The sequence below is a fragment of the Lathyrus oleraceus genome, chromosome 3 (assembly GCF_024323335.1).
Source record: "Lathyrus oleraceus cultivar Zhongwan6 chromosome 3, CAAS_Psat_ZW6_1.0, whole genome shotgun sequence".
In the NCBI taxonomy this organism is placed as follows: Eukaryota; Viridiplantae; Streptophyta; class Magnoliopsida; order Fabales; family Fabaceae; genus Lathyrus; species Lathyrus oleraceus.
In genome coordinates, this window is record NC_066581.1 from 215,761,450 (window position 1) to 215,833,538 (window position 72,089).

The window sequence follows — 72,089 nt, forward strand, 5'->3', positions numbered from 1 at the left end:
ATTGCCACCTCTTTGACAGCTCACACAACTTCCAAATGCCATGTGTGAGCTGTTGCCACTTGCCTCACTCTCATTGGATGTGTATTTTTGAAATTCACCATGTAATGCCACTTTGTCCAATTTTGCAATTTCATTTTAATGGCCAATTTTCAAACCATAAGCCTTTGCCATGAAATGATGATTCCAACAACTTTTAAATGCCATTCATGAGGTGTAGCAAAAATCCCCACTCAAAAATTCCAATTATTTCACAAGTTGGACAATTTTGCCCTTGGTCCATTTTAACTGTCCAGTTGAAAATTGACTTTTTGCATTGACCATTTTTGAGAAAATCCAATTATGCACCATGAAAGTACATGTCAAATGGAGTTTGTGCATATAAAGAACTTGCAATTTGGACAAACCATGTGGAAGTTATGGCCTCCTGATTATGGGTCATTTTTAAAATTCACTGAGCCATAATTTTCCAACCATACATGGGATTTTCAAGTTCTTGGACTTTTTGGAAAGGTGAGAACAATATCTACAACTTTCATGTTGAACAAATTTTCATTTGAAGCTTCCTTGGACACGTGACTTTGAGGTCAAAAACTTTCCATTTTTGGAAACTTCTATTACAAGTCACTTTCTATTTTTGGCAGTTTTTGTCCTGACTTGATCTCCTTCATTTTTAAGCTTTGAGATGTCATATAACACTTGTTCCAACATGAATGAAGTGTATCCAACTCATTTCCACCTCCAAATCCATCAAATCATGTACAGTTGACCACAGTTGACTTTTTCAACTGATAGATGAATCTGGCAATGCATAGATCAAATTGAACCCCAATCCTCCGATGAAATGGCACAAGGGTGAAACCCTAGCTTCAATAAGCACAAAATAATCATATTATGAACCCCATAGCCATCATAAACCTCATCTCCTGATTATGCCCTGATTGGCCCAATGCAACTGATCAGGGTTGACCAGTGGTCAAAACCCTAATCTCAAGGAATGAGCTTCAACCTCCTGATAAAATCAAACCATGATGATGATGATGTATCACTTCAATCAAGATGAAGATCAATATCCTTTGAGAATCACAAAACCCTAATTCACAGCCCAATCCTCAGATGGCCAATGATCAATCAATAAAACCCTAGGCTTGCACTTTGACTTCCTCATCTTCTGATCAAGACTTGGGAGAATGGCTTGCACAATGTAACCACATGATATGCAATATGCAATGCCTAATGACCTAAAATGATATGCAAAATGATAATGCTAGTCCCAAGAGAGGAGGGCAAATTTTGAGGTGTTACACTAATGACATTGTTGGGACTAGTAAAGTCACTCGAAGCGGAAGGATCTTCTCTCCAGAGATCTCACCTCCAGTTCCCGAAAACCGAGGAAAGGAACCAGTCAATCCTTCTCAGTCAGAGATACCGACCGAAGCTACTACTGAAGACGTTGCCAAACGAGAAATGGAAGAAGTGCTGAAAATCATCCGCAAGAGTGATTTCGATGTGGTAGAACAGTTAGGGCATACCCCGTCCAAGATCTCGATGTTATCCTTGCTGTTATCTTCTGAATCTCATGCCCATGCCTTGATAAAATTCTTGAAGACTGCTCATGTACCTCAGGAAACATCCGTCGATCAGTTTGAAAACTATGTTGCTAACCTGACTGTTGACGATGGCCTAGGTTTTTCCAATGCTGACCTGACACCAGCAGGGAAGAATCACAATAAGGCCCTGCATATTTCTATTGAGTGTAAAGGGATCACCTTGTCTCATGTGTTGATCGATAATGGCTCTTCTTTGAATGTGCTACCGAAAGCCGTGCTCGATAAACTTGACTGTAAATGCATTGAATTGAAGCCTAGTGACATTGTGGTGCGTGCTTACGATGGTGCAAAGAGTGTTGTCCACGGTGAAGTGGTTCTCCCTATCAAGATAGGACCTCAGGTCTTCAACACTACCTTTCATGTAATGAACATTCGCCCCGCCTATTCCTGCTTGCTGGGACGCCCTTGGATTCATGGGGCAGGTGCTGTAGCTTCGTCTCTCCATCAAAAGCTGAGATATCCAATAGGGGGTAAGATTGTCACTGTGTGTGGGGAAGAGGAGTATATTATCAGCAGTGTGCATACCTTCAGATATGTCGAGATGGATGGTGAATTCTTCGAGACTCCGTCTCAGTCATTTGAAGTGGTTCCTCCGCCCCGTCCTGTCCTTAAGCCAACTCCCCTTGTGCCCGAGGTTATTCGAACTCCTCCTGCCATGGTTTCCCTGAAGGACGCTCAAGCTGTGGTTGAAGATGGTGGCTGTACCGGCTGGGGTCAACTGATCAACATACCCTACAAGTCTGATAAATCTGGTCTGGGATTTAGCTCTGAAAAGATGGTCAAAGATCAAATCAATGCTGTAGAAGATGCTGACAGTGATTGCGATCTGGATAGCTGGATTTTCCCAACGATTGGTGACGGACTCGATAATTGGAGGGCTGAAGACACTATCCCGATCTCCTTTAGTCAGGAGTAATTGTTATTGTCCATTTAGTATTGCAAATTTTTAATTTTTCAATTGAACTTCTTAAAGCATTGTGTCTACGCCCGGAGCACAATAGCTAATTTGTTAAGGGTTTTGTCATTTCATAAGCATATTCATATTCAATAAATCAATGGACTTTGTTGCATTCAAATATTGCGCTCTTTATCTTTCCTGTCGCCTTTCAAACAAGCTATGCTTTCTTACACACACTCACGTAACGAATTGCAGATCCGTATCCACCCTGGATCCTATGGATAATAATTCCGCTACTGTTCGTTATGACTTTGAAAATCCGATCTACCAAGCCGAAGATGGAAGTGAGGAAGATTGTGAAGTACCTGGAGAGCTTGCCAGACTGTTACTGCAAGAAGAAAGGACTATACAGCCGCATGAAGAGTCACTCGAACTCGTGAATCTAGGTACTGAAGTGGACAGAAAAGAAGTCAGAATAGGAGCAGGATTGGAAAACAGTGTCAAAGAAAGATTGATTCGGATGTTACATGACTATGTAGAGGTTTTCGCTTGGTCTTATGAAGACATGCCAGGATTGGATACCGACATAGTAGTGCATCGTCTGCCCATGAAGGAGGACTGTCGTCCCATCAAGCAAAAGGTTCGCCGCATGCGTCCTGAAATGTCTGAGAAAATCAAAGCCGAGGTTATGAAACAATTCAATGCCGGTTTTCTAGCCGTTACTTCTTATCCCCAATGGGTTGCTAATGTGGTACCAGTGCCGAAGAAGGATGGTAAGGTGCGAATGTGCGTAGATTACAGAGATTTGAATAAAGCAAGTCCCAAAGACGACTTTCCACTCCCGCACATCGATGTTCTGGTAGACAATACCGCTCAACACAAAGTATTCTCCTTCATGGATGGATTCTCGGGTTATAACCAGATTAAGATGGCACCTGAGGACATGGAAAAAACTACGTTTGTGACGCAATGGGGCACTTTCTGTTACAAAGTAATGCCCTTTGGTTTGAAGAACGTCGGGGCAACGTACCAGCGTGCTATGGTGGTTTTGTTCCATGATATGATTCATCATGAAATAGAAGTATATGTGGATGACATGATAGCCAGATCTCATACTGAAAAAGAACATCTCGATCATTTATACAAACTGTTCGAGAGGTTGAAGAAGTACAAGTTGAGATTGAATCCGAACAAATGCACCTTTGGAGTAAGATCCGGTAAACTCTTGGGCTTTATTGTCAGTGGTAAAGGAATTGAGGTTGACCCAGCTAAAGTGAGAGCTATTCAAGAAATGCCAGTTCCCCGTACGGAGAAAGAGGTCAGAGGTTTCTTGGGACGCTTGAACTACATTACCCGATTTATCTCCCACTTGACCGCTACCTGCAAACCCATCTTCAAATTACTGAGGAAGAATCAAGAGATGATATGGAATGACGAATGCCAAGAAGCTTTTGACAAAATCAAGAAATATCTCCAGGAACCTCCAATTCTGATACCACCAGTTGAAGGAAGACCTCTAATCATGTATTTGACCGTGTTAGAAAGTTCAATGGGGTGCGTGTTGGGGCAACATGACGAGTCTGGTCGAAAAGAGCATGCCATATACTACCTGAGCAAAAAGTTTACCGACTGTGAAACAAGATACTCACTGCTCGAGAGAACTTGATGTGCTTTGGCCTGGGCTGCTCGCCGACTAAGACAGTATATGTTGAATCATACCACTTTGTTGATTTCTAGGATGGATCCCATCAAATACATGTTCGAGAAGCCTGCCCTCTCCGGAAAAATAGCGAGATGGCAGATGATCTTGACGGAGTACGACATCCAGTATACTACCCAGAAAGCAATCAAAGGAAGCGTGCTCGCTGATCATTTAGCTCATCAGGCGGTGGACGATTATCAATCTATGAATTTTGAGTTCCCAGATGAGGATGTCATGCTTGTTACGGATTACGACAAACCTAGACCGGACGAAGGACCCGAACGGGGATCCCGATGGACTATGGTTTTTGATGGATCTTCCAATGCATTGGGCCATGGTGTTGGTGTGGTAATCATTTCTCCCGGAGGTTACCATACACCTTTCACTGCTAGACTATGTTTTCATTGCACCAATAATATGGCTGAATATGAAGCATGTATTTTGGGTCTCAAGGCTGCCATAGACCGGCGAATCAAATTTTTAAGTGTGTACGGAGATTCAGCCTTGGTAATTAGTCAGATCAAAGGAGAATGGGACACCAAACATCCGAATCTCATCCCTTATCGAGAGCGGGTAATGACATTAATCCCATACTTTGAAGAGATTACATTTGAACATATTCCACGAGAGGAGAATCAGTTGGCAGACGCATTAGCTACCATGTCATCTATGTTCAGAGTCAGATGGGACGGTGAAGCTCCCAGGATTGCCATTGAACAGTTAGATGAACCAGCACACTGTTATGAACTTCACACTGAGAGGGTACAGGGGAAACCTTGGTTCCACGACGTAAAAAGATATTTAGAAGCTCAGGAATACCCTGAAGGGGCATCCATCAACGACAGGAAATTCCTGAGGAAGTTCTCCGTTAAATTCTTTCTGAGTAATGGAGTGTTATACAAACGTAATCATGATTCGACTCTGCTTCGCTGTGTGGATAGAAAGGAAGCAGAATGGATCATGGAAGACATGCATGACGGTATTTTTGGGACTCATTCGAATGGACATACAATGGCCAAGAAGATTCTGAGGTCAGGGTATTATTGGTCTACCATGGAAGCTGATTGCCACCATCACTCCAGAACCTGTCACAAGTGTCAGATCTATGCGGACAAAGTACATGTGCCTCCTGCTCCGTTGAACGTGTTGACAGCACCTTGGCCCTTTGCAATGTGGGGCATCGATATGATTGGAGAGATTAAACCCACGGCTTCTAATGGACATCGCTTCATTCTCGTCGCTATCGATTACTTTACGAAGTGGGTAGAGGCAGCTTCATTTGCTTCTGTCACCAAGAATGTGGTGGCACGGTTCATCAAGAATAGCCTTGTTTGTCGATACGGCATCCCTGAAAGAATTATCACTGACAATGGTACTAATTTGAACAACAAGATGATTACTGAACTCTGCACGCAGTTCAAAATTAAACACCATAACTCTTCTCCGTACCGGCCAAAGATGAATGGCGCCGTAGAGGCTGCTAATAAGAACATCAAGAAGATCCTACAAAAGATGACAGTAACGTGCAAAGACTGGCATGAGATGTTACCGTTTGCTCTCCATGGTTATCGCACTTCAGTACGCACTTCGACAGGGGCAACCCCTTTCTCTTTAGTCTACGGAACGGAAGCCGTTTTACCAGTGGAAGTTCAGATTCCCTCCCTAAGGATCATGAAAGAGGCGGGTTTAGGCAAGGATGAATGGATTCAGACTCGGCTCGATCAGATAAATTTGATTGATGAGAAGAGACTTGCGGCTGTTTGTCACGGGCAGATATATCAGAAGCGCATGACCCAGGCATTTAACAAAAGAGTCAAGAGACAGGTGTATCAAATTGGCGACTTGGTGATCAAGCGTATCATTCTACCACAAGGGGATCCCAGAGGCAAGTGGACTCCCACGTACGAAGGGCCATTTGTGGTTAAGAAGGTATTCTCCGGTGGAGCCATGATACTTGCTACAATGGATGGCGAAGACTTCCCGCATCCTGTGAACGCGGACATAGTTAAAAAATACTACGCATAACAGAGACCCGCTAGGTCGACGTACCTAGGCAAAAGTAAGGGCATCCCGGCGAACCAAAAGGGTTCGGGCAAAAATTAGGGATAAACATATAAAGACGTACACCCGGCAAGTCGAAAACCTGAAAAGGCGGCTTGGGCAAAAATGGGTATCCTGGTGGACTGAAAACCTGAAAAGGTGGTCCAAGCAAAAATTAGGGATTAAAGCGTATGACTATGTCCCGTTCTCTGTCAGCTTCAACCAAGTTCCAAGGACTGAACAAGCCAATCACTTCCATCCGACAGCAAGGGATGAGATGCTTGAAGACATAATGACAGTAGTGGAATTAAAATCAATAGGACTTTTTCTGCATAGCTTTCTCTTTGTTTTCTTGACAATTTCCTCTTACTAGGATTTCTGTCTCCTTGTACACAAATTGCCTGTTTATAGGCCCTCTTTCAGAATCAATGCAATTTCGTTTTGAAAAAATGTTGTTGTTTTATTTCCTCTGTTTTGTTTGCGTAAACGTCCATTGATTTAATTTGAATTGATATATGCGTTTGAATATGATCAATGTTTATCAAAAATACATGCCTAAAATGGAAATTGCAATTACTACAAGACTTCAGGACCAAGGAGAAGGTCTAACCACGCTTTCCAATGAGTCCGTTGCTAATTCAATTCCCCGGCGACGCCAGTTATTCCCTAAGAGAAATCGGCAAAACCGGACGAAGTGGTCATCTTTTCTATCCCCAGCCAGGCTCTGTTGAGTGTTTTCATCGTCAGACAGAAATCAAGTATCCCCCAGCCGAGACAGGGTCCTCAATACCAATGTCTCCGATCAGCAGACTGAGATTTATTTCCCCAGTAGATTTCCCTGGAAGAATGTTCAGACGCATAGTGCATTCATTACATCATTTCATATTACATACCTGCATACAATGCTCACATTTACTTCATTCCACATCACATACTTTACATCATTTCATAGCATGTATATGCATACCATGTTCGCGAGCATAAAGCATCTCATGCATCATGACATTGCATGAAGCTAACTTTATTTTTCAGGCTGATTATCCTCCTGATCACATTCAAGATTCGAATACAGCTCTCAGATATAATCTATCTGACGAACGTTCTAACATTCTCCCAATGGTGGCATCTCTAAGCCCACCCCAGATATTCACTCCAAATACAACAAATATCATCAGATACAGCCTAACGTACGGTTCATTCTGATTCGGCCCAACCTATGACTCTTTCAGCTCAGATACGGTCTAACGTACGATCCATTCTGACTTTCAACCGACTCCAATACGGTCTAACGTACGACCCATTTGGATACTCAAATCCTCAGATGCTTCCTAGCGTACGGTACATTCCGGGGTGTAGTCTAGCGTATGACTACTTTCTTTTTCAGATACAACCTAACGTACGGTTCATTCTGCAACTCCAATACGGTCTAACGTACGACCCATTTGGACCTTCAGCTCAGATACGGTCTAACGTACGATCCATTCTGACTTTCAACCAACTCCAATACGGTCTAACGTGCGACCCATTTGGACCTTCAAATCCTCAGATGCTGCCTAGCGTACGGTATATTCCGGGGTGTAGTCTAGCGTACGACTACTTTCTTCTTCAGATACAGCCTAACGTACAGCTCATTCTGCAACTCCAATACGGTCTAACGTACGACCCATTTGGACCTCCAGCTCAGATACGATCTAACGTATGATCCATTCTGATCTTCAACAACTCAGATACGATCTAGCATACGATCCACTCTGATCCTCAACAACTCAAGTAAGGTTTAATGTACGACCAAGTTAGACCTTCATCTCCTCAGATGCTACCTTCGGACAGGTACATTTCTGAATGGTAGTCTAGTATACGACTACTCCCTTTTAAGCAGATTCAGCCTAACGGACGGCTCATTTTGTTACTCAGATGCTACCTTCGGACAGGTACATTTCTGAATGGTAGTCTAGTATACGACTACTCCCTCTTCGGCAGATTCAGCCTAACGGACGGCTCATTCTGCTCAGATATGGTTTAATGTATGACCAAGTTAGACCCTCATCTCCTCAGATGCTACCTTCGGACAGGTACATTTCTGAATGGTAGTCTAGTATACGACTACTCCCTTTAAAGCAGATTCAGCCTAACGGACGGCTCATTCTGTTACTCAGATGCTACCTTCGGACAGGTACATGTCTGAATTGTAGTCTAGCGTACGACTACCCCCTTTTATCATCAGACACAGCCTAACGGACGGCTCATCCTGCAACTCCAATACAGCCTGTCATAAGACCCATTTGGATCTTCAGCTCAGAGACGATCTAGCGTACGATCCGTTCTGATTTTTCATCCTCGGCAAAGTCATCCGCATAACGAACAACTCACTCTGGTATTCAGATACGGTCCAGTGTATGATCCATTCTGATCCCTTATCCCCAACAGTATATAGCATACTCTGACTCCCCAGCGAAGTCGACAGCATAATGGATGACTCACTATGCGGTCTGACACACGACCCGGTATGACATCCATGTCTTCAGACATCGTCTAACGTACGACACCATCGGAAGCTCGTCATCAAACTTCCTGGATGGCATCTCTAAGCCCATCTCCATCAAGACTAGCTCCTGATTGACAAGCGCAAATTTTTGGGGCATTCTAGTGTTCAATAATCTTTCACCTCCAGACCACGAACAGCACATACCATTCTACTCTCTCGATTCAAGAATATTGAACAGGGGCAGCTGTCATACCCCAAAATTTGCCCGTTGATATTACAAAGCATTCCTCAAGACCCTCCGACTTGTTCTGCAAGGCACTGACATCAAATGGACAAAAGCCCAGCTCACAACAGGCCCAATCCAAAGGCGGCCCAAAATAGCTTGCTCGCTAGGCGAGCAATTCCTTCGCCTAGCGAACACTTCATCATGACACTCGCCCAGCGAAGCATCAGATCCAGAAAAAAGCCCAGAATGGCTTGCTCGCTAGGCGAGCAATTCCTTCGCCTAGCGAAGCTTGCGAAAATCTGAAGTTTTGGACCTCATTTTAAGCCCATTAGGTCACCACCACTACTACTATAAATACCAGCTCCTCAGCCACGAAAAAGGACACACAGAGAGCCGGACGGACACCGAAACGGAGAGACCAAGACGAAGGACGGAAACCCTGGTGCAAAAACCCTGCCAACCTGAAGGCAGCCCATCCACGCCGAAACTACCGCTGCCCAACTCAATCCGGCCTCCAAACAATCAGTCCCTTTCAATATCGCAATTGCACACAGGTTTGCGTATCACCGCTGTTTTACGTTTTCAATTGATATTCTTTACATACATGATGCATTTCGATTAAAGTTTTGATATGTGATTTGATTTCGTATGTGAATCTAAGTATGAACATCCTGTATAATCATCTATGCTATGCCTGTGATCAAATGCCATAAGAGTGCAGGTTTTCGGAAGTCGTGCTGCTGCCAAACTCCAAACCCGTGGCCGCTCGCTAACACGTCGCTAAGCGAGCCTGCAACGAGCCTTCGCTGAGCCTTCGCTAGGCGAAGCAGAGGCGAGCGGGACAGGGGCTGCTTTGTCTCTTTGCTGTTCTATCTTATGCTTATCTAATTGCGATTTTTGCATCACTTGGCCTGAGCTCATAACTGTTATGTCTATTTTATGGTGCAATTGTCAAATCCTATTTTATCTCAATGCTCTAACCCGTGTGTTGAATGGTGTAAAGGCTTCCATATCCTCAATGAAGTGGCCGGCTAGGTACTCCACTTTACGTGTGGGAGACCTTCGTGGAGATGGATTCTAAATTACTTCACTTTAATGTGATGATCCATATTGATTGCCTAATTAATCTTAATGTATTAATTTTTAATGTATTGATTTTAATGTATTGATTTTAATGTGGAGATTCATCATAATTACCTAATGAACTTAAAATATGGACTTTAAATAAATGATATCGGACCTCTCTTCGTTACCCCACGATTACGTAATACGGTCATGTCCCGCGAATGTGGGGATACACTTAGCACTGGCCCCTCGGTTAAATCATCATAAAATAAATCATGGTCCCTCGGATGTTGCCTTCGAAATTACGATTTTGTCCCTCGATGACCCTTCGGTGTAGCCTATGGCCAAATGATGATAGTCCCTTCGAATGCTAAGGTATCCTCACTACTGTTGCCTTCAATGACCTATCGATGACCCTACGATGACCCTTCTACATCCCAAGGATAAAACTACTTACTCCTCAATAGTAAGGACAGTTTTACCCTCATAAGGATAGGAAATGCCCGGAAAGCCCTCGGATAGGTATAACTCTCGATTGCTCATTCATAACCTAAAAATACTTTTCACACCTCACACATTTCAAAACATCCTTTTTTGGAAAATCACCACTTAGCATACATCCGTACTAGGATCATTGCCGAGTTATATTTTTCTAAACGACTTTCAAACTAAACGAGATAACCACTTTGTATACATTCATACAAGAATCATTACAAAGTTAAATTCTCCTTTTCAAAACATTTTCTACACATTTCTCAACCACCTTTTTCAAACTAGAAAAACATAAATGATTGAGCAATTAAGAGCCCATGGATAACCATGGATACAAAGGGTGCTAACACCTTCCCTTTGTATAACGTACCTCCCGAACCTAAGAATCTAAATTAAGGTCTTTCCTGTTCTTTTCCGCCTTTCCTTATGGGATAAAAGAAAAGTCGGTGGCGACTCTTGCTAACCGCGACATTGCGATTAAAAACACAAAAAGTCCAGTTCACCGTATGACAGTAGTTATCTGTGAAAAAATTATGATTTTTAGAGGAAAAAACAATAAAGTTGAAGATAAGGAACAAAACTGTCAAAAGAGAAGAAAATTGAGAAAAATTGTGAAAATTCGTCCTAAAGTTGGTGGAAAAAATTGTGCAATTTTGACTTGCTTGAATCCATATTTTCAGCATATATTACATCATAATATTTGTACGGTAATTTGAGCATACCCATAGCTTCGTAACTCCCTTTGAGGGGGGACCAATGGAAAATGAAAGATAACAAAAACATCTAGCTACTGAAAAAATGTGGCACAATTGCTTTGAATTGTGGCACAATTTGGATGCGTTTTCTTCCTATTATAAAAGGAAAAGTATGTAGAATTTTTAGGGGTTGGACTTTTTGTAGAGTGATTTGACAATAAATGTGATCAAGGAGCTCATGAATGAAGGGTTTTCTCCATTAAAGACCAAATCCTACCTCAAATTATATGTATTATTTCTATAAACTTGTAACTATGATTAATTGTATAATGAGTAGCTAATTATTTTTAGACTAGGTCTTATGGGATGAAATTGTTTTGATCTTTTGAGATGTATGGTTGGATTTGTATTATTTGCATAAATTGATATTCTCGTTTTTATTCAACCAACCTCTTTTTTATTGTTTTTTGTGTATTGAAAAACATAAGAAATGAACATATGTTTTTAGCGATTATTGACCCTAACTTTCTAAACTTTAACCATGATTGATTGTTCAAACTTAGTAATTGATTTACAAATAAATAATTATAAGTTTATAACTCAGAAACTAACAAAGTGTTATCGCCTTTTTTAGCTTCGAGTCGAGTCGTAATTATTTTGTTTCCCTGTATGTGATAGGTGTTGTGTAACCCTATCAGTACTTATTGTTTTAGCTTGTTGGATTCTCAGAATAGAGATGGCGGGAAGAGGTAGAGACGATGCTGCGATTGCTGAGGCTCTGGGTATGCTAGCTGGAGTACTTGGAGGGAATCCGAATGTTGTGGGATTGGGAGCTGCTCGTCAACTGAGTGAGTTCCAGAAGAACAATCCTCCAATGTTCAAGGGAGCATACGATCCAGATGGTGCTCAGAAGTGGTTGAAGGAGATCGAGAGGATCTTCCGAGTGACTGAGTGTGCCGATAACCAGAAGGTCAGGTTCGGTACGCATATGCTGTCAGAGGAAGCAGATGATTGGTGGGTTGCTGCCCGCACTGAGTTGGAAGCTGCTGGGAGTGCTGAGATCACTTGGGCGGTGTTCAGAGAGAGATTCTTGAGGAAGTACTTTCCAGAGGATGTCAGAGGAAAGAAAGAGATAGAGTTCTTAGAATTGAAGCAGGGCAACCGGTCTGTTACTGAGTATGCTGCTAAGTTCACAGAGCTGTCGAAGTATTAGACTCCCTATGATGAGGCTACTGGGGAATTTTCAAAATGTGTGAAGTTTGAGAACGGGTTACGTCCCGAGATCAAGCAGGCTATTGGGTATCAGCGGATTAGAGTGTTTTCTGACTTGGTTGACTGTTGCCGGATTTTCGAACAGGATACCAAGGCCAGAGCGGAGAGCTATCAGCAGAGGATTGATAGGAAAGGCAAGAATCAGAATGATCGTGGGAAACCGTATGCAGCTGGCAAAGGTTTCCAGAGACAGAGTGGGATGAAGAGACCTAGTGGGGGAGACTCCAGTGCCCCTGCTAAGTGTTACAGATGTGGTCAGGCTGGACATCGTATCCATGAGTGTACCAGTACTGAGAAGAAGTGTTTCAAGTGTGGCAAAGGTGGTCACTTGGCTGCAGAGTGCCGGTTGAAGACTATGACTTGTTTCAACTGTGGAGAGGTGGGTCATATCAGTCCACAGTGTCCTAAGCCGAAGAAAGAGAACCAGTCGGGAGGCAAGGTCTTTGCTTTATCGAGTTCTGAGACTTCTGTAGATGATCGTTTGATCCAAGGTACGTGTTATATTAATGGCTTTCCTCTAGTAGCTATTATTGACACAGGTGCGACTAATTCCTTTATATCTTTGGATTGTGCTGTGAAACTTAAATTAGAGATATCTGAGATGCAGGGGAGTATGGTGATTGATACTCCTGCGAAGGGTTCAGTGACTACTACTTCAGTTTGTTTAAATTGTCCTTTGAGTATTTTTGGTAGAGACTTTGGGATGGACCTCGTGTGTCTTCCACTAGTGCAGATTGATGTTATCCTGGGTATGAACTGGTTGGTGTTTAACCGAGTTTATATCAACTGTTTTGATAAGACTGTGATCTTTCCTGAGATTGAGGAAGGAAAGAGTTTGTTTCTATCAGCAAGGCGGGTGAATGAGGCAGTAGCGGATGGGGCAGAGTTGTTTATGCTGTTAGCGACTTTGGAGGCTAAAGATAAACTGGTGATTTGCGATCTAGCCGTGGTGTGTGATTTTCCTGATGTGTTTCCTGAAGAAGTGAATGAATTACCGCCAGAACGTGAAGTTGAGTTCTCGATTGAGGTGGTACCTGGTACTAGGCCGATATCGATGGCTCCGTACCGTATGTCTGCTGTTGAGTTAACTGAATTGAAGAGTCAGCTGGAAGATCTGTTGGATAAGAAATTTATTCGTCCGAGTGTGTCGCCATGGGGCGCACCAGTGTTATTGGTTAAGAAGAAAGAAGGTACTATGAGGTTGTGTGTGGACTACAGACAACTGAATAAAGTGACGATCAAGAATCGGTATCCTTTACCGAGGATTGATGATTTGATGGATCAGTTGGTTGGTGCGAGTGTGTTCAGCAAAATAGATTTGAGGTCGGGGTATCATCAGATACGTGTGAAAACTGAGGATATTCAGAAGACTGCTTTCAGAACAAGGTATGGACATTATGAGTATTCTGTAATGCCTTTTGGTGTGACTAATGCGCCTGGGGTATTTATGGAGTATATGAATAGGATTTTCCATCCGTACCTAGACAAGTTTGTTGTGGTGTTTATTGACGATATTTTGGTGTATTCGAAATCTGAAGAAGAGCATGCTGAACATTTGAGAGTGGTTTTAGGAGTTCTACGAGAAAAGAAGTTATTTGCTAAACTGTCCAAGTGTGAATTTTGGTTAGAAGAGGTTAGTTTTCTTGGTCATGTGATTTCAAGAGGTGGTGTTGCTGTTGATCCTTCTAAGATAGAAGCGGTATCTAAGTGGGAAGCTCCGAAGTCAGTTTCCGAGATAAGGAGTTTTCTTGGACTTGCAGGTTATTATAGGAAATTCATTGAGGGATTTTCTAAGTTGGCGTTACCGTTGACGATGTTGACTAGAAAGGGGCAAGCGTTTGTTTGGGACTCAAAATGTGAAGAAGGTTTCCAAGAGTTAAAGAGAAGGTTAACTACTGCTCCTATTCTGATATTACCAAGTCCGTCGGAACCATTTGAGGTTTACTGTGATGCTTCATTGTTGGGTTTGGGTGGTGTTTTGATGCAGAATAAGCAGGTTGTAGCTTATGCTTCGAGACAACTGAAGGTTCATGAGAGGAACTATCCGACACACGATTTAGAGTTGGCAGCTGTGGTATTTGTTCTGAAGTTATGGAGGCATTACTTGTACGGGTCAAGATTTGAGGTTTTCAGTGACCATAAAAGTTTAAAGTATTTGTTTGATCAGAAAGAGCTGAATATGAGACAGAGGAGATGGTTAGAGTTTCTGAAGGATTATGACTTTGGTTTGAATTACCATCCGGGTAAAGCAAACGTAGTGGCTGATGCATTGAGTCGGAAATCATTGCATATGTCTATGTTAATGGTTAAGGAATTGGATTTAATTGAGCAGTTTAGAGACTTGAGTTTGGTGTGTGAGAGTACTCACAATAGTGTTAAAATGGGAATGTTAAAGTTAACGAGTGGTATTCTGGATGAGATTAGAGAGGGTCAGAAATCCGATGTGCTTTTGGTTGATAAGTTGACTCTAGTGAATCAAGGTCAAGGTGGTGAATTCAGAGTTGATGAGAATGGTGTTTTGCAATTTGGTAATCGGGTGTGTATTCCGGATGTTACCGAACTTAAGCAGAGTATTCTTGAGGAAGGACATCGTAGTGGCCTGAGTATTCATCCTGGGGCTACGAAGATGTATCATGATTTGAAAAAGTTATTTTGGTGGCCAGGAATGAAAAGAGAAATTGCGAGTTTTGTTTATTCTTGTTTGACTTGTCAGAAGTCAAAGATTGAGCATCAGAAGCCGTCTGGGCTAATGCAACCGTTGGCTATTCCAGAGTGGAAGTGGGATAGTATCAGTATGGATTTTGTTTTTGGGTTACCGAGGACAATTAAGAATTTTGAAGCTATTTGGGTGATTGTTGACAGATTGACAAAATCGGCTCATTTCATTCCGATCAGAATGGATTATCCGTTAGAGAGATTAGCTGAGTTGTATATTGAGAAAATTGTAAGTTTGCATGGTATTCCGTCGAGTATTGTTTCGGACAGAGATCCTAGATTTACATCGAAGTTCTGGGAAGGTTTGCAGAGGGCTTTGGGAACTAAGCTGAGATTGAGTTCTGCATATCATCCGCAGACTGATAGTCAGACTGAGAGGACGATTCAGTCACTGGAGGATCTTTTGAGGGCTTGTGTTTTGGAAAAGGGAGGTGCTTGGGATTGTTATTTACCTTTGATTGAGTTTACCTACAACAATAGTTTTCATTCGAGCATTGGTATGGCACCGTTTGAAGCTTTGTATGGTAGGAGATGTCGGACACCTTTATGTTGGTATGAGTCAAGTGAGAGTGCTGTGGTTGGACCGGAAATTGTTCAACAAACTACGGAGAAGATTAAGATGATTCAGGAGAAGATGAGGATTGCTCAGAGTCGTCAGAAGAGTTATCACGACAAGAGGAGGAAGTCACTTGAGTTTCAAGAGGGAGATCATGTGTTTCTTCGTGTTACTCCGATAACTGGGGTTGGTCGAGCTTTGAAGTCGAAGAAGTTGACACCTCGATTTATTGGTCCTTATCAGATTTTGGAGAGGATAGGGGAGGTAGCCTATCGTATCGCTTTACCGCCGTCACTTGCGAATTTGCATGAGGTTTTTCACGTGTCTCAGTTGAGGAGGTACATTCCTGATCCGTCGCATGTGGTCCAAGTAGATGATGTACAGGTGAGAGATAACCTGACTGTTGAAACGTCACCAATGAGGATCGAGGATCGAGAGTTGAAGCAGTTGCGGGGTAAAGAGATTGCTTTGGTAAAGGTAGCTTGGGGAGGACCAGCAGGTGGCAATGTGACTTGGGAACTTGAGAGTCAGATGAAGGAGTCTTATCCAGAGTTATTCGCTTGAGGTATGTTTTCGAGGACGAAAACTCTTTTAGTGGGGGAGAGTTGTAACACCCCGATATGAATATGATAATTATTTAATTTAAGTTAATAGTATATTTATTAATTTAATTAAATAATTGGATTATTATTGGAATTATTATTATTGGAATATAAAGTTGGAATCAGTAAAAAGTCCCATTTTTTGGTAAAAAGGGTTTTCACGTGAAAGGGAGAAGCGACTGAAAAGTGGAAAAGGGCAGAAAGGAAGAGCAAGAGAAGAAGGGTTGAAGAAAGGAAAAGCTTGAAGCTAAAGGATTTGCCGGATTAACTCAGGTAAGGGGGGTTTATCGTCGTTTAATGGGTATTATGGGTTAACATGTAATGGGTAGTAATAAGCCATTGAATCGACTCTAATTTGGATGATGAATGTTGCAAATTGTGAATTTCTGGATGAATGAGATATGGGTCTATAATTGAAGAAAATCCGTAGGAATTAGATGTAATAAGGTTAGAAGTTTTGAAATTGAATAGGTATGATCTGTGTTAGATAATATGAACGAATACTGTGTAAAAATTGGACTGTGGAAGGTTGGATTTGAGAAATCTCGTAGCAGAGAAAACCCATAGCAGATCTGGAATTGTGGTTTCTGGTCATACGCGTATGGCACTAGGCAATACGCGTATGAGATGGCCTGGAGGGAAGGGATCTGGCGCTGATACGCGCCATACGCGTGTATTACGCGTAGCCTGTGAGTGGTACGCGTATGGGGTGAGGCCATACGCGTATGGAGGAAGAAGATGATGTTTTAAACGTAGTTTCGTCTCTGTTGGTACGCGTATGGGAGAAGTGGTACGCGTAGCATACGCGTATGAGACAGGTAATACGCGTATGGGCTTGGCTTGGAAATGGGCCATACGCGTATGGGCATGAGGCATACGCGTATGGGCAGAAGTTTGATTTCTTTTGAGCTGTTGTTGTGCAGTTTTAGTCATTTCAGCTGAGTGATGTAATTTAGCTGATGTATGATATAGTAGGGATCATTTCCCGTTGTTTTGAGCAGTATAGGTATTAGTAGAGTGTGCTAATACTGTGATTTATTATTTGGCATGACATGATGTGATTATGTGATAAATATGCTGACGGTGTATGATGGTATGCATAATGCTGTGAATATATCTATTATGTATGCAATTGTGGATTGTTGTTGATGTTTGCATGCTAGGTGATTTGGCGTGCATAACATGGCCTTTATGGTGGTAGCTAATTCCCATGGTGAGGAATTAGTGAGTTGTTTATGGCTTAGAGTGTGAGCATATGTCCATTGTGGATTGTTGTTGATGTTTGCATGCTAGGTGATTTAGCGTGCATAGCATGGCCTTTATGGTGGTAGCTAATTCCCATGGTGAGGAATTAGTGAGTGAGTCACTAGGTCTCAAATGAGTGGGACTAGTGAGCTTGGTAGCCGTATCTGGGTTTGATCGGTGAGGTTGAACTATGTGTTCACGAATAGTCGGTACCGCATGCATGGAGTCTCATTGCATAATGTATGTATGGCGTATAATATGAATGGATGTATTCCAATATTATACGTGTGTTTTGTGTTGGGTTGAGTATGATTATGATTTTGAGTTGATGTTGCCGTTGCTGAATGTGTGATCTGATTTGGGTGATGAAATGTGTTAATTTACTTAGCATTACATGATATTTTATAATGCTTATTATATCGATTGAGGAACTCACCCTTACAACTATGTTTCAGGTAACGAGCAGTGATTGAGTAGAAGCTAGTGCTTGGAGTCTAGTGTAGTTCCTTAGTGAGTCATGCTCTGGTATATGTAACATCGGGACGGGATGTTTTACTTTGTTTTCATTGTTGGTTGTTGAACAATTTTACATGTAAGGTGTTACATGGTTCGAATGTTGTTAGATTTCTATCCGCTGCGAATTGTGCAATGTTTTATTTTTGATTAATAAATGAGCATGACAAGTTATTTTGATGATTGGTGTGAAGTGTCAAGTGTGACACCCTGAAATTGCATATCTACTCTGATTTATATTTTGTTGTTTTAAGTAATTATTAGGGTATTTTAGAAGGGTGTTACATTTTTCACGTATCTCAACTTCGAAAGTTCATTCCAGATTCTCTTCAGCCTATTCTTATAGATTCAATAGAAGTAGAAGCAGATCTGACTTTCAAACCTCTACAAGTCGTATTGCATGACGAGAAGTTAAGGTATTAAGGAATAAGGAGATTCCTCTTGTTGAGGTTCAGTGGGATGAATCACATCCAGGCGATGCTACCTGGGAAGTGGAGTCAGAAATGCGAGAAGCTTACCCTCATCTCTTCCAAGTAATATTTAAATTTGAGGACGAATTTTTATTTAAGGGGGGAGGATGTAATACCTCGTATTTCCTTAAATACGTAAATTCCTATTAATTGAGATCAACTGAGTTCCTATGTGCTCTAAACGTTGTCAATTGGGATAAATAAAGTAAATAGTGAGTTTAGGTTGGCTTAATTAATATTAATTGGGAGCGATCTTTTATTAATTGGAACATTTTGGTAACACTGATAATGGGTCAATAGCTCTGGTAGATCAAATATTATGGTTAGGATCACTTAAGATATTTGTTTCTACCACTTACTAACCACACATTCCTCATGGCTACTTGCAACTAGTCTTGGACTCACTCACCACCACATGTTATTATCTCTTACTACCTACCATATGCCAATTTCTTTCTCAATGTATCAGAAAGGATAAGTGGAGAAAAGAAGAAGCTCAATAGAAGAAGAGAAAACAAGTTAGTGGAGAAGAAGAAGAAGAAGAAGAAGAAAAGCTTGGAACCAACACCATCATCTTCATCATCATCTCATCTTCAACAACTTCTCCTCTTCCATTCTTGAGGTGGGTTCTAGTTAGAAACCCTAGGTTTCTAGAAGATTAGGGTTGTAGAATCATAGATAGATCATGAAAATCCATGCTATATGATGAATATTTCTCTTGCTCTTGTTGATTTCCATGAACATGTGCTTTAATGTGTTCTTATGATTGTTGTGATTACATGATTTTTGTGGTTGTGGTTAAATGATTGGTTGTGTTTATGATCTTGAAATCCTTGTGGTTATGAAATTGGAATCCTTGTTATATATGTGTATATGAGCATATAGTAGGATGGGTTTGTTGAAAGAAGGAGTGGGTGTGTTGTTGGAAATGGATTAACAGAGGAAGATGGTGTTCTGTGAAGTGAAAATGTGAAAATGTGTATGGACCAATCGATTGGTCCCTGCAACCAATCGATTGCACAATCCTTTTGTTTTGCAGAAAATGGAATTTTAGCAGGATCAATCGATTGGCAGTGTATTACAATCGATTACACAAACTTTCTGTTTTGGAATAGTGGAAAATTTCAATGAGCCAATCGATTAACACTAAGGATCAATCGATTGATCATCTGCAAACTTTGAAAAACAGAGATGTGAGAGGAACCAATTGATTGGGTTTCCCCAACCAATCGATTGACTTGTGTTAAAAACTTCAAAATCCATTTCTTAAGTGTTTCTAAATGCATTCTTCCAACCATTAATCATTTGTGATGCTATGCTTATGTTGAATACATGCTAATGGTGAAAATTACATGATGAATCTAGTAAGTTAACCTAGGATTGGTATTAGGTCATGAGTGAGGTTTGTAACTTAGGTAACATGAGAAGACGGTATTCATTCGTACGGCGTTTATGTGGAGGTCGTGGACGAATTGTTGCATGATTGAGAATGAGACGCATTGTATGGAACATGCCATGTTATTATTTGTGTATTGTGTGAATGAAGTCACCTGTGATTGATGGATTTTGTTATGGTTCGTAGAACCGATGATTTGTGGAACTGATCATGTATTCAGAATGTGTGTTTTTCTGTGATGGTGCACATCTCTATTTTTGTATGCTTAGATGAATAAGCATTGGGATGTGAGACCGATGATTCGAGCCTCAATTGGGTTTGATTCCCAACCACGGAGGACATGGGGGAAAGGTGGACACCTAAATGGGTTAGATTCCCATACGGTGAAAGAGACCCTAAGTGGGTTAGATTACCATACGGGTAAAGGTCGCTTGAACTGGGGATTAAGCCTCATAAAGGACCCGATATCCACCGCGAAAGTCGAATCATACGAGCATGCATGAATCGGGCTTGGCTTAGACGTAAGTCCGTTCAGGAATTGATGTTTCGTGATCTGAATATGATCGTGGTTGAGTTGTGAGAACTCAGGTGCATGTTGCAATACATTGCGAGTTAGTTTCCCCACCGCTTAAGTCTTCGTTCCCTTGTTGACTTCAGTTGAATATTGATTAGAAAGCCCTGTAGAGCCAAATGAACCCATAAGATAGGGAACCCACTGAGATTATTATATCACCCAATGTTGTTAATTATTTTTCAGGTGGTTCTGAGCAGGTGAAGGGTAAGGACAAGATAGGGTGATGTCTTGCTTACCTGATGACTGGATGGCTATTCCGCTGTGTAGATATTTTTGGGATCATTGTTTAATGATCTAGCTCCTAGTAGTTTTATTTTGGACACTTTTGTGTACATTTTGTGCCAAGTTGTGTTTCTTTTGGGCATGTATGTATATGTACATTGTGCTGCTAGGCGCTTATGTATTTCAGTACCAGTTTTACACTATGTATAATATGTATTCTAGACATATATTATATGTGGGTGTTACAGTAAAAGTGTTATTTCTTTTGAAAATTTCAATTTACATGCAATTTTTTTGAGAATCAACAACAGTTCAAGTTTGGGGTTATGATAAGAGCCAGTCATCATGTAAGCGATTTTTTTTGTTGTTTTTTAGTAGTTATCTGTGAAAAAATTATGATTTTTAGAGGAAAAAACAATAAAGTTGAAGATAAGGAACAAAACTGTCAAAAGAGAAGAAAATTGAGAAAAATTGTGAAAATTCGTCCTAAAGTTGGTGGAAAAAATTGTGCAATTTTGACTCGCTTGAATCCATATTTTCAGCATATATTACATCATAATATTTGTACGGTAATTTGAGCATACCCATAGCTTCGTAACTCCCTTTGAGGGGGGACCAATGGAAAATGAAAGATAACAAAAACATCTAGCTACTGAAAAAATGTGGCACAATTGCTTTGAATTGTGGCACAATTTGGATGCGTTTTCTTCCTATTATAAAAGGAAAAGTATGTAGAATTTTTAGGGGTTGGACTTTTTGTAGAGTGATTTGACAATAAATGTGATCAAGGAGCTCATGAATGAAGGGTTTTCTCCATTAAAGACCAAATCCTACCTCAAATTATATGTATTATTTCTATAAACTTGTAACTATGATTAATTGTATAATGAGTAGCTAATTATTTTTAGACTAGGTCTTATGGGATGAAATTGTTTTGATCTTTTGAGATGTATGGTTGGATTTGTATTATTTGCATAAATTGATATTCTCGTTTTTATTCAACCAACCTCTTTTTTATTGTTTTTTGTGTATTGAAAAACATAAGAAATGAACATATGTTTTTAGCGATTATTGACCCTAACTTTCTAAACTTTAACCATGATTGATTGTTCAAACTTAGTAATTGATTTACAAATAAATAATTATAAGTTTATAACTCAGAAACTAACAAAGTGTTATCGCCTTTTTTAGCTTCGAATTGGCCTAAGGAATTATGGAGTTTTAGTTTAAAATAGTGAATTATACACCCAGGATTTGGGTATGTCGGCCATGTTCATTTTTCGTAACTCTGAAAATAATTTAAATCAAATAGACATAGTCATCAACAGTGAGATTCAATGGATTCAAAATAATACGTGATCACCTTTATCATCTAATAATTTCCAACAATTTTTACTTGTTTTTAGTTAAACCAAATTTTCAAACAAATCCCCAATTAGACCAATTATAGTACTTTTCAATTGCATTGTTAAAATTAAATATCCTTGTGGATACGACATTTGATTTTTTACTTGGAGATACTTTTGATACACTTGTTAAATATTTATCAATATCCCAAAGGTTTTAAGGTGTTATGCTATAGTTATTTATCGAATAGAAGTGAGTATAGACTTTAATTCGGATTTATGGATGAAATTGATTTATTGATTAAGTAGACAATAATAAAAAAATGCTTCCCACCAATATTGAAGAAGGATGTTGGCTCGTCCTAATGGTGTTAACCCAAGCTTAGAAGCATGTCTGTGTTTTCTTTCAACCCTGTCATTTTATTGTGATGTATAGGGATATGACATTCTGAATTGAATTTTTGAATCCACACAAATTCTTTGAAGTGGTTTATATTCACCTCCCCCATCACATTGGATAATTTTTATTTTCTTTTTAAAGTGATTCTCAACCTATTTATTAAACATAAAAATTTCATGTTTGACTTCTTATTTTTGCCTTAAAGAAAAAATGTGTGTGAGTCTACTAAAATCATCAATAAAATATGCATACTATTTAAAACTAGATGGTGACAAAATTGGGATAGGGCCACATACATCATAATGAACTAGTTCTAGAGGTTCCTTAGCACGATACAAGGATTGTTTGAAAGGTAACAAGTGCAGTTTTCCTAGTTGACAAGCTTTACAAATTGTAAAGTTGTCATTGGGTGAAATTTTCACATTGCACCTTTTCAAACTTTCTCTAGAACTTTATTGTTTGGATGTTCATGTTTCCTATTCATGTTTTCTTTGACAAAAATGTCAATACATGGATATCGATTCTCACTATAATGATCACTTGATAGTTGATATAAACCTTATTTAAGTTTCCCTTTTAAAAATTCCTTCCTTGTCAGTTTGTCCTTCACAAGACAATAGTTTGCATATGATTCAACAAATATATTGTCGTCGGCAGTTAATTTATACACACTTAATATATTTTTGGTGATAACGAGTACATAAAAGACATCATGTAGATTTAGGTTAGTTATTTTTGATAAACTAGAGGAAACAATCTTAAGTTTTTCACCATTACGTACTAATAATGAATTCTTACCATTATTGTTATTGAGCTCTTGTATTTTCTCTAGGTGATGAGTCATATGATTAATATCACCACTATTAAAGTACCATTCATAGTACTGATTGTGATAAGGTCAAGCTATGAATTCTCTTGGAGTTCCTTGTTTGTCATTTTCAGAATTTTAATTCATGCATGTGTTGGTTTTGTCAAAATGATAAAAGCATTGAACTGCAACGTGTCACATTTTACTGTATACCTGACACATTGGTTTGGACAGACCACATATTGATGTACCACCTCTCATGCCTATGAAGTTGGAGCACCTCCAATTTCGCCGTGATCCAAATTTATTGTTCCTAGGATCAATTTTACTTGCCAAATTTGCATAAGCATTTAAATTTAGACCACTGCAATTTTTGAGTTATTCCAACTTGCTTTCAAAAGTTAGTATGTTTTCGTGTTTAGCTTGTCATGTTGATAAACTAATTAATACTTTTATTTGTCTCTAAAATGTAGCCTTGAAGCTTATACCCATTTACTAGTGGTAACACCATAATTTTTCAAAGAGGGTGGTTGTTCATTTATCGAGTACCTGATGATTGGCGAAATCGACCCCTTGTTGATATTCAGTGCCATTACTTGGGTGACACCAGAGATTTCCAAATAGGTTAGTTGTTTATTTGTCAAGTACCTGATGATTGGAGATATCCACCCTTGTTGGTATCCAGTACAATCACTTGAGTGGTTTCGACCTCCGTGCAAGGGTTTTCCAGAGTCTATTGTATCATTGTTTTTTTGTTTTTTTGTTTTTCTTTTTTTGACGAGTTTTGATAGTAGATTAACTTATGCAGGCTACAAGTGCACGACAATGTGAATTAGTATCATAGATATCGAATCACATGGAGATGTATTTTATTACCGATATTTTACTCTAACATTGTGTAGCTAAGACGATCGAAACATTAGGGTTTCAGTGCAAATTAAATTAAATTAACAGAATAAAAAGCAGGACACAAGGTATGTGATTATCTATCCCGACACACCGAATTGACTCTCCAAAATCGAATACGAGAAAATAGAACGAGTTATAGAAAATAGATAAAATTGTAAAACACCTACTTTAGTAGCGTGTGCACTAGACATGATTTTAGCACATTTATTCAACGTTCTCAACCAAGAGCGAGACACCTTGTTAGTGGCACTTCAAACTCGGTTGTTTAGCAATCTTCTCTCTAATACTGAATCATTACCTTTTAGTACATGATTGATATCTGAGTTTCCTTTGCTTTTGCAATCGACACAAATATATTTAAGCGCTCAGATTCTAAAATATAGTTTCTTCTATTTTTTCGTTATTCGTATATGGATAATTCAATTAGGGTTCGTCACGAGATAGGTCTCACGACCCCTTGTCTCTAATGGACTACTCACTCATGGTGAGATTGGTCGCAAATAAACTAAAAATAGACATAGCATGTATAATCTAACAAATAAGATGAAAGCAATAACAATGTAAATAAGAAACCTGAATGAAGATGATAACTTGAATAAGACAAAGAAAGAAATCATGAATTACAGCTTAGAGTCGGAAGAAATAACTTGAGAGCTTGAACCAAAAACTAAAACTGAAAAAGTAACAATGTGGTAAAGTGACTATCCCTCTTTCTCAAGCTAATGATGCACTAGTTATACATAATTTTGACATGTAATATCCTTAATTTCGTGAAAATGAAATAATGGTCAACTAATTGCTGAATTGGAGCAGTTTGGAACACCAAAACTCATAAAATCATTACAAATGCTAAAAATTCACCGTTGGAACTGGGTCCAACACTGGTAGTGTCGTGACAACACGTGTAGTGTCGTGACAACATGGGCAATGTCAGGGAACCTGACCTTTCCGTGTTATCCTAGGTTTCTTCATATGAGGGGAGTTCTGGTGCCAACACGGCTCATGTCAAGGGACACAACCTAACAATGTTGTCCACGGGTTTTGTGCATTGAGGGACTCCTCTTCATGCGTTTTTATGTCCTTTTTCGTTCCGCTTCGACTCTTGACACTCCTTATTAGCTGAAAATATAAAACCATATCATATAGCAATAAAAGATGAATAAAACAAGGAAATAAGCATAAAAGTAATGATAAAAATCACACAGTAAGCGGAATAAATACCACTTATGATTAACACGAGTATTTTTTTCGGGGGAATGTATATTATCTCAAAAAATTGGAAACCTTTGGCCATCTTTAGTACCTTCTTTAAATATTTTGACAGTTGGGGATCTTTGATGTGATAGTCCCCCCAGTCTCATTAGTGACTAGCTAGGAGTCACTCATTTCCCGAAGATTAATGCCCCTATCTCCCGCGCCAATTTTATCCCTGCAATCAAAGCCTCATATTATCCTTGGTTGTTACTAGCCTTGAAGCCAAAACATAATAACTACTCCAACAAAACTTTAGATGGGTCTTTCAAATACGAATCTGACTCCACTTACTTTTAAATTCAATGACCCATTTATTGAAAAAGTCCATAGGTGTGGGGTCTCCGACACAACTAGCATACTAAATTCACCTAGAAAATGTGCCACTGCCTCGGAGTATGGGTGGAGTCGCTAGGAAGCTATTTACTTATTAGAAAGCCCTTTCACACTCTTTTATTCATTGGAAGCTCACTATTTTTTTAACGTTGAGAAGTAATGGATTGATTTGTCATATGCACATGGTAGAAAGCGGGATGGTGCTGTTATTTTTTCATTCAATTAATGCATCTCTTTTATTGAAGTCGGACTACTCATGTTGATTTTCTCTTGACATTTATCCTGATTTGCTTCAATCCATCTTCTTTTCAACATAAAACCCATCAACTTTCCAGCTTGTACCCAAAACGAGCACTTGTTTGGGTTCAAGCGCATATTATACCTTCTTACGAATGCTAAAGTCTCTCTAAAAAGTTTTCCATGTTGCCCCTCATTCTAGGGATACACCTTATTAAGGTCATTGAAATCTATGCACATTCACCATTTTCTAGTATGAGCTCTATCTTGATGGCGAGATGGTGACAAACTATGTATGAATCTACCCTGAGCAAGTCAAATAGTGCCTAAGTGAATAAATCCACTTTCTTCCGTAATAGCTAAACAACGTCGAACTCCTATTTTTCTGCCAATGTGGTCCCTGTCTGTTGGTGTCTTTTGAGGCCTATCTGTATAGTCTTTAATTTTCCTTGGGTGTCAGCCTGTCCTTAAGGAAGCTTGCCCTTAGGTCTAGGTCCAAGTAGTTGACTTTGTGAGAATTGGAAGGAAAGTTCGACTTTGTCTTGTCTTTCATTCTTAGCTTCAAATTGTCTAGGTAGCATCTTCTTGACAGCTCCTAGTCACATATTACTACCCCATTTGCACGTTGTTCAATGGATATTTCATCGTTAGATAAAGGGTTGATAAGACGACCTCTAGGGCGTTGAAAGTCGAATTATTAATGATGATATTGTATGGGGGAAAGGTGTTCACCACCATATATCTCACTTTTACGGTCTTTGTGCTTCCCCCACTTTCAAAGGTTGGCAATATGGTGACATACCCTCAGACATGCACCTGCTCCCCTAAATAACCACCCTGTGAGCCTTTAAACGGTTGGACAAGCTTAGAATCTTTCTTTAAACCTTTGAATGCATCAAATAAAAGACGTAGGCTAACTCCCAGGGTCTATCTGAACTCATTTGACATTCCAATCATAATTTAAACGGTTGGACAAGCTTAGAATCTTTCTTTAAACCTTTGAATGCATCAAATAAAAGACGTAGGCTAACTCCCAGGGTCTATCTGAACTCATTTGACATTCCAATCATAGATTTGTAGGTTGACCACCGTAGGGTCATCCTCGTGGGGTATGACTTTTTCAACATCTCTACTAGAAAAAAATGATCTCTAACAAAGGAATCGCTCTATCAATACATAGAGCTTACATAGAGCATTAGCGATGTATATCACATGTTTTACCTACTTTTTTTGGACGCCACTTACGAAGCCTCCAACAATCCTGTTCAACTTATGACATAACTTATGACATGTTGGATTGAATTTGTGGTCTTTCTAAATATGAACATGTATTAAATTAAATAACTAAAATAAATCTCAAAATTAAAACACAGAGACTAGATATTAAACCATATTTAAAATATAATTTGTTGCAAACGGGTTGTATTATGCTTGTATTTGGATAAAAAAATCATGCACGTTTGTAGACCTCACATATCCCCAAGACATTTAACTAGTTGACCTAGTTATTATAAATTTTCAAACTCAAAAAAATGTCAAACTTTATTGCTACTACTACTAACCAAGATATTGGATATAAAATAATTAAAATCCATTACTGCTTTGGAATGGGCATTATCATACAGGATTTGCTATCCGGCACAAAATCTTCTCATTAAATGTGTTAACCAAAAAAAACACTGTTTATGAAGTTCTCTATCAAGTAGTAGTTTTCATATAATTAATTGAACAAGTTGACACTATTTAAACACTGGCAGCTATTCCTCAGACTAAAAAACCTTTGAACTTTTGGTCTGTTGCATAGAATAGAATAATGCATGTGAAGATGTTCTTTGGTCATGGCTTTAAGCTAAATTGAAAGGAGGACCCTCTTCTTCATTCAAATCTTGCCTTTATTTTTTCTAACCATGAATACAAACATGACTTGGTTTCACTCAACTCATTTTATAATGGTTGTTGGTATTTTGTCCTTGTTATTTATTTATTAGGTTATCTCATTTTGTTTTTTAAAATTGTAACTGTCGGTCATAATTAAAATATATATATATATATATATATATATATATATATATATATTGATGATTTTAATTGTATTCTCAAAAATGAGGTTGAGAATCCTACGCTCTTATCGTTATTTTGAGTTTTAACAAATTATATAAAGCCACAAGAAATATAAGTTATTAGGTAATTTAAATATTTATTTTTATATTATTATGAGAATAAAAAATAATCAATTATAACTATCACCTTCTATATTATTTTAACATATTTTATATTTTTAAAATTTTAAAATTTTAAACAAAATGAAGTTCAAAAATATTTTTAAAAACCTTAATAACTTATCAAATAATTCACGAGAATAAATTCCGGATGTTAACCTTTTTAAGAATGACATTTTTGATATCCTAATTTTATTCCGTCAAATAAATATATTTGTTAAAAATATTTTTTTTTTATTTTGCAGTTAGAATAAAGACATGATAAAATTATTGTATTTTATTTTATTTTAATTTAATATTTAATAAATTTGTATTTAATAGTTTTATTTAATCTAATTTATTTTTATAAAATTGACTTATGGGTAAGGTGAGGGATAATCTTATATAAAAAAAATTACGTATTATGTCATTAATATAAAATTTGAGATTTTCTCAATACACTCTTCATATTGAATACTATACTATATTGTACCATGAAGTTTGATGTGTGAATATAAATTATGGGTGTCTATGATTCGTCAATAGATTTCGATACCATATTAAAATTAGAGTTTAATATGATTTATTCCTCCAAAATTTAACTGATAAAATGAAGAGTGTCTCTGTACGTAAACTTTTTTTAAACGGACAGATATTGAGATTTTTTAGTCAGTATTATAAAATAAATATTAAAATTTTTCTTAATCTATTTCTTTAATTAAATATTTTATTTTAAGAGTGAGTTAAATTAAAAACCAACATGAAATTATAAAAAATAAATTATTTGTATATTCTTATAATATCTAAAAGTAAATTAATATATCAAAAATAACAATTAAACAAAAAATAATTTGATATTAAATTCTATAATAAAAATATTAATGATTAATTTATGAAATTTTTTTGACTATTTAAATATTAATAGTTACTATTGTTATCATATAAAAAGTTGAATGTTAAATTTTTTACACAAATTTAATATAACTTTTAAAAGATATAGTTTTGTCCTAAAGAAAAATTATTTAACTAGTGGTGTGTACCAAAAACATAATATGATGAAATAATATTCTACTATGTACATCAATAAGTTGTTATCTTGTTTAAATCATATTTTTTATTATTATCTATCTCTTATTTCTATTTTATTCTGATCATCAAGGATAAAATTTAAATTCATTTGAAAATTCGTAAAATCATTGTTGAAAACATTTTAGTTAATACTACTAATATATATTTTTTCAGTATGTAAATTATTTCCCAATATTTGTTGTATAAAATAAATACACATGAGCTAGAGACCATTCTTCTAGAGTCAAATAGATCCATGATGAATATTCTATATACATTCAAGTTGAATATAATCAAAATTTGGTATGAAAATTTGACACTTAAATTGAAAATTTGACATGAAATAGGGAAAGTAAAACAAAATTGCATAATTGATGCGAGAAAATAAAAAGAGAGAAAAGACACTAGAAGACTTTGGTAAATATTGGACCACTAATTAGTGCATTTTTCACTTTTTCATTTTCTCATATATATCCCATGTTTTCTCTCTTGAGGTTGATTCTCACTATCAAAAATAGTTCAATAGATTTCAAATTTATACTCTCTTTTATAATAGTGTATAACAAACAATTGTCAACTATTTTTAAAAAGGAAATTATTCTTGAACCTCAAAATTTTAATGTCAAATATAGTATTTTTGAAAGTTATAACTTCTAAAAAGAAGATGCAAAAATAGAGAAACATATTTGATATTAAATACAATATTTGTATTTTAATTTTTAAACATCATAAATGTTTCGAAAGTGTGTGCTAAATAGATTTCTACTTCATTCAACCAATGAGTTGTAGAAGGTCATTGAGTCCTTTGACTGTGAGTTACATCATGCAATTTGCTATGTTCCACTAACATTCAACAATAATAATTAAATTTAATCTCTAAAATATTACTCTATTTTCATTTTTCCGATCGTTGATTAAAATGAGCGTAAATATTTAAAATTTCAATTTAATGCTGAACATTTTGATATTACAAACTAAATCAATTTTGCATTGTCCCTAAAATCCAAGATGAAAAGCTCAAAGGTCAGAGTGAAAACAAACGTGAGAAACACATGTTTCTTTGTTTTAGGGTAAAGTAGATAATTCATTCCCGATTAATCGTATAATTGTTGAAAAGAATGTCATTCTCATATATTTAATTATTTATATTCATTTTTACTTTTACATCACTTGAATCTTTTTATTGACTTAATATTAAAGTATTAACTTTGCAGATTCACCTTCATACCACCGCATCAAAAATTCAATACATCTTTTAACAATCTATCTATCTGTTTTATTAATGATTTTAGTTTCAAATTAGAACAAAAATCGTTAGATTATACATCTATGTATGACAAGACATATTTATCAACTATTTACTATTTTTTATTAAACAATATCTTATTATACTTATAAAATTTAATAATTAAATTGAAAAATAGATGATACTTTAAAACCTTAATTGATGTTTTTTTTTAATATTTAAATAACTAAAAGAAATAGAGACAATTGATAAAATGATTACTTGTTTGAAAGAAGAAAAACAAGAGTTATTCAAGCACATAATAAATAAGAAACACAATATTTCAAAAATCAATGTTAGGAAGACTTTTCTTCTTTTTCCTTTTTGAAAAGAATGAAAGATGAGAAGTAGACATGATGAAGTCGACCATAAGTTAAAAGAGCATGACCCCCCATAAGGTTAGTGGAAAAAATAAGTGGATATATGAATTTTGATGGCATGAAATATGCATGAATGATGAGAACATACATGGATGGTTGGTTATGGGTCATGGCATGGGAAGCAAATCTCAAAAGAGAATCAAAAGAAATTGGCCTCTCTTTGACACCACTCTTCCCCACCTGCCTAAGATATTGTAAGCTCCACATGATTTCACACCTAAGGCCACATTGCTTACATCACCTGTATCTCTTCAAACGATTTTCTTGGACCCCACTTACACCCTTTCACTTTCTCTCTCTTCCACTTTTGCTTTTACTTCTATTTTATATACAAATTCATTGTCAAATACATACATGCAACTCCTCTACACGTAATTGCAGAGATTAATTCTTTGAATCAGAACGAATTACAATAAATAGTATAAACCTCTTTCTCAACAAAATTTTAACATTGATAGATATATAAGTATATAAGATCGAATTCAAATATATAACCACCGATTAATCCGAAAGAAATCTCTTATAATTTTGATAATTTTTATTAGATTTCACTTTGGCTTTCACTAAACTTTATAATTTTTTCACCCCAACATTTAGACTTTATATATATATATAAATAATGGTCACCACTCACTACTCTCAACATCCTATAAAAATATTCACTTCATTATTTTATTCATTCATATTCATATTATATAACATATAATTATTTTGCATTGCTTGCCATGTAATTCAAGATCAATTTCACAAAATTTTCAAGATTTTGGATGAAATCTGGTCGGATCTTGCTTTGTGGGATGTGGATTTTGGTGGGTCTTATTTCTCTACAAAGCTCATCTTTCAATCTCATCTTCCTCTCATAAACAAACCAAACCATCTTCCTTTCATTTCATTACCTTTTTCTTCCAAAATGGGTATGGCTGCAACAGAATCACAGTTCCATGTTTTAGCCGTTGATGATAGTATCATAGATAGAAAACTCATTGAAAGACTCCTTAAAACCTCTTCTTATCAAGGTAATATCATAAAACCAACCAAGTACTATGTAACATAACATGTTAACGTTGTTTTATTAATGAAGTTTTATCTTTTCTGAATGACAGTTACTACCGTTGATTCTGGTAGCAAGGCTTTAGAGTTCTTAGGTCTATGTGAACATGATCAGAATCATCACACCAACCCAAATACACCACCTGTCTTTCCTAACAATCATCAGGTATCATTTTGTTGTTCAACTCAAAAAATGTCTGAAAATGTTTTTTTTTGTTGGTGTTCTTAAATTTCTTGAATTTTTGTTTGTTACAGGAAGTGGAAGTTAATCTTGTTATAACAGATTATTGTATGCCCGGCATGACAGGCTATGATCTGCTCAAGAAAATCAAGGTACTACTTGATTTTCATTCATGTCTTATCTGAGTTTAATGAAAAAAAAGACACTAAAACTATGTATTCCTTTAAATTTGGTAATTTTCTGTTTATTGGCTTTGGAATATTTTTCTTTTGAATACTTTTTCAGTTTTCCACCCAAAACAAATCAGGTTCAATAAGTCATCAAAAGATTGTGTTTTCAAAAAGGATCTATTTTTAGTAAATAGTGACTAGATTTGTTTTGAGTGAAGAAACTGTTTCAGAATATTTGAAAAATTCTGTTCAACAATTATTCCACCTGAAACCAAACACTTACAATTTTGTTGGATTCTTTCTGTGATATTTCAGGAATCATCATCATTGCGAAACATACCAGTGGTGATTATGTCATCTGAAAATGTGCCTTCAAGAATTAATAGGTAACAAAAATCTCACTACATTTATTTCAATATATTTCTATTTTTTTCAACTTTGAACATTTTAATTTTTTCATAACTAAATAATTTCGTTAAATCAGTTCAGTTGATAAGTGAGCAGAGACATCAGACGGATTACTGATGAATAGTTTTGTTAATTTTTTCATAACTAAAATTTTTATTAATAATTTCCTTAGGTCAGTTCAGATGAAAGATGAGAGAATCAGACTGATGACCGATGAATAGTTTCGTTAATTTTATCATAACTAAAATTCTGATGAATCTGTCAAAATTATTGTAACAGATGCTTAGAGGAAGGAGCAGAAGAATTTTTCTTGAAGCCTGTGAGGCTATCAGATTTGAATAGACTTAAACCTCACATGAAGAAAACCAAATTGAAAGATCCAAGAAATGAAACAGAAGAAAAGATTGAAAACTCAGAAATTCTACTGCAACAAGAAGCACCAAAATCTCAATATTCACATTCAGAATCAGAATCAAAATCAGAATCACAGTTACAAGCACATTCAACTATTGATCAACAGCAACAATCACTACAACAAAACAACAATAATAACAATAATAACAAGAGAAAGAGTATGGAACAACAAGGACTTTCATCTGAGACTGATAGAACAAGACAAAGATACAGTGGCATAGCTACTGTTGTATGATGATAAATCATGTGGAAAATAATTTTTCTTGAATTTCAAAGTGTAATTTTTATTTAACTTTTTTTTTTTAAAATTAAATATTAACTTGGGTAGTGTAGAGTTGTTCCATGTAAACATTTGTTGAAAATATTCCCTTCCAATTTTGTTTCATATGAAAATGAAAAGAAAAAAAATATTGAATGTGTAAGATAACCTTAGATAAGAACATGGTTGTTATTAATGTGAGAATCTAATTCTGGTACTAAGCTTACTTTAAATAAATAAATAAATAACAAACAGAAAATGAAATTTGATTTTATTATATGTAGTGAATTATTTTAGTCTGTTTATGTAAGTAACTTTGTTTTGAATTAGAAGTATCATCACTTCTTTTGTTTTTTAATTCTGATTCTTCTGTTTGAAAACCAAAACATTCAACTTTCCATGTTACCCTCTTTCCATTACTTTAGTTGCAATCTATATTTCTTTATTTTCAATGTTATTCACACCCTCTAATTAAATTAAAGGGTCAAAATGCTTCAATCAAATCAGTCTTCAAAGTATGTGGACTAAAGTTGACCCACAAGCCCTAACTTCTTTTCAATTTTTTAAAATAATTTTAAATTTTATAACATCATACAAAATAGTTTCAAAATATTATGGGCCTACAGAAAAATTGTGTCACAAAACTCATGATACTAATATTTTGGGCCTTATCTAAATACTTTATTGATCACATATTTTGTATAAGTGTTAAATTATCGTGGGTTGCTCTTATGAATATCGAAATTGTCCTTTTATCATTCTGGAAGTACATCTTTGGATGTTCTTTAATGCACACCAAAACACATTGTAAATGAGACATATCCAATTGGTTTTGTATGAACTGTTGTTACTGTGAGGGGTTAATATGTAATTGTACTTCTAAACTCACCCCATTTTATTTAAAAAGATATTAACATGAGATAATTTTGAACTACATTTTCGTACAAACCCTTTTTTAAGTGATTTATTAAATGAAACATGGTTAATTGAGAACTGATTTTTCATAGAAACCCTTTTTTATTGATTTACTAAATGAAACATGGTTAATCCGGAAGTACATCTCTATAATATTCTTTGAGACATGATTGAGTTTCTAAGGTCCATATTGATCTAAAAATTGTATAAATATGGGTGTCTCTCGTGTTGTTAGCAAAATCACCATAGAATGTCTCAATATTCATATCTCGCGTTTGCCTACTACAACGGTGATAAGTCTTGAGTTTAGGTTCACAGAGATCATTTGTCTTGTCGATTTGAAATCCAAACTAGAGAATCTATTATGATACCAAGACAATCGAAGAATTTGTGAAGCTCTATTATCATTCACCCTCGATTGACAACGAAGGAAAGATACAATTCAACAAGTCTGAGTTGAAGACGGGTGAATATTTAACTGTAATGTGGAGTATATTAATCGTTATAAAACAAAGGGTTGAATCGAGGTGTATGCAAAGGTTGTAAGATCGACCAAAATTATTCTAAATATATTGAAACATCCTCAACCATCACTTGATGATGAAATGTAATGTTAGAATTACGTTAACAATTATGTATATGATGTTACATATTTTATGTATGTCATAATAATGATTCATGTTAATTTATATTGTTCTTCCCATTTCTGCATTTGTTTCTAATTTCAGAAAATAGTTAAGATTTCATATATATGTTTCTGTAACAACTACAAAACTAAAGTTCCAAATTTGTTCAGATTTGTTTTGGCCTGGGTTGAGTATTGTCTGAGGTGTGGAATTTTTTGGTGCATACGGAAGTGCAGTTCAAAATTTTAGGGACATTATTAGTTTTTCACCGAGGTTTGTGACCACCTCTAAAAGTGCATTGAGCAACCCCAAATTATTGTTTGATCTAACTTAACAACCAAATTTATAAAACAATTCAGGTGCCCATGCAATAGGTGTTTTTCATTTCTCATCAATTTCGAACAGGTTGTATAATTTTGCTAGCAAGGGGGATCAAGACCCAGATATTAACGGTGAATATGTTACAAATTACAAAAAATAAAATAAAATAAGTGCAAGGATATAAATGATCAAACCAAATTTATTGAAATAGATCCAGAAAGTCGTAATCAATTGATCTTGATTGTTTCAAGCAAGTAGTTAACAATGTTAGTCCAAATACCATAATTATGTGTTGTAGTTCTTCTTAAAACCTTTGGTCATTCAATATGCAATTATAACAATCAAGAAATAGAACAATCTTGAAAAAGAAATAATAAAACAAAAACAAACCACATGATTTTGAAGTCGTTACGGTTGTAATGACCATTACAAGCAAGTCTTGATGCTTCCTGTTTTGCGTTGATTTTTTTTGGATATTTGAAATGTTTGGGATAATTACAGTCATAATGGCCATTATGGACTTGCCGTAACTTTCGTTGTTTTGACTGGAAACCTTGTTTTTTTTTCTCCTAAAGACTAGGGATCATTACACTCGTAATAGGAAAATTTTACTTCATACCCCTACAGTTATACCCATACTCCTACATTTTATTAAAAATGTCAATTTTATCCTTGTTTGTTTTTAATCAATTTACCATTTCACTTCTTACCATTCATATGAGACTTCCAAAAATTTCACTCAAGCATAGTCACACCGGAAGACTTTTAGAATGACTTCTGGTATGTTTGTTTCCATTCCGGAAGACTTATCAAAAAAGTTTTGGTGTATCACAAAACTAGTTCCGAAAGTCTTACAAAAGAGATCTAATTTTATAGGAAAAAATGAATTGTACCCGAACACTTTACGAATGTTTTCCAGTTTATACTTTTACGTGTACAGGAACACATTTAGAAAGTTATTTGGGTTGTTCATTTTGTTTACCATAACTCTTTATGAAGATATCCGGTTTGCTTTATTAAATGAATTTTTTTTACAATTTTTTTATGCAACAGGTATGGAAATTTCTCCACAAATATGCGATAAAAACCAAATATGTGTAGATACTTCAGATATTTTTTCAACTACTCAAAGATTTGGTACACGAGAAGAGGTGATAAGGTGAATTAAAGAGGTTGAAATTCAAAATAAAGTAATTGTTATTATCACCATTTCGGATACTGAAATAGGCAAGAGAGGGAGAAGTAACAAATTAATATTTGATTGTGATAAAGGTGGAAAATACAAGGATACTGATAGTGGAATTCAAAGTGAGATAAAAAAATGTGGATGTCAATTTAAAATCAGGTCGACTCCGGCGAAAGATAGGTTTGGATGAAAGGTTGATGTAAAATGTGGATTTCATAACCATGGTTTACCGGATAGATTAGAAGGTCATTCATTTGTTGGTAGGTTGACAACGGATCAGAAGCATCATGTTGTTGATTTGACAAACAGACATGTTCCACCTAGACACGTATTTTTTTTCTTGCAAGAGCGAGATCTATAGAATTTCACTCGGATCACGCAAATATATAAGCATAAGAGTATGATAGAAAAAGAAATCAAATATCCTAGAAGTGAGATACAATATTTATTTAAGCTTATTGAGGATGCAAACTATGTTTATTGGAGTAGAAAAAGAGATGACTCAGAAGTTGTGAGAGAGATATTTTGGGCCCATCCAGATTCAGTTAAGTTGTTGAATATTTTTTCTATTGTGTTAGTTATGGATAACACCTATAAGACAAAAAAATATAGGCAACCTCTGTTTGAAATTGTTGGTATTCCATCAACCGAATTGACTTTTGTTGTCACATTTGCGTATATGGAGTCCGAGCAGACTGAGAATTTATTTGGGTGTTGGATAAGCTTAAACAATTGTTTATGAAGAAATATTTGTGTCCACAAGTAATTTTGACAGATAGAGATCTTGCTTTGATGAAAGCAATTGAAATTGTGTTTCCAATGTCAATTGATTTTCTATGTCAATTTCACATTAACAAAAATGTTGGTGAAAATGCAAGAAATATATGGTTAATGACATACAAAAGACGATCGACACATTATGGATGGAAGTTGTATGGGCTAGTGATGAGATTGAGTATGACCAATGGTTGTAACAACTTGAGGGCTCCAAAACACTCCTCTGATGTTCAAGTGAAGCAGACAAGAGATGCCATCCGGAGTAATGCTCATCTCACCAAACGACATGTGAAGTGATATTGTCTCTAGATGTCATCTCTCCACAAATGTGGATACCAGGTTTGTATCTATCTTTGTCAAACTGGTTCTCTGAAATGAAGATAGATCAGACCTAGAAATCCAACTTTACATCTCTCTTAGAAGAGCTTGCGGAATCGTCGATGTCAGCTTCAACCCATTTCTAGCAACCTTCAACTCTTTCTTCAGACTTCTCTCATGAAAACAATTGAAAGTACACATATTATAAAACACAACATTAAAAATTTGAATATTATTCAATATCAAATACACAACGTTTACTTACCTCACTGAACCATAAATGTCTAGCAATATGTTGCTTGTATTTTACCAAAAGAAACGTGTCGTAAGACCCTCTTGAAAAGCCAACGGGATGTGTTGTGGATGCAGATGCACCAATATGCTCTTCCTCACCAGTCCACATCGATGGAGAGCACCATCCTAAACCACGATATGAAATTTTACAGTCATTGCATCGTGTTTGCCCCACTGTCAAAATAAAATATAAAAAAAAATAAAAAATTATTAAAAATAGGAACTGGAACACATTTGAAAGGAGTTCCGGTATGAAAAAATTCAAAAAAACTAAAACACTGTTAAGAAGATTTTCGGTCAAAATATGGTCAAACCGGGAGACAACTCAAATGAGTTCCAGTGTATATACCAAAAACTGGAAGACGTTTTCACTGAGTTTCGATTAACTTGTAAAAACCGGAACACTTGTTGAATCTATTTCGGTTTGAAAACTGTGAACCAGAAGACTTGAGAAATGTGTTCCGATTTGCAGCGAGAGAATTTCGATTTCGAAAGACTTTGGCGAGAGTAAAGTGAAAATGAAAATTTCTGAAAATATAACTTATTTATATGAAGGTATTTTGGTCTAAAAAATTTTAATGTAGGGATATGGGGATCATTTGATGGGATATAGAGTAAAATTTTCTCATGATAACCATTAAAGATTGTCTATAATTCTCATGAACTTTGATCCTTCAATCTTTTTTATACTCCTGAAGCACAAGGGAAACAACAAAACAATAATAAAACAATGCAAAATAGATACTAAAATGACAAAATTAGACAAAAAAAAACCATACTTATCAATATGAAGGTAATTAAAACTTGATCATTAAACCGACATATGCAAGGGTTTAAAATTTAAAGTTTTGGACGGGGTCGAACCAAATTATAATGAAATATAATTTTTCATTATTATAATATTGTATATCTTATTATAATAGGATATACTACAACATTTTTATATTTTTATTAAACTTAGATTATTATAAATTTACAAGATTTATTTTACATATGTCAAAATAATAACTAATAATTAATCTTTGATTAATGTAATGTTTAAAAAAATATAGATTTAATGGTACTTGATGGTACTCTACAAGACCCCTAATTTTTTTTTATTTGATCTATTAGATATAAGCCCATTTGATAACTACACTTATATAGAAAAATAAGAAGAGAAAACTATAATTTCGGTTTTGAAGTTCAAATTATTAATCTCTTTCTTTTCTTTTCTTTTTGTCAAGTAAAAATTTAGTGTCGGACTTTTGAGACTTCTTAAAATCGAGTCAAGCCTCAAAATTCAAAATTGTACTCCTTTCATTTTTTATTATAAATTGTTTTTTATTTTTCACATATATTAAAAAATATAATAATTATGATATAAAAAAAAGAAATTATGAAGAATTTTATAAAATTGTCATTCATTAATAGTATTGGAAAGACAAATTGACATAATTGAAATGAGAGAGAATAATAAATATTTAAGAGTATAATAAAAGACATAACATTAATAATTTATTAGTATTATAAAATGACTTATAATATGATATAAAATATTTTTACAAAACGACTTATAATAAAAAATGGAAGTAGTTCTTCACATTAAATTTCTTCCTTTCATTTATTAAAAAACTTTCTCATTCTTTATGCAAAACAAACCCTCACACCAAACCCCCACTCTAATATTTTATGCTACACACATTTAGTTGGAATATATATATATATATATATATATATATATATATATATATATATATATATATATATATATATATATATATATATATATATATATATATATATATATATATATATATATATATATATATATATATATATATATATATTACACCGAAGGTCGTATTATCTTACTATTCTCTATTACATTGCCCCTTCCCCTAACAATGTTACTTCTAAGATTCATCATGTTAATACTTCTAATATTTGGCATCTATGTCTAGGTCATCATTCACACATTAATAAAAAAAATTCTTTATCAAATTTTTATAAATCTATAACACCATGTAACTATTGCTTATTAGCCAAACATTAACAACTCCCATTTTTTTAATAGTAACTCTCTTGCTTCTTACTGTTTTGATTTAATCTATATAGATATATGAGTCCAATATTTCACGCCATATATATTCGGTTATAAATACTTTCTAAGTATCGTATGATCGATCTTGTTGGATTAATCTTATGCGTTTGAAATATCAGACATCTAGTCATGTGAAATCTTTTGTTACATTTATTCAATCTCAATTTCATTAAATTGTCAAAACAATGAGAACTGATAATGAACCCGAATTTCTCCTCATAGATTTTTATAAAGTTCACAGGATCCTACATCAAATTTCTTGTGTTGACACCCCTTAACAAAATGGGATTGTTGAGCGGAAACATCAACATCTTTTAAATGTAGCTCGGTCTTTGCTTTTCCACTCTCATCTCCCTAAAAAAAATTGGGCTCATGCCATTAAACATGCGGTTTACTCAATTAATTGTCTTCCATCTAAATTTTTACATCATAAATCTCCTTACTTCATCATGCATCAAACTTTGTCGAATTATTCTTTGTTAAAGTTTTTTGTTTACTTAGCTTATGCTACTAGCCTCAAATATAGTAGAAATAAGTTTGACCCTAGAAGTAAAAAATATATTTTTCTTGGTTACCAACAAGGTGCCGGAAGGGATGTTCTTTTTGATCTCATAAGTAGGAAATTATTTATCTCTAGGGACAAATACATCTATGAAAATATTTATCCATATCCCATACGTCCTCATAATTCAACAACGACAACTACACCCCCAACCCCAACACTGATATCCTAAGATTATCCCACTGACTACGGGATCTATACCTTAACCCTAACATTAATAGTCCTACTACACAACAACCCCTAACACCACCAACTAATAACACACACAACCCAAATAGTCCTACTAACAACAACCCCTAACACCACCAATGCAATACACACCCAACAACAAATCCTTCACCTTCAAACATACATTCCTACTGCTTAACAACCCAACCATAGCATACACTTACCTGAACAAAACTAAAAGACTGTTGGAAATCCCCCAAAATCTATGGAGAATTTCAATCAATTTTGATGAACAAGATTGTTATTACCCATACAATAGCAATGAAAAGAAAGGAACAATGGAGAAAGAGAGAGTGTATAGAACGATGAAGGAGAAGAGTAATATAATTCTATAGAGTTTCTCTCTGCCCACAAACTGCGGAAAACTTCTTATTCACTTTGCAACCGCAAAATACTGTAAATACAATGTTATGAATGCTCTATTCACTTCTATATGAAAATAAGAGCTACTCCCTCTATCTATAGATTTAGGTTAACTTGGACCTCAAGCCAAAACCCAAAACTATAAAAACCCAAAATTATAAAAGTCCAAAATAGCTAACACTACTTAACACACTAGGTGGTTGGACACTTCCTTGCTCTGTCGAGTAGCCTGCTTCGACACAAGGAATTACAATTCAACACACCACCTAATTCATTGTGTCTAAGCTATCTACATTCATCACAGCTCTTAGCCTTCTGGACACTTTGACCTGCACTGCCTTCGTTATGATGTCTGCAATCTAATTCTCAGTTTTACAGTGTTCCATATTCATCTTCCCACCTGATACCTGCTCTCGAAGATAATGGAACCTCATTTCGATGTGCTTGCTTCGGCCATGTGCTATCATCCACTTCGAATCTTTCAATGCCTCAACTGCATTGACAGGTTCGACATCTGCGTAGAAAGCATAATGTACCAGCTCACCTTCTTCATCGACCATATAATATGATGTAATCACACATTCTTGCAACCTTGCAGGCATGTGTCTCGTTCTTTGAGGTTTGCTTGCACTTGCTTCACCTTTGACTTCTTCCTGTCGAACTTCTCTTTCGATTTCACTAGCTGGTTCATCATAAAAGATTCTCACTGGATCTTTCTTAACATTCTCAGTCCAATCCCATTCTCTAAGCTCATCTATGATCACGTCTCTGCTGATCACCACCTGCTTATTTACTGGATCGAACAACTTGTATCCTCCAGTCGAATGATATCCTATCAGGATCATCTGACTGGACTTGTCATCAAGTTTTCTTCTCACTGATATGACACATGTTTATGTGCTATAGATTCAAACACCCTCAGATAATTCAAGCTAGGCTTGACACCAGACCAACATTCTTCTGCCGTGATTCCTTCTAGCTTCTTCGTCGGACATATGTTCAGGATATATGTCACTGTCGACAAAGCTTCTCCCCATAATTATTTGGGTAGATGCTTGCCTTTCAACATACTTCTAACCATATTCATGATGGTTCTATTCTTCCTTTCTGCGACTCCATTCTGTTGTGGAGTGTAGGGTGGCACCACCTCATGCATAATCCTTTCTTTCACACATAATGCATTGAAATCTTTCGACACATATTCTCCACCACCATCAGTTCTCAAAATCTTGATCTTTCGACCGCTCTATCTTTCGACCATAGATTTAAACTTGGCAAATACCTCAATCACTTCACTTTTCTTCTAGATCAGGTAAAATCATAATTTTCGACTGAAATCATCTATGAATGTAACAAAGTATTTGTTACCTCCAATCGAATCCACCTGGAGAAGACCACATACATCAGAGTATATGACTTCAATAATTTCCTTCGACCTGCTTCCTCCATCCTTACTGAAGTTGTTCTTATACTGCTTTGCCTGCACACATTCTTCACACACTTCATTTGGAATGTCGATTTCTGGTAATCCTGAAACCATATTTCTTCTCTTCAAATCTCTGATGTCTTTGAAATTGAGATGGCCAAGTCTGTAATTCCATATCCATTCATCTCTGCTGGCTGCTGTTGCAAGGCACTTATGCTCCATCACATTTAGTTCAATCTTGAAGGTTCTATTCTGAGACATTGGAGCCTTCAAGGTCAACCTTCCATTTGAGTCGAGAACTCTCATCATCTTATCTTTGATCGACACCTTGTAGTTCTTTTCGACCAACTGCCCTATGATGAGCAAATTACTCTTCATGCCTGATATGTACAACACATTTGGAATTACTGACCTCTTACCATCTTTCCTCATAATCAGAACATCATCAACACCTTTAGCTGCTAGAGTGTTGTCATTTGCAAATTTCACCATGTTCTTCATTGAGGGCTTTATGTTGACAAACCAATCTTTTCTTCCAGACATGTGTGATGAGCATCCTGAGTCCAAGTACCACTGGTCCTTGAATCTCTCTTCTTCTCTTGTTGTAACCATCAACAACGTCTCTTCTTCTTCATGTTTCGCCAGTTTTGCATAAGTTTCTTGATTCTTATGCTTTTCTGGACAATCACTAGAATAGTGACCATAATTCTTACGCATATCAAGGCTTGTGGAGCATGGATCCACGAAGAATGAACAAGTTTGATGAAGATTTGATGGAGAAAAGATAAAAAATGCTTGATGAAGTTTTGGAGAGTTTGAGAGAATTTGGAGGGAAAAGTTGTTATGGATCTTGAAAAGTGTGATATGGTTAACAAATTCTGTTATGCTTAACAATATATACCAATGTTAATCCCTTTCTTAATCTCAATTAACAAAACCAAGTGATTAGTGTTAATTGCATTTTCAATGAAAGTCCAAAAATGACCTTCTCCAATTATGCACCATGACAGCTCATGACAGTTCACACAAGTCACATTTTGCATTTGGAGTGTGTTGGCATTGGTCTCATGTCCAAATTCCAAGTATTTCTCAAAATCACATGTTCACACCAAAAATGCACTTAAATCCACTTGAAATTTGACTTTTTGCTATGAGTATTTTTGATGAATTTGGACCATACACCATGAAAGTACATGTGAAATGGGGTTTGCTCATAAAAAGATCACTCAAATTGGACATTCCATGTGAAAGTTATGCCACTTTGATTATAGGCATTTTTGGAAAATGAATGGACCATAACTTGTCAACCATACATGGGAATTTCAAGTTCTTGGACGTTTTGGAAATGTGAGAGCAAGATATACAACTTTCATGTTGGACAAATTTTCATTTGAAGCTTTTTTGGACATGTAATTTTGTGGTGAAAAACTTTCCAATTTTGGAAACTTTCATTACAAGTCACTTTCTATTTTTGGCAATTTTCCATCTGATTTTATTTTCTTCATTCTTGATGTTTTAAATGTCAAATGAAACTTGTTTCAACATGAATGAAGTGTATCCAACTCTCTCCCACCTCCAAATCCATAAAATCAAGCACAGTTGACCATAGTTGACTTTTTCAACTGATAGATGAATTTGGCAATGCACTGATCAATCCGAGCCCCAATCTTCTGATGTAATGGCTCAAGTATGAAACCCTAGCTTCCATAAGCTCAATACAATCATGAAATCATCCCCATATCCATTGTAGACCCCATCTCCTTGCTATGCCCTGATTGGCCCAATGCAACTGATTAGGGTTGACCAGTGGTCAAAACCCTAATCCCAAGGTAGCTGATCAATCTCTTGAACCTTCTGGATGGTATCAAGACCATGATGATGATGATGTATCATTTCAATCAAGATGAATACCAATCTCCTTGAGAAACCCTAATTCATAGCCCAATCCTCAGATGGCTAATGATCAGTCAATAAAACCCTAGACTTGCATCTCCACCTCTTATCTTCTGACCAAGACTTAGGAGGATGATTGGCACAATGTAACCACATGATATGCAATATGCAATGCCTAATGACCTAAAAATGCAATTCAATATGTTAAGCTAGTCCCAAGAGAGGAGGGCAAATTTTGAGGTGTTACAGTTGCCCCTATTCAATCCACTGTGAACCTGTCGATATGAATAGCCTCGGCTTTCAGATGATCAGGATGAAGAGTGATTGAATACCAAGAACAGACGAACAATTTGCACTCTGATGGGAAAATAATTAACAACGCCTGTCAGAATCGGCGAAGAAACAAAATCTTGAAACAAGAATCCGTCTGGTACGGAGAAAGTCGGCCTGAATACCAATATAAATGGTAACACAGGGATAACCATGGCCTGAACACCACATCCGCTGGGGATTATTATTTTCTTTTTTATGCTTTTCTTGAACCCCGAAATTTTTTCTTCTTTTTCATATTCATGGTCTGAACACCACCTTGGTCTGGATACCGCCTCGGTCTGAACACCGGAAAACTGGTCTGAATACCACTTCGGTCTGGATACCGGAAAATTGGCCTGACTGCCACTTCGGTTTGGATACCGGAAAATAGGCTTGACTGCCACAAGCTACATCGATCTAAATGTCGGAAGCTTCTTCGATCTGAAAATCGGAAACTTGGCCTGAACGCCACTTCGGTCTGAATACCGCCTCGGTCTGAACACCGGAAAAAGTACTTCGACCTGAACGTCGGAAACTTCTTCGATCTGAAAATTGGAAAATCTGGCCTGAACGCCACTTCGGTCTGGATACCGGAAAACTCTTCATACCTATCAGTATCGGCGAAGATAACAAAACAATGATAAGTGAACCGGCACACATGCCACAGGCCCATGCTGGGAATAACAACCCATAAACCGGTTGTTCTTTCCTTCAACCCTAGCCAACGAACACTTTGCGTTTTAGCTGGGATTACTCTCTCTTGTTTTTTTCGAACCCCAAAACTTTCTTGGATTAACATTCCCATCTCTGCTTGACAGAAACTTCGATCCAAAATCACGATGCCAAAACTCTTCAGAGTAACACCTTCACCTTTTGGGCAAAACCACCTCTCAAACAAATACCACGGCTTGAGACTAGCGTATGCTTGCCATGATGCATGATTGGCTTTTTCTGCGTAATCTCCATAATGATGGAAATGCTACGCGATTTATTTCTTTCCTATGCAACATGCTATGCTTATTCTACATGATGAATGCATAAAAAGTAGCCCCCTTAAGGGACTCTTCTGAGGAGCACGAGACACTCTGCTGAGGAACTCGTCAATACTCCGAGCTCCACCCCGCTGGGGAATAGCACTGCTGCTGCTGGGAAAAGGTAACCCTTGCTGGGGAAGAACCTCTTTTGCACCCAATCCGCTCGGGAAACTACTGGAGATAAGAACCACCAACACTCTGTGGGGATACAACAGCCTTTGACTTGCTGAGGATATACATCCCAACTCTGCTTGAGAAACCCTCACAGATACCTAGCGACTTCACTGGGGAAATGCTCACAGATAGCTCCACTGGGAAACAGCAACCTCCAGACCTAGCGACTGGAGAAGCATCGATCTGACACCTGCTGGGAATAACCATCCTAACCCTGCTAGGGAAACGAATGCTACTCCGCTGGGGACGACCCATCCAATCCATACGTAGGATACACTGCTGGAGATATATTTCATTGAAACCCGCTCCACTCGGGGATAGCAACCTTCGGGCCTGGCTGCTGAGGAAACACCGTTTTCAACCTGCCGGGGATAACCATCCTGACTCGGCTAGGGGAACCATAGACCTTGGATCTGCTGGGGAGTTAGTCCTCTAATTCTGCTTGGGGATATAGCTGGGGAAATGAGAAAAGCTGGCACAGAACACCCATCGACTCATCGAACCATGGTATCCACCTCCCAATCTCGTATCGGCTTTCCACTTTTGAGAACTCCCAGACTCGTCTGGACCTTTTCTGCTCCATCATCTTGTATTCCCAATCGCTCCGCGCTCGACGGAGAGCGAACTCCTGGGACTTATACAGAAATTTCAATTTTCCGACTTTGAAGAGTCTTCTTGATTAATTTCCAGGATCGTCGTACGTCTCTCGTCGTCTCTTCACCGTTCCTTCAACTCGCCTGTCCCTGATTGGACTCTGCGGGGAATTTCTACAGACTTTCCAGTCTTCCGACTTTGAAGAGTCTTCTTGATTATCATTCAAGGATCGGCGTACGTCTCGACGTCTTCTCATCATCCCTTCATATTCATTCGTCCCTGATCGGACTCCCCGGGGATTTGCTTTCCAACAAGCTTCCACATCACAACCTGCAAGTGAGTGAAAATACCTAACAGTTCCTGCAAAACAGATCGTTAGATAAAATCGTGCCCCAGGCGTGTCAAGATTTCAAAACTTGGGTCACTCATCCTTCCGAATAAGATTTCAAGCTTTCAATCTTATAAGCATGCATTGGAAGGGACCTGTATGTCTTAAAATGCAAGATTCTTTATCACAAACAATTGGATGTTTTTGCAATCAAAGCGGTAATGAAAACAAAAACAAAAATATTTGACTGAATATGCATTTTATTGATTGAAAATTGTGTGGCTCAAATTGAGCAATACAAAGGAAGCAATTCCTGAAAAGAGGTAATTGCACAAAAGGAAAAATCTATCCTAATGGCAATGTGAAACCCGTGACCTCATCGAGTTCCAACTCGGTTACACCCCATATATCCTCAGACTCTCCGCCCTTTCTGCCTTCTGAACAAGACATTTCTGATTGATCCCTACCGGGTACTATCCATGATACTTTAACCAAAGCGCAAACGATCATGCCAGACGCAGTTGTTCATTTCAATCCCTCTTTTGCCTGGACCGCCCTTTCGGGTTTTCAGTCCACCGGGATACCCTTTTTTGCCCAAGTCGCCTTTCCAGGTTTTCGACTTGCCGGGTGTACAATTTTTCTTTTTATATCCCTAATTTTTGCCCGAACCTTTTCTTTCTGTTTTTTGGTTCGCCGGGATGCCCATTTTTGCCTGGACTATTTTATTCTTTTCGTCCAGCGGGTCTCTTTACACAAAGTATTTTTTAACTGCGTCCGCATTCACAGGGGATGGAAAATCCTCGCCATCCATGGTCATTAACAACAAGGCTCCGCCAGAGAAAACCTTTTTGACCACGAATGGACCTTCATAATTGGGTGTCCATTTGCCCCTTCGATCGTTTTGAGGAGGAAGGATCCTTTTCAGCACCATATCACCTACGTGATATACCCGAGGTCGCACCTTCTTGTCAAAAGCACGCTTCATCCTTTGCTGGTATAGCTGCCCATGACAGATGGCCACCAGCCTCTTTTCTTCGATCAGGCTCAACTCTTCGTACCGGGTCCTTACCCATTCAGCCTCTTGCAATTTCACGTCCATCAAGACTCTCAAAGAGGGAATCTGAACCTCAACCGGTAGCACGACTTCCATTCCATATACCAATGAGAAAGGAGTTGCCCCAGTAGATGTATCGAAGATCGATACCCAGGATACAAGCTTCATACTTAATCACACCGTCGGTGCCTTCAAGCGTTATCCGGGCAGCAAAAGCTTATTCACCTTAACCTCCCCCATCAGACATCAGAATCATTCGGATTCAGGGTCAGGCCCCTCCTCCGGGATCGGTTACTCTCAATCTTTCGATCAGAGCACCTCGAGATGTCCTCATCAGGGAACTCAAACTTCCTCGGTTGATAATCCTCAATAGGTTGCTGAGCGAGGTAATCGGACAATACACTCCCCTCGATTGCTTTCTGAGAGATGTACTGGATATCGTATTTAATCAAAATCATTTGCCCTCTTGCAACCCGTCCGGTCATTGCTGGCTCTTCAAAAATCTACCTGATCAGACCTATCTCGAAAATCCACCAAGTGGTATGAATCAGCATATACTGTCTCAGCCGGCGAGCAGCCTATGCCAAAGTACATCAAGTTTTCTCGAACAGTGAATGTACTGTTTCACAGTCGGTAAACTTTTTGCTAAGGTAAATTGCATGCTCTTTTCGACAAGACTCGTCATGCTGACCCAATACACCTCGTAGACCCCTCGAAGGTCGTCAAGTACCAGATTAACAATTGCTCCTTCCACAGGAGGTATCAGAATCAGAGGTTCCTGCAACTTATTCTTTTATTTTTTCAATGCCCCTTGGCAATCATTATTTCACCTGACCGTTTGATCTTTCTTTTTTCAACATTTTGCACATGGATTCACACGTGGCTGTTAGATAAGATGTGAACTATGACATGTAGTTCAATCTACCTAATAGACCACGAACCTCTTTCTTTATTTTTTCGGTTCAGGCATTTCTCTCTTTTTTTTTTTTTTTTTTAAGCAGGATCAACCTCGATTCCTCTCTTACAATGAACCCCCAACATCTTACCGGACTGCACTCTGATAGTGCACTTTACTTGAATTCAACCTCAGTCTGAATTATCTCCACCGGTCAAACGACTTGCCCTGGTCTGCCAGATGCCCCTCTCCTGCTTGGGACTTTGCTATCATGTCATAGCATAGCATTCAACTTCATGATGAATCATATCATGAAACAAAGTCACCATGGCTCTCTGATACAGGCACTGGCGTTCTGCTTCTTTAGAGGACGGTCTCCTTTCCATGGTAGCTTGTGCACAACGACACCGGTATCCGACCCTGGCATATCCTGACATGACCAGGCGAAGGTATCCACATGTCCCTTCAACAGGGCTACCATTCTGCTCTCGACTTGCCTCTGAAGCGGCTCCCAATTTTCATTTCCTTTCTGACCTCGGCGGTGCTTGGAATAACAATCTCGCATCGCCCCTCGTGCGGCTGAATCACCTTCTCCTCTTGTTTAACATCCTGGCTAATTCCAACAGATCACAATCTTCTTCGCCTTCTTCTTCAGCCTGATTGCTCGGATTGTCGAAGTCATATGAGGTGTAACCAAATTGTTATCAACGAGATCCGGAGAATTATTTTTGAATTCGGAACGAGACAAATCAAAAAAAGAGAAAAATGAAAATAAACATTGCCATTTTTATTTGTTTTTAAACTGCAAAAAATAAATGAAAAACAGGGAACACCGCTTTTTGACTGAAAAACATCCATTTATTAATGATGCAGAAATGTTGCAAATTATGAACATGAGGTGGCCCTTACAATGAACCATTACGTGTCGGGCAACACGTATGGCTTTCATGCAAATAAAACTGAAAACAGAAATTATTACTCTTCAAGTAGAGTGACCGTGATGATCTTTTTAGGCCTTCCAGTTCTGGACTTCCATCCCTGGTACGCACGGCTTTATCCAACCATCAAACTTGCAGTTACCATCAGTCTCTTCACCCATCCCATAGGCGTGATCCGAATCTTCAGCAATTGCACTCACCATTGCCTGACCATGTGCCGGCATGGGATTAGCATTAACATTCGGTGATGGCGCAAAATTGATAGCCTTGGAGTCTACCAGATCCTGGACAACATTCTTGAATGCTCTACAGCCCTCAATGTTATGCCCCGGTGTACCAGAATGGAATTCACACTGGGCGTTCTCATCATAATTGGGAGGCCTTTGATCTGATCTTAACGGAACCATCGTCCTTGGCTGAACCAACCCAAGATCCATCAATTTCTTAAACAGAACAGCATATGTCACGGGTGGCCTGTCAAAATGGCGATCAACCCCTTTACCCCTCACTTGATACCCATCTCTCTGTTGAGGTGGCTGACGTTGCTGTCGTGCAGACTGATTACCAGTAGGGGTGGTTACCGCAGTAGTGTGCTGGTAGTAACGATCCCTACCGTGTCCTCTCTGGGCATACACAACACTTGATTCACCCTCATTCTTGCGCTGACTGTTCCCAAATGGCTTATTTGCTCCAGATGACGGAGCATTTCCTTGTATCTTCCCCATTTTCAGCCAACTTTCAATTCTCTCCCCTGCCACCACAATGTCTGCAAAGTTGGTAACCGGGCATCCAACTATTCTTTCAGCAAAAACCCCCTGCAGGGTACCCATGAATAGATCAGACATCTCCCGATCCACCAGCGGAGGTTGAACTATGGCAGCCAACTCCCTCCACCGTTGTGCATATTCTTTAAACCCCTCACTTGACTTCTGAGACATACCCTGCAGCTGGGTACGACTAGGAGCCATATCAGCATTGAACTGGTACTGTTTAAAGAATGCATCCCCAAGATCTTGCCAGCTCTTGACGTCAGCAGACTTTAGCTTGGTGTACCACTCCAGGGATCCTCCGGACAAACTGTCCTGGAAAAAGTATATCCAGAGCTTCTGATCTGTTGTATATGCAGAGATCTTGCGGACGAAAGCTTGGAGGTGAGTTTCTGGACAGGAACTCCCATTGTATTTGTCAAATGCAGGCGCTTTGAACTTCTGTGGGATCACAATCCCCTCAACTAGCCCCATGTTTGACATGTTGACAAATCCCGGAGTAGCATGGCTTTCCAGAGCCCTTACCTTCTCTGCCAGTAACTGAATTTCTTTGCTTTGTGGTTGAACACCATATTGACCGAATGGCTCATTCAGCATAGAGAACTGATCAGCCTCTCTGTCCTTCTCCCTGTCATCATCGACCCCAAAGAAAGGCGGGAACAGACTATCCTTCAGATTATGCCCCAGGTCGGGCCCACCGCCAGTAGCAACACCAAATCCACCAGCATTGTTGTTCACCATACCTACGGTTGCTCTTTTTTCACCGTCCCTGGATCCACCCAGCCCCTGGTTGGACACACCATCCAGGTTAACAGCACTGTTAGCAGCTGAAGCTCGCTCGAGCTTCTCGACCTTATCAGCCAGAGCTTTCTGACCAACTGCAAAACCCTGCATGATGTTGATCAGCTCAGTCATCTTGTCCTTCAGCTCGAGGATATCTGTGTTTGGGAGATCCATTAGTCTGGGTGTATTGCGTCTGGTAAAGTATCTGTGAGGACGAGTCGAGTGCAAGGGTACAACTCTACGAGCGCGAGCAATGGTTCCTGAAACAGTCAAGCACGTTAGAACCCGACACCTACAAAACAGCAAACAGGTTAATATGCATGAATGCAACGTCTATCCATACGAGGAAGCTTCTGTCTTTCGATCCTGGTTTCATCGAGACAGATAATATTTTGACATCCACATTCTGAAATTCAAGATGTCTCTCAACCAGATTCTCAATCAATGATACTCCCCATATGGCTAGACGTAGTTTAAGTGCAGATGAATACAAAATGATGCAGATGTATGAATGCAATGCATTGTGCCATCCTCCAAGTCTTCTGATCATCTGTTGCTCTGAAGCCTCGATCTCTGAACTGATCATAACCATCTGAGGTGCTGCTTAACCATAAATCCGACTCAAGGGTCCCGAGACAAACGGAACTGAAAGATACATCATCACCATCACCAGACAATCTCTGAGCAGATAACTTTGAAAACCTCTGAATCGACCCGGGGAATCCTGAAATAAACGGATCCCCACTGATAAATAACTCGGACAGCACTCCGGCGTCTCAGCAAGAAATGGCCATAAATCCGACTTATAAATAGGACTCTGATCACTGGAACCAAAAGTCACCATCTGAACATGCATCTGAAAGAATCACCCTCCCCTCACAGGTAAATTCTAATCAGGTCATCCTAAGGCGGATAATAGTCTCGACAATCGGGCAAAGATACTCAATGGGTTTGCCCTTTCGGGTGTGCCATTGTAGCTCTCCTGAGATCGTCTAAACCAAAGATCCGGGAAATGATCGGTCACCAGAGTCAACAGTTCAAAAGAGATAATCCGACCTAAGCGGAATGACTCCACCCGGCAGGACTCTCTCAAATGAACCTCGTCCGGCTTGTGGTATGTCACGTCTCCGCATCATGTCGTACAACATGTGAAGAGACATGAGACCACGCTAATCCTAGGTGTGTACTCAGGCCTGGGTATTGGGCCTCACTCAGAACACCCACCCCACATCAGATGAACCACCTGCACAGAGGACGGCAACATGATAGTATGATGCATGCAAATATTTATGCAAATATACATGGTCAGAATAATAAATGCAATAAATAGAGCAACACAAGCAACCTAGACTATCCTAGAGCGCTAGGAGAGACTCGCTTAGGGAAGATGGACCAGCACAGGTCAACATCTCTAGTCCCCAGCAGAGTCGCCAGCTGTCGCATCCGCGAAAAACAACCGGCGAGCTGAAACAAAAACAACACAGAGCCGCCACCGTGCGTTATTTATCCCAAAAGAGGGAAAGGAAACGCTCAGAGTAAACCTGGGAAAAGCATGGTCTCGCGACCAAAGAGAAATGGGATCGGGAGTCGGTTACGCAAGGGGAAGGTATTAGCACCCCTCACGTCCGTCGTACTCGACGGGATCCACGCTCTAAAGAAAGAAAAGGTTGCTAAACAAACAGACATCACACACACACGCCGAAAACAACACAGGTGGGGTTAAGAGGAAGAGAGCTCGATAGGACGTCGCATCCTATGCCTACGTATCTCGTCTGGAACGAGAATCAGAGTTGCCATAGTTCGGCTCACGCACGCCAAACAAGACACACACAAACACAGGCAAACCTGGAACCCGAATGCCAATTGCTGGGCTTGCATCGGCTTCCGAACCAAACAAACACAATCAGGATACGGACAGCCAATCGCTGGGCTTACATCCATATCCTGACACACAAGAGAGTTAACAAGCAAACACACACAAAAAGAAAAAAAAGTGCCCAGAGAGACCTCACACGGTCTCCTGCCTACATACCTCGTCTGAAACGAGGATCAGGGCGATGTAGTTCCCCTGAAAGGGAAAGAAATTCTAGCCAGAAACCAAGGGGAGACACACTACCAGGGAGTTGTACTCGAGCCTAGTGTTATCATGCATCATTGCCCTATGTTGTGGTTTCTACCTACTTGCACAACAACAAGCTAATCCTATCGAGGAAAAACAAGCATGCAAGCATCAATCAAAATAAAACAAACATTTCACATAGCACACACTATATCCAGTCAAGTGAGGCTCAAACAAGGGTGGACTGCCGAGGCAAGTCATCTGTACAAGGTAGAGTTAGCTCTTAACCTTGCCATTGAGAGGCTAAGGTGAAGCTGATGAGAGGTGAGTGAAGATTAGACTTCACAGCTCTTATCCCTGGCCAGGGAGAGCTTCAGACAAAGGAGCGTGTGTCCAGAATGGAGGGACCCTTCTATGCTCAAGACTCTGACACAACTGTACAAAGTACAAGATCTTGGGTTAATGTCCCAATGCGTCAACACGGTGGTGTGAGCAGAGGGACGACTCAACAGAATAGCGGGGGATAGATTGCATATCCCTTGGGTTCCGCCAATTGCCTCATAGAGGTCTTTACCTGCTTGGCACAAAAGTAAACAATCACAAACATCGCCTCTTAAGGAGGACTTCAGACAGTTGCCTGGCTAAATAACAAGCCAGGTCTTCCAGACTACATGGAGACAAGAGAGTCTACCTCAATTGGTTTAAAAACCAAGCAACAGCAAGCAAGTTCTCAAGGAACTGTAAGCAACTTAATGTACCTGGAATCAATCAAGTATCATCAGTACTCAGACAAACCAATAGTAAACAGCAAATGTTAATCTGTACAGCCAACACAAATTAATGCACATAAGTGCAAGCCATGAGCTCGAACTCAAGCATCAAACCCTACAACACAAAATCAATGTTAGTTTACAACATCAAACAAACTCAATTTACAACTTGCATTGTTCTCCTTAAGGCTTTTGCATTTCATCCTGAAAATCCAAACCAAACATGAGAAACTAGACCACTAGGCCAAGCCTAGGGTCCAAAGGAGATGAAAAATCCAAAACAGCAAGTGAAAATTATCCAAAATCACATTCAAACAAATCAAAAGCAAATGCAATTGGTCCCATGCTCATATCAATCACCATTATCATTTCATGCACAATTTAGTATCAAACATGCAATTTGCAACTTCAAATGACCAAACAGAACTATCTCAACCAAAAGCATACCAAATCAATTCAATTAATTCCATAAAAATTTACACCTAAACAGGACACATTCAATGAATAGCATGTCAATTTTCAGCTCAATTGGACAAAAGGAAGTAGGTCAATGAAAATCAAGAAGTTCAGACAATTTCTAACAAGCCAACACAAGGCATCCAATCTAGCATCAACTTCCAAAAATCACAAAACAGTGACAACAATTGAGAAATGAATGAGATCAAAACCACAATGTCCTATAATGTGTCTGCAATCCATATGTCAAATTTTTCATCCATCCAATACAATATGAGAATTTCACAAACAAAATGCCAACATGTGTCACACAATGTCACAAAATGAGCCAACAGAAGAGAAAATCACAATCAATTAGAAAATGCCATCAAAAATTCCAGAAAAAAATCACATGTGATCTCAACATACATATGTTCAACCATACAAAATTTCAGCTCAAATCAACATCCCTAAGCATTTTAAATAAAATCATGAAGTTGACCTAGCTTGGTGTGACACAAATTGTCACACCTCTAATCAAAAAATCATATCTCATCAACCAAGTATCCAAAAATCACAAACTCTACATGAAAATCACCATCAACATGTCCAGAACAAGCATAAAAAGTTTCATCCATTTCTTTGAAAGTATCATCATTTCATGAAAGACATGGCAAGGCATACTCAAATGTGACATCAACAAGCAAACCCTAGGCATTTTAATTTTCTACACATGCAAAAATTCCACAAAAATCATGATTAAATTCTACACATCACAAGGAGTATTATGAAAAAAATCTCACCAAAATTGGATAAAAAATGAGTGAGTTATGAATTTCTAAAGATCATGTAACAAAATGTAAAATGAAATGAAAAAAGAAATGAAATAATATAAATAATTATACAACAATGGCAAACTGGTAAATTTTAAGCGCAAGCACCAAACGACGTAGTTTCAATTTAAAACGCTGGCGCGTTTCTATTGGACCGGGAATGGCGGTAAACAACTTTCAAACATCCACAACCAAAACACAAGATCAAACGCGTACTGTGCCTTGTTCTTCACCATAAAATTCCAGAAAATCATGAACATCAAAACGTAACCAAAATCAACAAACTTATAGTCAAAAGAACCGTCTCTCAACAAGGAACATGAACATGTAATTGATTTAACCTAACTCTCAACATAGCGACGGGATCGAGCAAAATAAGATACGAGCACAAAACTTCAAATCATGATTTCTCTCACCACTCAATCAATTCGCAAACTATGAACATCATGTGATTCTACATTGAAAGATCTTTAAAACGCATATCATGATTTGAGCAAAGGTGAAATTCGAAAACTGACCTTGTGATTATGGCAGTGCGCGATTTGGATGTTTCAAGGTGTAATTTGCCAAAACAGATGGAGATTGACGTATAGGAAGATGATTGGAGAAAGATCCTCACCTCAACGATGCTCCAACTGTGAGAATTATGGAATTGCCATTGTGGAACTTGCTTCCAACAGTTGAGATTCTTGAAGGTTCTTGCATGGATTTGTCAAAACAGTCACATATCAAGGCTTGTGGAGCATGGATCCACGAAGAATGAACAAGTTTGATGAAGATTTGATGGAGAAAAGATCAAAAATGCTTGATGAAGTTTTGGAGAGTTTGAGAGAATTTGGAGGGAAAAGTTGTTATGGATCTTGAAAAGTGTGATATGGTTAACAAATTCTGTTATGCTTAACAATATATACCAATGCTAATCCCTTTCTTAATCTCAATTAACAAAACCAAGTGATTAGTGTTAATTGCATTTTCAATGAAAGTCCAAAAATGACCTTCTCCAATTATGCACCATGACAGCTCATGACAGTTCACACAAGTCACATTTTGCATTTGGAGTGTGTTGGCATTGGTCTCATGTCCAAATTCCAAGTATTTCTCAAAATCACATGTTCACACCAAAAATGCACTTAAATCCACTTGAAATTTGAATTTTTGCTATGAGTATTTTTGATGAATTTGGACCATAAACCATGAAAGTACATGTGAAATGGGGTTTGCTCATAAAAAGATCACTCAAATTGGACATTCCATGTGAAAGTTATGCCACTTTGATTATAGGCATTTTTGGAAAATGAATGGACCATAACTTGTCAACCATACATGGGAATTTCAAGTTCTTGGACTTTTTGGAAAGGTGAGAGCAAGATCTATAACTTTCATGTTGGACAAATTTTCATTTGAAGCATTTTTGGATATGTAATTTTGTGGTGAAAAACTTTCCATTTTTGGAAACTTTCATTACAAGTCACTTTCTATTTTTGGCAATTTTCCATCTGATTTTATTTTCTTCATTCTTGATGTTTTAAATGTCAAATGAAACTTGTTTCAACATGAATGAAGTGTATCCAACTCTCTCCCACCTCCAAATCCATAAAATCAAGCACAGTTGACCACAGTTGACTTTTTCAACTGATAGATGAATTTGGCAATGCACTGATCAATCTGAGCCCCAATCTTCTGATGAAATGGCTCAAGGATGAAACCCTAGCTTCCATAAGCTCAATACAATCATGAAATCATTCCCATATCCATTGTAGACCCCATCTCCTTGCTATGCCCTGATTGGCCCAATGCAACTGATTAGGGTTGACCAGTGGTCAAAACCCTAATCCCAAGGTAGCTGATCAATCTCTTGAACCTTCTGGATGGTATCAAGACCATGATGATGATGATGTATCATTTCAATCAAGATGAATACCAATCTCCTTGAGAAACCCTAATTCATAGCCCAATCCTCAGATGGCTAATGATCAGTCAATAAAACCCTAGGCTTGCATCTCCACCTCTTATCTTCTGACCAAGACTTAGGAGGATGATTGGCATAATGTAACCACATGATATGCAATATGCAATGCCTAATGACCTAAAAATGCAATTCAATATGTTAAGCTAGTCCCAAGAGAGGAGGGCAAATTTTGAGGTGTTACAGTAATATAACATCATCTGACACTTCTAATGAAGGTACATTTTTTTATCATATTCAATAATTTCTTTCTTACAATAATTTATCTTACAATTACAAATGTTTTAATCTTAAATTATCATCTATAACTGAACCTACTAGTTACACTAAGGTTGCCTCTAACTCTAAATGGAAGCAAGCCATCTGTCATGAACTTCAATCCCTGGATGATAACCATACTTGGGACCTTGTCTTCCTTCCACCTAACAAAAGACGTATTGGTTGTAAATGAATTTTCAAAGTAAAATTTATGGCCAATGGGACTGTTGAAAGGTACAAGTCCTGCTTAGTTGCTAAGGGTTTTACCCAAACTGAAGGGATTTATTACGTTGAAACTTTTATACTTGTGGTTAAGATGACTACGATTAGACTTCTTCTATCTATAGATGCCTATCATGATTGGTATATTCATTAACTAGATATCAAGACAACCTTCTTACATGGCGACTTAGATGAAGAATTCTATATGAAAGCCCCCCGGTCTACAAGTATCTGGAAAAAATATAGTTTGTAAATTAAATAGGTCAATTTATGGTTTAAAAAAATCTAACCATAAGCTAACATTCACTCTAATAGAATTAGGTTATCATCAATCAACATCTGATTACTCTCTTTTTACAAATAAAAAACTTAATTATTTTACAGTTGTGCTTGTTTATTATGATGATCTCATGATTGTTGGAAAATAATATGTCTGGAATTTCTTTGTTCAAAGTGGCTAGGTCCAACCAAGGCCCAACAACCTGTCTACAAAAATACAGCTTAGAATTTCTCCAAGAAGCGGGTCTACTTGGTGCCAAACCAACTTCCACACCCATGGATCCCACTTACAAATTCATTCAAGAAACTGAACCACCTCTTATATATATAACCCTGCTTTTATTTGCAATCTAATAGGAAAGCTTATATATTTACCACACACACGCCCTAAAATTAATGTTGGTGTTTGCATCCTGAGTCAGTTTCTCTCGAAACCGACAGACAAACTTTTACAAGATGCATTAAGAATACTTTGATACATTAAAGTAGAATCGAAAAAATGGCTATTCTTAGAGACTTATGCATCCAAGATTTTTACAGGTTTCTTAGACTCGGGTTGGGATTTCTGCCAAGAAACCAAACGCTTCACCACAAGTTTTTGTTTCTATCTAGGAACATCTTCTATCGTTTGGAAGTGCAAAAAGCAGTAGATAGTCTCTAGATCCTCTTTCAAAGTGGAGTACCGTACTCTCAAAAATGTGATATGAGAAGCATGGTGGTTCTTGTACATCTTTACTGACTTTGGAGTCCAACACAATCAACCCATCATAATGTTCTGTTACAACCGGTTCGCAATTCACATTTCCAATAATACTGTGTTTCATGAATGTATGAAACATGTCGAAATGGATTGCCACATCGTCCGTGACAAATCTAAAGCCAAAATTATTCATCTTATGCCTATTCACTATTTAAAGACAAAATTTGAGATCATCAATGGAAAAATAACTTAAAAGCCTTTCCCAAATGAGAAGAAAAGAAAAGAAAATAGTAAAAACTACCCATCGAGATAGATGACCTCTATTACTCTATTCCTCAACCTACTCAACTACCCACGACTAAAGACCTACTTAAAGTCATAATCGGGAAGATAAATATGATTACAAGTTTGACTTTATAACTCGACACTTCATCCCCAACCAAACACAATTACCACAAGACATGTTTTTCGATGATGATTTTGTAGGTTACTTCTAGATAAATATTCCTTTAGTGAAGACAACTACTTTTGATGTTGACAACTAGTGTTTAATGATGACAACCAACCTTTTATGATAACAACTAAAGTTAAGCATAAAGCGGTTAAAGTGGTTAACGAAGTAAACCTGGTTATTAGGGTTTGATGGAATTGACTCTCATGATGATGGAAACCATATGAAATATAACTCAAACATCATCTCAAAGTAAACTCAAGCAAGTGTCCATAAGAGTCAAGCATCTAATAAGTCTTGAAGTATATGAAAGTCTTCCTCGGCACGTCTGAGTGAATATATTAAAAGCATAAGAGATTTCCCGTAAAGTGCGTGGCTAATTACAAACTCACACACATTAAGAAGTTTTCAAACTTATTTTTCTCAAGAAAATATTTTTAAAAATTCCTTGAATTCATGTCAGATGAGTTTAGAGTTGTTAGAAAAGCTCTGGGATTTATTTTGTCTTTGTCAATCGATTGCCACCTTAACCCAATCGATTGGGTAAGTTCAAAAATATGCCCTAAGTGATTAGGAAAACATCTTAATGAGGTAAAATAACTAAATATCTTTATTTTTCTTTTTTAACTTGGTAATAGATTAACTTAGGCTTAACCAGTCGATTGGAGCATGGTGCCAATCGATTGACTCATCATTATAGGCCATAAAACTTTTTCATTTTTTGTGTCAACATCTAGCCTATAAATAGAGGTCTCTTCCTACATATTTTCACATCCAAAAATGTTATTTTATTTCTCACTTATCACTCACTCTCTCTCTAAAAAAATTCTTTTTGTTTACTTTCTCTCACTAAAAGTTTAGTCATGATGCTTTTTGAGAAAATCATTTTGCGAGTGAGAAGCTGTAATTCTAGAAGGGTAGTTTTGTAAGTTCAGCAAGGAAGTCTTTATTTTATCTTGCTTGAATATTTTATCCATTTAGGGAGGGTTTATTTGAGTTCAAAGATAAACCCGTGAAAACGTTTGGTTGGGGGATTGTGTGATCAAGTCTCCATTTAGGTTCGAAAGTTCAGCTCGTTCAAAAGCTTTCAAGGTTCGAGATCAACCCCGTGGTAAAATCTCATAGGTTCTTGGTTAGACCTTGATAAAACCAAGTTTTGGATAAAGCTCAGCCCAATGTTAAAAGATTGTTTCGGTTCGAGATCAGTCTGATGGTAAAATCTCACAGGTTTTGGTTAGCCTGGTATAAAACCGAGTTTTGGTTTGTGAGCTCATCCCAATGTTAAAAGCTCCCAAGGTTTATTTGAAGATTTAATACTAACCTCTCCAAGTTTCTTGTGGAAAGGAGACTAACTACTTCAATCCATCGTTTGGAAGGAAGACTCATCACATCTCTCTCGTGTTTGTTGTTTGATTGGAAGTTAGCTACAAACTTCATTTTTTCTTGCATAAGGGATTTCGAGAGCTCTACCCAGTAAAAACTCTTAAGTTTATTGGATACTCTTAAGAAAAATTCTTGGGAAGAGGAATGAGTCTTTTTCCTTTTTGACTGAACCTCTATAACTCATGATGTCTTCTCTCTTCCCTTAACTTTTTATAATTCCGCATTTTATCTTCTAAAATTTTATTTCCCGTTGCATAACTCTAAAAAATTTCTAAAATGTTTTCGAAATATGATTTTAATTCTAATTTTTTTTTTAAAACCAAACTTTTCTGGAACACACAATTCACCCCATCCCCTTCTTGTGTGTGAAGTCACATGTCCAACATCCTTGCCGCCTTTAAGGCAATTTAATGTTAGACCTTCACTAAATGATCCTTGTCGCCTATAAGGAAATTGTATGTTGGACCTTCACTTTAGTATCATTAGTGTATATAAGGCAATTATATGTTGGATCTTCATTGAATGATCCTTATCGGCTATATGACAATTGTATATTAGATCTTCATTGAAAGATCCTTGTCGGCTATATGAAAATTATATGTTGGACCTTCACTGAAGGATCCTTGTCGCTTATAAGGCAATTGTATGTTGGACCTTCACTAAAGGATCCTTGTCTCCTATAAAGAAATTATATGTTTAACCTTCACTAAAAGATCCTTTTTGCATATAAGGCAATTGTATGGTGGATCTTCATTGAAGGATCCTTGCAGCCTATAAGGAAATTGTATATTGGACCTTCACTAAAGGATCATTTACGCATATAAGGAAATTGTATGTTGGACCTTCACTGGAGGATCATTGCCACCAATAAGACAATTGTATGTTGAACCTTCACTGAAGGATCATTGTCGCCTACAAGGCACATCATCGTGGGACCTCTATTAAAGCATCCTTGCCAAAGAGAACTCTTCTCAGGGCATGACGATCTCACATCAAACAAAAAATTTGTTCCTCTAAGGCAATATGAACTTTAAAATTAATGGGAAAACTATGAAATATTTCAAATATCATTAAATTAATCGCCATAAAGTATGAACGTTTAATTAATAAACCCCAAAGGGTGTGGTTGCCAGCAGGCCTACAAAGGGCGAGAGTACAAAGAAAAAATCGAACCTGCCCTAAGTACTGCTTGTAGAACTCCTCCCAGTATGGTATGGGGGACTCAACTTTGCAAGTTTCTTATAAGGGACTCATATTTGCAAGTCTCGTCTGAGAGAATAGTCTTTACAAGCAACGCTTGAGAGACTCATCATTGGCAATTCTTCTTGAAGGATTCATTACTGAGGATATCACTAAGACTTTCTCCCATTTATAGCTAATCATTTCACCTTTCTCTGGCTTCACATGATGGACCTGTATTTAGTTTTCCCACTCGAATTAGGCATTCTCCCTATCGTTCCCAGTGGGTTGGGTCGTCCAATCTGAATTAGGATCTAAGTTAGCTCATTTAGGACATGTGGCATGTGAGGTGTCCAAGAAGCAATGACCTGAAAGTATAAGTCAAAGGGGGAAAAATGTCCCCCTCCCACAATCTTTAGAGAAACAGGAGTTCCTTTACTCCCCCTACCCACGTTCGATAAAGAAATGGGAGAAAATGTTTCTCATTGGATCCGACCTAGGGGTTCTCTATATAACACAATCTCAAAATTGGGAAAAAGGATCATTAACTAATTCTAGAGAGAAACACACTGAGTCTCTCATGATTTCTTCGTGAGCAGAAACACATTCTCTCAACTATTGTACTTTCAACAAGTACATAAAGTTACTTTGTTTCTTAGCTACAACTTCCTAGAGTAGCATTCAATGTTGAAGGTTAAATTAATACCTAAAACTATATGAAATATGAATGAAAGTGATAAAAAAATGAAATAGTTGTTTGATTACTTGTGTGTGTTGAATAAAAGATTTACACCAAGTATGTATAGATTTAGAATAATTAAAAACATGCACCAACTAGGCATTGGAAGTATAGCTCGTACCCGTGGAGACCCACCCAAATTCGCTCTGAGTTTGACGACGAAAACCCGTGTTAAGTAGATTTGGGTTTGGGTTTTCACTAATTACAAAATGTGTGGACAAGTCGAGTAATAGAAACACTAGTACCCACTCGAATCTGCCCTGTTTATTTCACTATATACTTTATTATTTAGTTTTGATAATTTGGAATATTAAATGTATGGTCAATGCTTTGATATTTTATTTGTACTTTATTATTTGAATAATAAAATATTTGAAATGTATATATGAAATTTTTCGAGATTGTTTTATTTTATTATTTATAATGTAATTTGATGTTGGTAAAATTAGGGGTGTTCACGGTGCGGTTTGGGCGGTTTTGGCGATAAAAAAATCATCTGAACCGCAAGAGAAAAAAGCATGCGGTTTGGTTTGGTTCGGTTGGCTTTTAGAAATAAAATCAAACCAAACCAAACCAAACCAAACCAATGCGGTTTGAGTTGGTTCGGTTTTTTATAATATTTTTATTATGTCATACATACACCTATAGAGAACAACATAACTTTGTATTTAGTCATTCATACATGACTAAATAACATCAAAACTCATCATATTTAGACAAAAATGTTTCATTTAATATACAAAAAATTAGATTAGACAAAAGTGAAATAAAAAACATATATAAATAGTAGCATAAAATAATATCGAAGACATTATAATAAAACATAAAAACATCTGAGATGAGAGATTAGAGAAGATGAAAAAAAGAACATAAGAGATGCGAGATTGAGAAGAAAAGTGCGATAAAAATATAATTAAAAGAGAAAATAGTAACATAAAAGATGAAAAAGAAAGAACATAAGAGATGACTTATTAGAGTAGAATAGGCGAAACCTACATGGAAAAGAAGACGAGAAGAATGTGTGATACTACTATGAGAGATTTAAGAAGGTTGAAATTGAAACCCTAAGCGTGAGTAAGAGAAAATTGTTTGTAATTGTAAGGTTAAGGCGTATTAGGTTTGATGTTTTGGTTGAATGCGGGATAAGTAAAATTTGGGTTGTAACATAATGCGGTTTGGTTTGGTTTAGTTCGGTTTGCAAAATACAAACCGCAAACCAAACCAAACCGTGCGGTTTTATTAAAAAATGACTCAAACGAATCCGAACCAAATGCGGTTTTTTGCGGTTTCGGTTTGGTTTTGTTTGGTTTGGTTTGCGGTTTTCTATTGGGTTGGTTTGGTTTTGAACACCCCTAGGTAAAATGAAATATTTTCTATTCAAAATATTGGTTCCATTACATAGGTGGTGGCGGGGCAGAGATACTTGAATTCAACGCGAATCAATTTAAGAGAATTTTAGTTTTAACTATTGACCCCTCTCGGAGAACGGAGTAGAGAGCGAGAATTGTTTGAAAACTTCACGTTTGGGTGTGAGGGAAATTAAAATCATCTCAGCCTATCACCAATATTACTTTTCATGTCTTTTACTCACTAACTACTATATTAGATCATGTAAGATCATGACTAACACCAATAATGTAGATAAATAAATATTCATTCTGTTCTAAAATAAGAGTCTTTTTAACTAAAAAAATTGTTCTAAAATAAGAGTCTTTTACGTTTTTAATATAATATTAATTAATTTTTATTAATTTATTCCTAATAAATATTATTTATACTAGTTTCAAAATATTACATCATACTATACTTTTATAAAATCAATAATAATTAAATATAGTTTTGTAAAAAAATTATTTAATAATTAATTCTTTTAATCTATTCGCAACAATCTTGTAAGATTTTTATTTTTAGAGGGAGGGAGAACTATTTATGTTGAGTTACTATGTGAATTTCATTGACTCTCGTTGAACATGGAAACGGATCTAGTGACTTCGACACACTGTCTTTGGACTAATTTAATCTATTCGATCCATAAGTGTACCAGGTTCTCTGCCACATGTGCTGTTTTTTTATTAAAAAATAAAACTTACCATTTATCAATAAAAATATTGATAACTTTTAAATCCGAGGATAAAAATCTTAAACAACCTTTATTGAAACCATGATTTTAAGTTAAATAGCCTTTATTGAAACCATGATTTTAAGTAAAATAGAGAGCAAAATAATTCTTTGACCCTTAACTAATATTATTGCTAGATGGGATATATGAGTATATACGAGATGAGTTGGATCGGTTTTGATCTAATTTGTTATCCAATTCATTCAAATTTCAATTGATTGAGTTCGTCGTCCAATCGGCAATTTTATTGTCAAAATCAACTCGAATTAACTCGTTCATTTATGGTTTGAATTGGATTGGATCCGCGGATTGTGTTTCAAATAAATATTTTTTTGGTTATTCTTTTATCGTTTTAAAAAATGTAAAACAACTTAATACAATCATAACACTCAAATTTGATCAAACACATCATATAATATCTAATAAAATTCATCAACACGACATAATACTCGTTAATAATATAAATTCAATAATGACATCTCATTTCCATAAAATACATAAATTAAAAATGAATAAAAAGAAAATAAGAAACAAATTTAATTTTAGAGTTCCGTAAACTTATTGATCTAGTATTATTTTTTATGAAAAATGTTTTTTTTTTAAAAATTATGGTTATTAGTGAAATATTAATTTTTTAAATTTTTATTTAAAATAATAAAAAATTACTTAAAACGCATCAATTGATTGGATCGGCGGATCACTGAATTGCAAAACTCAAACTTGATATCAAAACCAAAAATATATGGATTGTAATGAATTGGATTAAGTATACCCTTAAGTGAATGGATTCAAGATTTGTTTAATTTTGATAAACGGATTTGCATCCTTAAAAGACAATTTCAATATTACAATTATTTAAAATTTTCATCACTTTCCTAGAATTTGTAAAGAGAAAAACAACTCTAATGACTCATTAATTAAGATTGGGAGTATGCTACTTCCAAGTTTCCAAGATCTAAGATTGGAATACCATAACATCGTAAATCAAACCTATACCAAATTTCTTTTGATACAAAAATATGGAATTGAATGTAAACTTGAATCCCAGTCTTTAAGCAAAATAAAACATTAATTTACAGAGAAAATAACTCATACCTACCAAAATCAAACAGATAAATGTTACTAGAATATTTGTTTTTAATATCCTCTTATTATTGGATAATAAAATTCTAAATTGGACCATCCCATGTTCCAGCTCAATGACAGCTGATCAAACATGTCCAGCCAGTAATCAAACTGATCAAACATTAAGCATCTATGAAATGAGCAGATGTAACAATAGATTCTGTAGGACAATTGCATACCTTGGATTTTCTAAGCATCTGTAAAATCAAAATGGATTCAATGTTTTTCCATAGTTTCACAGTTAATAATACATCATGCCATCCATCAAATTTCAGTTTATCACTTCATCCCCTTTTCCCCCTTACCCCGTGAACCACCGACACGTCAACACCGGATACGACACACCGACACGTCAACACCTGATACGAGACACAACACACAGACACGTCAACAACTGATACCGGACATGACATTGACACATCAACACATGATACTGAATACGACATTGATACTGACACGTTAACACCCATATAATTTGAAAAGAAATAATAAATTGAACATAATTACAAGAGTGGGTGTCGAACACTCACACAGACATTCGTGTCATGTTACATTATCAATATTCATCTAAAGAATCATCCCAATAGCCCATCAACCCAATGCTCAATGGTGGAATCACTACACAAAATGCTTAAATCAGTAAATCAACCACCTCATCAAATTTGAAGTAGTAACAAGTTAAAAACTAAGAAACAAAGGATTGTGTTTGTAATTGAATTGATTAGAAAACCTCTTAACAAAAAACCTCAAACAATTTCCCCCAATAATCCCTCAATTTAAAGAAACCCTAAATAACAAACACATCCAACACTAACCTTAAACAAACTAATCACAGAAACCCAATACAATAAAACAAGCCTAGAATGAAGGGTAATTGTAAATTAGAAAACTTGAAGCATACCCATCTTAGAAAAAAGTAAAATAGAGTCAACCAACTTGGAAGGGACCAATATCACCAGAACGGAGAGAAGAAGCAAATTCATCAGCAACAGTTAAGCAAGAAGTGATCCAACCAGCGAGAGCTAACCAAGTCATCTTAGCGATGTAGATAGCAGCGTTGAGAGCCATTGCCATGGAAATCGAATGGTTTCTTCAAAGAAGAAGAAATTGTAGGGTAGTAGTCATGATTCATGAACATGTCCTTCTAGAAGAAAAGTAGTTGTGTGGGTTATGGTCAATTTATTTCGCATTTCTCTCTCTTAAATCAATAATACCCTTATTCGGAAAAAATAGACTATTTACAGATATGGAGTGTCTTTTTTTTTTCCATTTTTTTAATATATATATATATATATATATATATATATATATATATATATATATATATATATATATATATTAACGGTTTGTTCTTTTATGAAAATTTAGTGATAAACATTTTTGTGTTCCTCTATATACTTTTTTTCTTTTAATCTCTCTTATGTCCTTCTTCTCATATATGCGTGTCTGTATTTTCTAACACACATTATAGTACTTTCGTTTGTCCTCTTTTTCAATGTCTTCAATAATTCTATAGAATTATGCTCCAAAATAATTCCTTATTTAATAAACAACCATTTTTCTTTAACATTGCAAATTAAAATAAGTGATGCATAAAATAATAGTGGAATGATAAAAAAGACATGAACATTTTATATTATCTTTACATATTATGTTATAGAATTGATGGATTATAGAAAGTTGTAAAATTTGTAGTCTCTTGCGTGATAAACTTATTACGGCAGAAGACATATTTTTAGAATTTCAGTAAAGATCTAATTAATAATACGTTAAGTTATCTGTCAAAATAAAATAAAACTAAATGTTTTAAATTTTATAGAACTATTTCATAATTATCATAGTTGCCCATTAATTTTTCAAAAAACAAAAGAGTAAAAGATAAGATAAGTTACTTAAATATGAGAATATTAAGATCTATCTACCAATAATAATGTGGGATATCAAACAAAAGTAATTGTAAATTTCTTAGATAAGATAGGATGGCCATGTACTCTAAATCAGAGTCAATGTTTTCTTTCCACTTCATGAAATCTTCTTATAACCACTTCAATTTGTTGTACTCCATGCGGCTGCACCTGCGTATACTGTTGAGAAGATTGAATATTAGGGCATGACTTTTTTATTTACTTCAACGGAAATAGAAAATATATAAAAGATTTAATTGAAATACATTGAACAGTATAAAATATTTTTATGCTTTGGAGCATAAATTAATATTACTCGATTTCCTTTACACTAAGGTGTTTGTCCGACACAAACTCTCAATCTCCCCTCCTCTCATTTTCTTTATCCCATCTCTCACTCTCATCTATATTCATTTTTCAATTTTAGAGTAGGTATACAAACTGTTTCAAGAGTCCCTCAACTTCTAAACCCACCCTTTCATTTGTAAAGTGCAGTTTTTATAAATATAAATACAGTTATTTAAGAGTAACACTGGAACAAAAATAGGCAATCCCAATCTTTTTTATATATAATTATAGAAGATGATGCACATGACTCTGTATTCGAGAAAAACGTGACACTTCTATTCGATTCATGGATGACACAAATTCATGGAGGAGTTATCTATTGGTTACTTCTTCTTTAGGAGTCAGAGTGAAGAAAATGTTGCTCTTGTTGTTGATAATTATTGTGCATGTGCTTAGTTTGTGCATTTCATGTAATAGTATTTGTGAAATGGTTAAGAGTTTAATTGAAATACATTAACAATATAAAAAGATTTTACACCGTCAATTAATTATAGATGTCGCATATTAAATGAAATTTGACTTTTATTTTAAAAATCTATAAATTAATACAAATGGATGATGATGATGAATCGACGGTATAAATTTTTTTATACTGACAATGAATAGTAATTAATCTTATTAGTTAATTAGTTGTTTGTTTTCTGTGACTATATTTTATATGAGTATGATGCTTCACAATGAAAAAATATGCAGGGGGTTTAATAACTGCACATAAGGATAAGGATAGGGAGATAATAATAATTAATTTGAAATCTCTATTGAAAGTTATTATTGATGTGGTTTCCTAATAAATATATCAATTATTAAAAGATAACTTTGGAAAGAAAAGTAGGCCAGTCCTATTTCTCGTATCCCCTTTGTATAGATCATTCATATTTTTAAATAAATATTCAAACTAATTAATGATTCCACATATTTCTTAACCTAACTCACTTTTAAACAAATAAAAAAATTCACAAAAAGGAGACGTCAATCCAAATATCGGCAATGTACAAGGAGACGTCAATCCAAATATTGGCAATGTACAACACATAAGAGGAGACGTTAATCTAATTTGCGACACTCTCTCTCCTCTATGTTTATACACTGTTGCCAATTAAATTGACGTCTTCTCTTATGTGTTGTACATTGTTGTCGGCTCTTTTGTATTAAATTTCATTTTATTTGAAAGTGGGTTAGTTTGAAAAATAACTGGAAAAATGAGTTAGCTTAGATATTTATTTGAAAAAGTTAATTATTTGAGTTATTTTATCCTCCTTCTCATTATTATTATTATATAATTTATAAATAAAATTGAATTTTGTTAGTTGATTGATTTTGGTAAGTTCATTTAATATTTGAAGTATATGAGATATAAATATTGATATTATTATGTTGAATATTATCTCTAAATTCAAATTTAAACCTTACATTTATATATTTATAATAGTTATTGTCAATTTGGTTATGGATTTTTTCTTTTTGGATATAATGTATTTAAGTAATAGTGTATTTGGTCCAAAGAGAGAGATGTATCACATAAAGTGAATGATTGGTAGAATATATTGAATGGAGGTAGTGCATAGTGAATAATGAAAATGAATGGTATATGATAGAGAGACATAATTAATGTGGAAAGAAATGAAAGATTTGGTAAAAGTGACAGAAGGTGTAGTTTGGAACCAAAGGTAAAGGTATTATTGGAATTCATAAAGGAAATGGTATTTGAAACCAAGAGTAAATGTGACATGAACCAATATGTGAGGGGCCAAGGCATGAACCACTATATGGAAGGGCCAAAAACAAAGAGAATTAAATGTTTGACAATAAACCAAATAACTCTTGGTACAAAGGTGGACAATTATCCTAAAAGGGTATATATGGAATTCCAAAGGAATATGGTATTTAGTTTCAAAGGATGAAGGACTTTTAAATGATGAACACGATCAATCAGCACATAATAAGTTAGGGGAAATCATTAAAGTATGAATGACTACATTGTTGTAACTTGTTTGAATTCAAATGATGCTCAGAACTACCTTATCCAAATGATGATCAAAAGTTGATGAAGCTCGATATGGCTAGAGCGATTCAGAAGGTCTTGGAGCTTGAGAATCATTCCAAAAGCTTCAAAGAAGACCGAAGATGCTAATGGAATCAAGAAATTGGATTGAAATAAGCTGGAATTAGAAACACGATAGTTCAATTTTCTGGAAAAAAATTCAGAGTGAAGCAGGAATTTCTTGGCTCTCCAAAGCTTGGAAATGAATGTAGTAGCTTCCTCTATTTATAGGGAATGTGTTTGGATCCAAATACGTTTGGAATCAAGCTTTATTCGTGCAAAACGAATTTGATCAGAAAGTCTGAAAAGTGTGAATTGCAATCCATCAAAACACAGCCAAATCATGCGTTTCAAGGGTACATTTGAAGGAGAATAGCGATCCAAAACGCAGCGGAATTAAAAAAAATCTCCTTTAGTGATCCTTACGAATGGGCATGATCAGTGATAGAATCGTTACCTCTTGTGACGATTGAAACCTTTGATGCAGATCTATAGAGCGATCACGAACGTTGAATGGTAACAACGCCTCTACTCAGTCCACACGAACGGATTCCTTCAATCTCAGTGCTAGCTGCTACGAATGAAGGCTTTGAGTGAGAGAAAGAGAGAAACGAAATTACAACTACACCAATGCTTCTGCACAAGGGTTCTATTTATAGAACCAATTGTATGGGCTGCAAGCTAAAAATCCCACTTAAGTGTATGTGGCCCATATCTTATGATATACCAAAATCACTTAAACGTGTGGTACCTTACCATATTTCCTATTCTACTTAAGTACATTGTACCTTACGATGTTCTACAATTCACTTAAGTGCACCATACCTTAGGATGTTCCTTAGTTACTCTATCTCTCATCAATATGTCCTTTTGTGTGTGACCCTGTAGGTTTTCGCGACATTAGCAATTATATTAAATCACGTATTTAACATAATAAACAGTGAGCGGTATCTAGCAACACATCACTGCTACCCAAGACACAAAAATGTCATGTGATCTGACAAATCCTTTTGTGACAATACTTATGTGTATAATTACCCTTTTGCCCTTATGTCTATATTGAACACAAGGCATAGATTGTGTCATCCTTGTCTAGTTCAATATTGGGCCCGTAGACATTTATCCTGTTACGCAGGATGGGCAAATTCCATCTGGGTCACTCATGTCCCTCAACATGCTTCGTGGAGTACCCATCAACTGTCTTTATGGTCATCTAGTTACGGACAATGTTTGATCAGCAATAAGACACTCGACTCTACATCTAGGGTACATAGTGGTTTCAGGTCAAAGGGTGGTATACACCATTATCACCATGAGAATAACTTTTGACACTTAGCATAACATTCTATATAGTATTCTCATAGCGGGTCAATCCAGTATAAATATTACTCTCAATATTCATACTTATGTTTAAGACTTGATAACTCCTTATCCATGATCCATGAGATGTGATCATCAGTCTATATACATAATAGTCTTAATGCTTTAATGTTATCCCACTTCACAACAAATCTCGACTACGGATACTTTAAGAATAACGTCCTTATGCTTAATGGGATCTCATGATTAAGTCACACTTTATACATTAAACGGACTAGCTATTCTAGGGACTTTATTAAACAAACATAATAAAGAAAAAGCCTTTTATTATTAATAAATAATTCGATACAAGTACAAAAAGTATTGGCCTCTAGGGCTTACACCAACAAAATTAACTTTTGGAGACTTGGTTAAACATGTTTAGGTCCAAAATGCGTGCTAATTTGGCTTGTAGGTAAGGATTAGTGAAGTTCAAATTCGGACCATGGTGATTTCTTCAGTTTCAAGTCACCGTGTTCAATTCAATGGGGGCATCTTGCTAAGGAGGCTTTTTGATCCCATTCTTTTTGCAATGTGTTGACATCATAACATTAAAATGTGCCAAGAAAGATG

At 36.6% G+C, this 72,089-nt stretch overlaps 2 protein-coding genes across 5 annotated transcripts; one reads left to right on the plus strand and one right to left on the minus strand.

Moving 5' to 3' along the window:
• Nucleotides 1-31,631: 31,631 nt before the first annotated feature.
• Nucleotides 31,632-33,673, plus strand: LOC127126410 (two-component response regulator ARR9). Its single transcript, XM_051055335.1, has 5 exons — nucleotides 31,632-32,009; nucleotides 32,097-32,209; nucleotides 32,299-32,376; nucleotides 32,710-32,780; nucleotides 33,082-33,673. The coding sequence occupies exons 1-5, from the start codon at nucleotides 31,904-31,906 to the stop codon at nucleotides 33,449-33,451; spliced, it is 738 nt and encodes a 245-aa protein (XP_050911292.1). The 5' UTR covers nucleotides 31,632-31,903; the 3' UTR covers nucleotides 33,452-33,673.
• A 32,043-nt stretch (nucleotides 33,674-65,716) lies between these two features.
• Nucleotides 65,717-67,084, minus strand: LOC127126411 (uncharacterized). Of its 4 annotated transcripts, XR_007804972.1 has the most exons (3): nucleotides 66,766-67,082; nucleotides 66,395-66,482; nucleotides 65,717-66,223 (listed from the first exon to the last, which is right to left on the minus strand). XR_007804972.1 is itself a non-coding variant. In XM_051055339.1 (2 exons), the coding sequence occupies exon 1, from the start codon at nucleotides 66,936-66,938 to the stop codon at nucleotides 66,792-66,794; it is 147 nt and encodes a 48-aa protein (XP_050911296.1). In that variant the 5' UTR covers nucleotides 66,939-67,084; the 3' UTR covers nucleotides 65,717-66,061; nucleotides 66,766-66,791. The 4 variants fall into 4 exon arrangements, 3 of the variants coding, with proteins under 3 accessions (XP_050911296.1, XP_050911294.1, XP_050911293.1); XM_051055339.1 differs by lacking the exon at nucleotides 66,395-66,482 and having other exon boundaries at nucleotides 65,717-66,061; nucleotides 66,766-67,084; XM_051055337.1 differs by lacking the exon at nucleotides 66,395-66,482 and having other exon boundaries at nucleotides 66,766-67,081.
• Between the last annotated feature and the right edge of the window lie 5,005 nt (nucleotides 67,085-72,089).

Excerpts from the sequence above, each read along its gene's own strand:
- LOC127126410 (XM_051055335.1), top strand. The coding sequence starts at position 31,904 with ATGGGTATGGCTGCAACAGAATCACAGTTCCATGTTTTAGCCGTTGAT. Across the intron at positions 32,210-32,298 it reads TCTTTCCTAACAATCATCAG|GAAGTGGAAGTTAATCTTGT; the intron begins GTATCATTTTGT and ends TGTTTGTTACAG. Across the intron at positions 32,781-33,081 it reads GTGCCTTCAAGAATTAATAG|ATGCTTAGAGGAAGGAGCAG; the intron begins GTAACAAAAATC and ends TTATTGTAACAG.
- LOC127126411 (XM_051055339.1), bottom strand. The coding sequence starts at position 66,938 with ATGGCAATGGCTCTCAACGCTGCTATCTACATCGCTAAGATGACTTGG.